Consider the following 63,254-nt stretch of genomic DNA (forward strand, 5'->3'; position numbering starts at 1 on the left):
TTCATTTTCTTCACTCTGTCAGGGCTTTGGAGGTTGCATATTGGCAACAAATAGGATGACATGACAAGATAAAGTGTTGCATCTGGGATGAGTTTTAGCATTTTTATAAAATATAGGTCTGCTATTTTCATGCTTTTATGCAAGTGTTATTAGTATTAAGGGGGATGTGTTTCCTGCATCCACTCCAAACATACGCATGTGCAGCACAGACAACTGCAAAATAAAAACCATCACATTTCTCCCATGTACCTGTTTCATGCACTTCTGTTTTGAAATGCATTTTGGGAAATGTAGGAAACCCCTGCATATGGGTAAGGCTGAGGGCAATGGGTTCAGCTGAGATTTTATAATACATACAGTATCCTAATGTAAGTTCATGAATATATAACATTCACTTTATTACAATTGTCCAATATAAATATATATTTATTCTAATTCATGAATTGTGTTTTTGTTGCTTTATTACCTTTAGATAAGATTTTCATGAAACGATTCTCTTCTTTTCCCTCTCTGATGAACCGCAGCACAACCTGAGTAAGCCCCTCTGAATCCCTGCGCTGGTTCTACTACGTAAAAATAGTCCGCCTCTTTTCACATTAGTTTAAAGGTAGCTTTCTCCCGTCACGGACTTTAAATTGACCGTGTACGATACAACTCGTTAAATCGCAGTTTATGCATGTATTATTTTGGATATAAAGCGGGGGGTTCTGTTGTGTTATTTAAGGTTCAGCTGAGGGCAGGCGGAAGGATCTATTTTGATCTTTGTAAATATTGGCACCGGCGGTGCGCGATGCAGAGTGGCGCGTTTCTCTGGATGCTGGGGCTTCCTTTGAGCGGACTACCGATGGATTTTCACCGTGTAGCGGTTTTATTTCGCCCGTGAGAAGAAGCGAGGGCTTCGCTAATAATTGGGATTCATTACGCCAATATTTTCCAGGTGTATTTTCTTTTTTGGGGGTGTTGTGGGAGAAGTGACGGGCAGCATGCTGCTCTCTAAACTGGGCTCCTTCTCCCACATGTCGTCCAGCATGGATCTACCGGCGAAGCTGCAGCAAGGTAACGGATTTAACCTTAACATGCCGGTGTTACGGCGTATTCCGCGACCCGGAAGATTCTATGACCAGATTTACTTTAGCCTTACCTAACCCCAACCGGTAGACGCCGAGCCAAAACCTGAACGTTAATGTGATTTTCCAAAACAATCAGGACAAATCGGGTCACAGAATCTGACTGGTCGCATAACACAACGTAACACGTGGTCCAGCACTTTGACTGGTTAACATAACATCAACTAACGGCTATTTTGTACACTTTATCACATTAACAGTTACCAACTATGTGTGTTACTTTACCATTAAAAAAAAGAAAAATATATAAATATTAAATGAATTCAGCAGATGGTATCATATATTCACATATGAGATGTTAAAACCACGAAATTTTTATGAAGCATTTTCACTCAACTATTTGATATACAATACAATTGCAGCTAAAGTGCTGTTTTAATATGCAGAACGAAACAGGATTAATTTACCTGTGTTCAAACTGTCCAATAATTGTCTTGAGGTCTGCAAAAAGATTAAATACCTTGGTCATTGTATTGCATATGAATGATGATGATGACATATACAGACAGTGTTGTAAGTTATATGCACAGGTAAACACCATAGCAAGTTTATTTAAAATAATACCAACTTACTGCTATTTTGTACACTTCATCACACTTGCAGTTACAACTATGTGTGTTACTTTACCATTAAAAAAAGAAATATATAAATATTAAATTAATTCAGCAGATGGTATCATATATTCACATATGAGATGTTAAAACCACTTCATTTTTATTTTTTATTTTCCCCAAAGATATTTGAAATCAAACATTTTCTCTCAACTATTCGGTTAGTACATGTGTTATACCCATAGACTGTATAAATAAACTGTTGTTACAGCATGTTGTTTAACGTTAAATAAAACGTTGGCCATTTTGAAAGCCAGGTGTTGTACTAAATTTGGTAGCTATCTCGTTATAACGACGATACCCCTCTATTAAAAAGACATCTTTTTACTTTTACCGCAATCACCAAGCTGCCGTTGTTTAAACAGTTTGTATTGCAGCCGTTGATGCTGTCGACAGTCCACCATTTTTAAACGGCTGGCACGAGAACAACAAGGGTCATATGAGGTTGTTTGGTTGCACGATCTTGTGTAGTTATTTGCAGGTATTTTCTAAGTTTAACATATATCGTATTTTCTTAAAACCGCGTTTATTTAGAACTATGTGTTAATAGTCTAACGCGGCAAAAAAAACGCCGGTGACAAAACGAGGCTACACCGGCACAGAGAAGGGGGGGAGGGGGTAAAGATTTTGGCGCAACACCACCAAGTCCCAACCGTCCGAACTCATTTAAAAGTCCTGATTTGTATATTCTGTGTTTCTTTTTTCAGCTAAAGCAGACAAGCAGCCGTTTGACAAGCTGTACCGGCTGGACTCGGTGCTCGGCAGCGGAGGATTCGGTACCGTCTACTCGGCGGTCCGCCTCGCCGACGGGCTGCCGGTAAGAGCTGGGAGCTGCTTTGTTTTGGTCCCCGGCACATGGCCGCGGCTCGCAGCGTCAAGCTACACACTGCGAGCAGCTTCGTTTCCGGCACCTGCCTTCAAAATAAAAGTCTTATTGAAGTCTTAAAAAGTACATGATACAAGAAGTTCTTAAAATTGGAAACGATAGTTAACAAAACAAATCATTCTTGAAAGGAAGGTTATACACTGAGCACATAAAATTTGTACTATTTAAAATCTTTTGTCTTTGTTTTTTTGAAAAGGCATAGTTGATGCTGTACCCAACAACGGTTCAACATTGTTTGGGCCTGTGGGCTTTAATTTGAATTCCTGTAACTTCCTGTTTCACTCCGGTCAGCTGTGTAGCTTGACAGCCCAGTCCAGCCTGCCATGTGGTCTTTGTTTTCACAAAGAAATGGGTTTAATGAGGCTTTGTCATCTTCTTATACTGAGAAGTAATCCCGCTATTTTGCTTTATACTCATCTGGGGAACAAGAAGTGATTATGGATTTCCTTCAGAAATATTGTCCTCAGTAAAATGTGATCAATTTGCTTTTTTTTCTTTAATAACAAAATCATTACTATTAGACAAAACATTACTGCCCTAAAACCTACAACTGAACTTGCCCTCCCTTTCTCCAGAAACTCCACCTGTGTCATGCCTCATTTTAACTGTTTAAATCTGAAAGAACTTGGTGATATTGTTGGTCAGCTCAGGTCCTCCACCTGCTGCCTGGATCCCCTCCCAACTGCATTTTTCAAAAATGTTTTTAACTGCTTAGCACCAGAGGTTTTACATATCATTAACACGTCTCTTCAGTCAGGTATATTTCCCACATCACTAAAAACAGCTGTCATCAAACCACTTCTGAAGAAAAACAATCTGGATCAAAGTGTCATTGCAAATTACAGGCCCATCTCCAACCTACCATTCCTCAGTAAAATACTTGAAAAAACAGTTTACATTCAGCTCAAGAATTATCTAGCATCAAATAGCCTCTTAGATACGTATCAGTCTGGATTCCGTCCCCACCATAGCACAGAAACAGCACTTATTAAAATCCTAAATGATCTACATATAAACACAGACTCCAAAAAAATTTCCATTCTTGTTCTACTTGACCTTAGCTCTGCATTCGACACCATTGACCACAATATCTTACTGGAAAGACTTGAAAGGTGGGTTGGTTTATCAGGCCCAGTTCTAAACTGGTTCAGAACCTACCTTCAGGACAGACAGTTTTACGTTTCCATCGGTGAATTTCATTCAAACAAAATGAACATTACATGCGGGGTACCACAAGGGTCAATTCTAGGACCACTACTGTTTAATCTCTACATGCTTCCACTCTCACATGTCATACGCAAACATAAAATAAGTTATCATAATTATGCAGATGATTCACAACTTTACATTTCACTACACCCCGATGACCTATCACCCATAACATCCCTCACTCAGTGTATCAAAGACATTAATCAATGGATGTCACACAATTTTTTACAACTAAACAAAGACAAAACAGAAATACTCATCTTTGGTGCACAGGCTCATAGACTGAAAATTGCAGCACACCTCAACTCTCTCTCCCTTGACAGCAAAACTGAAGCAAGAAATCTGGGTGTAATTATCGACAGCAATTTAAATTTCAGAAGTCATATCAACCACATCACCAGATCATCTTTCTACCATCTCAAAAATATCTCTAAATTGAGAGGCTTTCTGTCAAAATCTGACTCAGAAAAATTAATCCACGCATTTATAACAAGTAGACTAGATTACTGTAATGGTTTATTCACTGGAATCTCCAAATCAAGCATTCAAAGGTTACAACTAATTCAAAATGCAGCTGCACGTATTCTCACTGGCACCAAGAAATATCAACACATCACACCCGTTCTTAAGTCCTTGCATTGGTTACCCGTTAGAACAAGAATTGATTTCAAAATACTGCTCCTGGTTTATAAAGCACAACACGGCCTTGCACCTCAGTACATCACAGATATGCTCATCACCTACACCCCAGCAAGAACACTTCGGTCAACAGGCAGTGGCAACTTACTCATCCCTCACACCAGATCCAAAGAAGGAGAAGCAGCTTTTAGTGTTTATGCCCCAAGAAAGTGGAACACCCTGCCTGACACAGTTAAACTTGCCACATCAGTAGCCATTTTTAAAAACAGATTAAAAACCTATCTTTTCTCTACAGCATTTGGTTGAATTGTGTGCATGTGTGGTTGTGGGAGTGGGTGCACATGTGTGAGTAAGTAAGTGTATATGTGGTGAATATGGCATGGCTTGTCTACCTGCACTCTTCAATTAATTTGTAATCGATTTGTTTGATTTTTCTGTGTTTTTTGTTGTTGTTGTTGTTTCAAACTGTAATTATGTGTATTGTGAAGCACATTGAGTCTGCCTTGTGCATGAAATGCGCTCTATAAATAAAGTTGAATTGAATTGAATTGAATTGAATATGGATTTGATAATATTTTCATAAAATTCCCCCAAATTCAAGAAAAACACCCTTTTTATAGTAATTATTAAAGATAAACAAAACACTTTGTGTTACTTGCGGTCTTTCATGGCTTCTGTTTTTTGATGTTTTATTAAGTAGACATTTTATTCTGCCCTTCAATATTGTTTGTTATGTATATAACTGTGCAGTGGCTGTGTGTTTATGGTTGTGTCTGTGTATTTTCAGGTGGCAGTGAAGCATGTGTGCAGAGACAGAGTGACTGAGTGGGGCTCTCTGGTGAGATTAACCTTCTGATTTAACTATTTTATAACTGCCTCCTGTTGGATTGGTGACTAGTTTTGCTGCTATATTAGTTATTTAATCCTTTAACGAAAAAGGCAGTATCACTGAGATTAAGATCCTTTTACAAAAATTTTACGAAAGCATTAAAATACACTATTTACATACACAATAGACACATTAGTTTCATTTAAAAATTAGGAGTGATATTCAGAATACCTGATTGTTTTTAAAATCTTTAAATTGAATTAACAATTTGACTTCAATGTTTTTTGGGGCTCATTCTTTCCTCCAAGTTCTTCCTCACATTTTAACAATATTCTAGATAACATCAGAGAGTAGAGCTATTGTTTAAATTAGGTGTCTATAAAGTATTTTTCCACCAGTTTTTATATTATGTGACAGTGCATTTTGTAATTGCACATAAAAAACTAGAGTGGAAACTTGGAAAAAATTACCTCAAAATATTAATTTAGTCTTAAGTCTAACATGGTTCTGTTGATTTAAAAGCTGGAACACAACAAAAAAGACTGACGATTTGAAAAATGCATCTGTTGTGTAGAAAAAAAACATATCTGTCTAAAAATGTGCACTACACCACAGAGTGGTAGAAATATATAGATTGTAAATAGAAGAGGAACAAGAATAGACTCTTGTGGGACTCCTATATTTATTTGTCATTTCTATATCTGTGGATGTATTGTTTATAATAATTTTATGGTCAGTGTGTTGATGATATATTTCTCTCTCAGAGTGGCTCGGTGGTTCCTCTGGAGATCGTGCTGCTGGAGAAGGTGGACGGGGCGCTGGGTGGTGTGGTGCAGCTGTTGGACTGGTGGGAGCAGGCGGACGGCTGGCTGATCGTGATGGAGCGTCCCGAGCTGGGGCAGGACTTGTTCGATTACATAACGGAGCGCGGCGTGCTGGACGAGGCAGCGGCACGCGGCTTCCTGCTGCAGGTGCTTGAGGCGGTGCGCCACTGCTACACATGCGGGGTCATCCACCGGGACATCAAGGACGAGAACCTGCTGGTGGACCTGAGGACCGGACAGATCAAACTCATCGACTTCGGCTCCGGGGCCCTCCTCAAAGACACGGCCTACACTGAGTTCGATGGTGAGTCAGATCATCGAACAGAATATAAGGAGGAGGAGGAGGAGGAGGAGGAGGAGGAGGAGGAGGAGGAGGTTGGTTTAGCCTAAATATCAATGTCAATAAGATGACATCATGCTTCATTCCTTGTGTTCTTTACTTTTGGGAAAGTGGGGACATTTAAAAGGCGGGGACATTAAACAAAGGACACTTTTGAAAAGTGAGGACCATTTTAGAAAGCGGGATGTTTCACAAAGTGGCGATGCTCTTTAGAAAGTAAGGACAGCTGTGTGGACATTTAGTGTTAAATTGGGGAAAGTTTTGAAAGTTGATTAGAAAGTGAGTTGTTTTTTTTTTTTTTAACCATGAGGACATTTTTTTTAGAAAGACAAAAGGATAATAATGTATTTTTTGGAGATGTTACAGTTTTGTTAAGTGAAGATATTTTTTCCAGTCCTTTCCATGTAATTTAAATATGCAACTAAATCCCATATTTATTTATCCATTATGATCTTAATTAAATTTCTGTCTGCAGTATTTTTGTTTTACACAGAATGACAAATGTTACTGAACCCGTCAGTGAAATTTCACTTCAGGGTGTTTTTAAATAGTTTTATGGATCTGCAGCGACACCGTGTGGCCACAACTGGGAATACAGAAACCTGGAAACACGGGAACACCAATTAAAAAATGACTTCCTTTTAAAAAAAAAAAAACAAAAAAAAAAAAACTTTTTGAGGGTTTTGACTTGAGTTTTAGGGTTATAATCCTGTTAGGAGTAGGGGATTATATCAATAATGGTCAGTCAGATCACTGTCTTGTATTATTGAATATAAAAGATATCTAACGCTCCTTCCCCTCTTCCTCCCGCCAGGTACGCGGGTGTACAGTCCTCCGGAGTGGATCCGGTTCCGCCGGTACCACGGCCGCTCGGCTACCGTCTGGTCTCTGGGTGTGCTGCTGTACGACATGGTTTGTGGGGACATCCCCTTCGAACAGGACGAGGAGATCCTGAGAGGACACGTCTACTACAGACGTGAAGTCTCATCAGGTCAGTCACATCTACGCTCTGCTTAGATCAGCCATTCTCAACCTTGGGGTCCCGACCCCAATTGGGGTCGCGAGATGATTTCTGGGGGTCGCCAAATCATTTTGGAAAAAATATAAATGCACAAAATTAATATTAAATAACATCATTTCAGACGGGGAGATGTTTTAGTTGTTGTCTGCTTCATTATTTGTTCAAAATTCGTCGCATCAACTGAGTTTGTCTGATCTGAACTGTGCGTGTTAGATTCTGTTCAGTGAAAACAGCGGAAAAAATAAACAAACAAAAAGAAAAAAAACTGGCGCGTTGTTGCTTTGCCGCAGCTGCAGTTTGCTAGCAGTTAGCTATAACTGATGCTGGAAAAATGGAGCGATGGCTGCAAAGAAAAGCTCCAGACTGGGTCAGCAGCAGCAGCAGCAGCAGGGGTCCCAAGGTCTAGCAGCAGAAAGACTAACGGGACCACCAGCCGAGAAACGGAGGCGGTGGGGCCGACACCGGCTAGGCTCCCTAAATATCACTTCACCTAATACCTCTTCTTGAAGTATGGCTTTTCGTGCACGACAAAAAACAACACAGGATATCCACAGTGTGTCATTTGCTCTGAAGTGCTGGCAAACGAAAGCTTGAAACCGGTAAAACTGAAGAGACAAGGGGGGGGGGTTACAACATGCATGTTAAATCGGGGGGTCGCGACTCAAAAAGGTTGAGAACCACTGGCTTAGATCACAGGGTCAGGTTTTACATTGACCTCCACTGACTGAGGCAGCTCCGTTAATGTTCTTCATCTTGTGGTCACAGAGTGCCAGCAGCTGATTGGCTGGTGCCTGAGCCAGCAGCCGTCGGAGCGGCCGACCCTGGAGCAGATCCTCCTCCACCCCTGGATGACGGGCAGCGACAGGCAGCAGACGGACAACGCCAGCATCACGCTGCACGCCATCTCAGCCGACTCTTCGTCCTCGTCTTCCTCCTCCAGCCAGCAGAGCCTCTGATTGGTCGACACGAGGCTGCCGGAGGGTTGCAGCACTGACTTGATTGACAGCGGTCTTCCAGTGGCATTCGAATGCCCTTGTTTATGCGGCATTGGCCCTGTGAGGAAGTGTTTGGGTCGCAGTTCAGGAATGCGGTAGACTCTGTGCTGCTCCACAGCGCCCCCTCCTGATCACAGACGATAGAGCAGCTCTTTAAGAGCCTCGACACTTGTCTGGTGTTCTTGTTTCAAAGTGCCTTGAGATTCAAAACTGCTATGGTGTGCTTTTCCGTGGCAAACCAGCTTGGTTGCTGGAGGTGTGGAGGGTTATTCAGAGGTTCCTAATTAAGTTTGAACTGAATAAGACAAGTGTTATTGATCTACTCAGCAAGAAAGTGAAATAGGAGTTCCCAAAATGTCAAATGTTTACAGGAGCAACCCTCCCTGTAGTGTGGGGCGAAGGACCTTCACCTGCTGATGTTGTGGGATACTTAAAACACACATTCAACACACACCTCTGTAGAGCTGGGAGTCTAAAGTTTCCATTTTCGAGTTTAACTGTTTTCTTCCTTTCCTTTGTCTGGAAACATTATGTCCTCCATATTATCTCTCTCCCGCAGTCTCTGGGTGTAAAATGCACAGTCAATGCAAATATTCTGTTTTGTATTATGAATATACTGTATGTATTTGTTTTCTATGTATTTCTATATCATTTGTACATTTGTTTTATACATTTTTACATTTTATTTATTTAGTAAAGAGACATTCCCCCGTCCTGTGATTATTTATTTCTTATTTTTGTAATTATTTTTTGTCTTTCTGAAAACAAACTCCAGAATCTCATTTGCTTTTTGTGTTATGTTCAATTCTGAAAGAAAGTATTTTTTCATTGAAATCTTTCAAAAATAAAAGTTTGTATGAAAACAATGTAAACAATAAGTTTTCTGTGTGATGTGTTTGATGCCCTTACAGGAACTTCTCTCTACAAACCACATTACCTTAAAAAAAAAAAGTTTGTTGATTCAGTTATTACTAAGTAACTTCAATTGAATTATTTCATTATTTAGTGGTTGAATTGAAAGAAATCACTCCCTTTCAATGTAATAATTTGATTTAATATAAATATATTTCACATTTATGACAATTTAATGCTGTGAGCAGTGCAAAAAAAATAGGCAAGTAAATCCCAAATGTATTTTATTTATCCAGTATTAACCTAATGCAATTTCTGTCTGAAGTATTTCCGTTTAGAATAAAATGTTAATTTATATTAACTTTTTTAAATTTAAATATTACAAAATAAATTAAAATTTCACTTCAGGGGGTTTATAAAGAGTCGTATGCATCTGCAGCGACATCGTGTGGCCGCAACTGAAAATACAGAAACCTGGAAACTGGATAAAAAAGGACATTAAAAAAATCGTACATAAGAGTTGTCATTATTAAATAGGCCGTATGATTTAAAAAGTTAAAAAGTATTTAATTTTGTAGCAGAGATGGAAAGTTCGGCAGCATAATTTTGAACAGGCGCTTCGGGGACAGCTACCGCCAGAGGTCCTCCCGTCGTCAACACCGGAACAACACGTGAACAGTAAGTTCATCAGGCAATGCTTTATAAAGTGTGTTTAAATTAGATATCGTGTTATTGTTTTACATGAATTGTTTAGTATAACTATGTATGTATTCAGCTCGGAGACGTACAGAGACCTAACGTTAACCCATAAGCCCAGACAGCCGCGAAATAAGCAGCTTCTGCTGCACTCTACGCCGAACCCCGTTTTAAAAACGAATAAGTCAAGATTAACCGGTCTTGGCCACGATAACAGTGTTTATAAAATTCAAATCAACTACATTTTTAGATTGACAACGATGTGCTGTTAAATTCGGCTGTCATAGAAATAAACAAACGGCAGTATTTAAAAATAAAATCCTGACTTAAGTTGGTACTCACTTGTTCATCACAGTGTAATTTGGTTTGAGCAGGCGGACTGAAAGTAATGCTTTAAAAAGGTATTAGGTAATGGTGGAATTACGAAATGCATTGACCAAAAAATAAGAAATACTAATAATTTGCAGTATAAAACAAAAATATTCTAGCAGAGTTGTTCATCATATACAGTCATGGAATGTCGCGAATGTTTTCTTCAATTTCTTGTTCATTTTAATGCCTGGTACAACTAAAGGTATATTTGTTTGGAGAAATATAAGTTGTAAGTATAGTTATGAGATGATATCTAGCCATTTTCCATGGTTTTCTTGATAATAACCACATCATTATCAAGAAAACCATGGAAAATGGCTAGATATCAGCTCTTAAATTAAACTCATATGAGCTATTTTTGTTGCTGTCATTATATTTGTCCAAAGAAATGTACCTTTAGTTGTGCCAGGCATTAACATGGACAATTAATTGAAGAAAATAGGCGTGGTCTAATCATTCAACTGCAAGAGAAATCAGTGTACATGTGGCTGGTGTGTTACTGGTTCTGTGTGTGTGTTTTCCATCAGAGGGGTCAAAGGTCAGGATGGGTCGCTCCTCCAAAGACAAGCGGGACATTTACTACCGTCTGGCCAAAGAGGAGGGCTGGAGAGCGAGGAGCGCCTTCAAGCTGCTGCAGCTCGACCACGAGTTCAACTTGTTCACAGGTGAGACCTGCAGGACACCTGAGACGATCGACCCGAGACATTTAAACGTCCAAGCCTACATTACAGACCCCTGGAATGGGTACAATCGAGTCTGGATCTGGTTTCGGTGCTCCTTTAAGACTACTTTGGTGTTATGGCTGGGCGATATATTGATATAAAAAATATACATTAATATATTTTTAAATGTGATGTGGAATTAGACCATATCGCATATATCGATATAGTTAAAAAAAAATTATTTCTTTAAATTTCTTCATAAATAACGCTCTTCTGATTGAAAGTAGGGCTGGGCGATATATCGATATAAAAGATATATCAGTATATTTTTAAATGTGATATGGAATTAGACCATATCACATATATCGATATAGTTCAATTTTTTTTCTTTCTTTATATATAAATGCTGCCCTTACTAGGTTTTGTCATATTTAGTTATTTTGTAATGTTAGTTATTGTTTTCTCATATAAATATATTTATTTCAGAAAAAGATTGGCCTATTTTACTTCATAGGCGATCTTTATTTAAGATATTTTTTTTAAATGTGCACTTTATGGAGATTTATGTTAACTTAAATAAACAGTTTCAATAAAATTACTTGTGACATGTCATATTTGACTTTGACTGAACATCTGCTCTCACTTTGTGATAAAAATATCAGGATATATATATCGTATATCGATATTCAGCCTAAATATATCGGGATATGACTTCGGTCCATATCGCCCAGCCCTATTTGGTATCCGTCCTTGCATCGGTCCTCAACTGTATTCCTTTACTGTCTGTAGCGGCACTCCGTTTGGTCTTCCTTCTTAACTGCGCCACTTCTAGAGTCAGTCGACAAAAACGCGAGCGACGAGACATGACAACTTCTTTGTCTTTTAAATGTTTACTTAAAAAAAACAAAGTAAATTACAAGTCTGACGCACGGTCAAAAGACTGTTGCTTCCACCATGTTCTGACTAAACGAAACTTAAGATACATAGTAATGTTTTATGGGTTAAAAATGTTTCAATGCTTTAAATTTTACATTGTGATGTCACTATATAGTGGTAACTACGGCAACTGACTAATTGTATATTTTAAACTAATATACTTTAAGCATTGCATGAATTACAATGAAACTATCATCATTCATTTTTAACTGTTTTTAACTTAAATTATTATTGCTGAACTGGCCCTTAATGGCCCTTAAACTGTCTTTTAAAAAATGTCCGATTTGTCATAAACACATTTATTTTTCTCTCTCAGGTGTGAACAGGGCAGTTGATCTGTGTGCAGCTCCTGGCAGCTGGAGTCAGGTCCTCAGTCGAAAGCTCAGGTTTTTACTTTTGCTCTTTTGCTTTTTTTATTAACATACACTCACATGGACAGAAATGAATCATTTTGTTTTGTTTTTCCACTCAGAGGGCAGGAGGAGAAGAGTGAAAAGGCCGAGAAGGGCGAGGAGGTGAAGATCGTGGCGGTGGACCTGCAGGCCATGGCTCCTCTGCCAGGAGTCACTCAGATCCAGGGAGACATCACCAAGGTCAGGACATGATGAATAAATATGTAACACTGAGGGAATTAACAAAAAGTTGGTGCTGCTGGTTCGTCTTTTCTTCCACATTGGGGTTGAGAAGGTTCTGTGGGTTCTTTAGGAGATTCCAGTTATATTTTTAAAAAGTTTCAGCGATCCTTGAGTAAGATCTAGTTCTCTTTGAGCTTATGTGGGTTATAGCTATGTTTAAAAGGTTATTATTATTAGTTTATTTAAAAGGGTACAGTGCAATAGTGCAACAGAAGGCTAGTTTTCATCTGTAGTCCCCTGGCCATGATGTAAAAAAAGGTTCCAGTAGATGTTGAGGAGATTCAAAGACCTGTCGATCCCAGAGAACAACAGTAACCACCATGCTGCATCTGTCTGGATCAGGACCACTAATACTTTAACATTGTCCATGCTCTTGTTAGTGTTTGTAGACTTCTACAGGAGCATCTCAATACATCAGAGTGTGATGGAAAAGTCAATTTCCAGTAGTTCAAGTCAAATAGCCCCAACCAAGTATTGAGTCATATAGATGGATATACTTTTCAGACACCAATATTTCCATATTAAACATACTTTTTAAAATTGGTCTTTTGTAAAATTAAAATTTTTTTTGAGACACTGAATTTTAGGTCTTCATTAAATGTAAGCCATAATCATTATAATTAGAAGAAATTAAATAAATTAAGACATGAAATGTTTCACTTTGTGTGTAATGGATAAAATATAATTGTTATTTCTGTCTTTTCTATGATATTCTTTGTCGCTATATTTAGTGACAATTCAGAACACTAGCGACTTTTTAAAAAAAAGACACTAGCGACAAACCTAGCGACTTTTTCTGGTGTTATTAGAGACTTTTAGAGACTCGTTCCTACTCTTCTTAATGAGTAGCAGGCGCCGTCCCAAAGCACTCACAAGCGGCCCAGTCCTCCCACAGCAGTCTCTCCCAGCTGCAGTCAGAGCAGGAGATGTTAACCCCTCAGTGTCCAGTTTGCACCAGTCTGCAAATGAATCACGCATGCGAAATCGCCGCCTCAACCATATCCAACCAGCATCGACTAGTTAGTGCGGCTCAGAAAGTAGCTAACTGAGGCAGGTACTTTCTGAGCCAGATCCTCTCTCCCAAGCCACACCCATAGCAGCTCAGTAGAGGGAAAAGTACCTTTTTTTTTTTTTAGATTTTATGAACACAGTGTATAAATATAGTGCAGGTATGAATTGAATATGTTATAGAAATATATATATATATATATATTATATATATATATATATATATATATATAATATATAGTAAAGAATGTACAGTAAAGCAGCAGTGCAGATAGATGAATGGATGATAATAAATAGTGATAAATAGTCAAAAATAGTCCTCATGGAAACGCGCCTTATTTCCTACAGAAACAGGATGCAGTCGCAGTGTGTCTTGACCTGCGTCTTCTTCTTCCTCCTCTCAGGTGTCAACAGCTCAGGAGATCATCCGTCACTTTGAGGGTCAGCCAGCCGACCTGGTGGTGTGTGACGGGGCTCCAGACGGTGAGCTAAAGTCTCTCCTGTCTCCTACATGTTTTTATTCAGCCGTCTGAGGTTATTTACCGCTCTGTTCCAACAGTAACGGGGCTCCATGATGTGGACGAGTACATCCAGGCGCAGCTCCTGTTGGCTGTGAGTACAAAACTGTGTTTTATCAACAGATTGTGCTTGTGATGTCAGTGTAACACGTGTTTGTCTCTCAGGCTCTGAACATCACAACTCACGTCCTGAAACCTGGAGGGACGTTCGTGGCCAAGGTGAGTCAGACTTTTATTCTTATAATTTATTATGAATACAATTTCCTTAGGTTTTATGTACAGTCATGGAAAAAAATATTAGACCACCCTTGTTTTCTCCTTGCTTTGTTGTTCATTTTAATGCCTGGTACAACTAAAGGTACAAATATAATGATAACAACAAAAATAGCTCATAAGAGTTTAATTTAAGAGCTGATATCTAGACATTTTCCATGGTTTTCTTGATGATGATTTTGGTTATCAAGAAAACCATGGAAAATGACAGAAATTAATTTTTAAATCTCGAGAATATTAAACATTGAAATGTGAAAAAAAAAAAAAAGAAAATATCCTAGATAAATAAAACTTAAATAAATAAACTACCAGCAAAACATATAAAATAGACTTTCAGGCTCTGTTGACAAATCATTGCAATTAGATAATCATTATGTTTTATTATTTCATTAAAACAACAGATAAACAGCTGGAATGGCTGCTTGGGAAATATAACTTTTGAGCCTGTCAAACATTTGCAGCATTACTTTAAACACAACACAAAAAAGCACAAAAAGTCACGGCACGTAAACGACAATATACTGAGTCCAAAAAAAACCTATCGCGTCCATCTTTAGATATCGAACGATGAGTCGATATAGTAATTATAGTGACAGGCCTACCTCCCAGCACCTCCAGAGCTCACTAATTAACTTGTTATATCTCATTTGTTTGTCCAATATCCCAAATCAGTGGTCTAAAATCACATCTGTCACTCTGAATAACTCCTACAATGTCAATTATTTCATGCAGTGGTGCATTATGGTCCTCGAACACTGTGTCAGACTGTTTTAACCTGTCATGTTCCCCATGTATTTCAGATCTTCAGAGGTAAAGACGTGACTCTGCTGTACTCGCAGCTGAAAATCTTCTTCAGTGGTGTGACCTGCGCCAAACCTCGCAGCAGCAGGAACTCCAGCATCGGTGAGCGACCTCGACCTCGCTGACTCATCACACAGGAGACAAACCGCCTCTAGCTCACATAGTAACACTTCATACACCTCAGACTTTTATAACAGTACAGTTATAAGAAGTGAAATCTGAGGTGCACACGAGGGATGGGAATAATTAATAGATGATTGATTAATGGTCATTAAGATTTTGGTTGATCACGTGGAATTTTTAATCGATCTGTGTATTTTATTTTAAAATTATTTTATCTCTGACTGCGTATCAGTATCACTGAACTGAAACATGGCCGAGCGTTCAGTTCTGTGGCTGTACGTTAATAAACCAATGAGCTGAGAAATATGTTGGATAAAGCTTCAGTTTGCAAATAACAATTATAAAACACACAGAAATACAAGAGTATTAATTTGAGCAAAACTAGCTTATTGTATCAAACCTTGCTAGCATGAATTACTAGGTTTAATTTTATACAAAACTTATTGAAACACAAAACACATTTAAATATGCAAGATTACTGTGAAAACTAACCTCATGCCTCTTCAGGGGCTAAAACATAAAACACTGAACTCCTTGACGTTTTCTTTACAGTTTAATCTCACTTGAGTTAGTTTTATGATCGACAGGATCAAGTCTCTTTTCGTCCTTTCAAAATAAGCGTCCGTTATCAAAACAGGCTTTTGCATAGTACTGTATACAGTCATGGAAAAAATGATGAGACCACCCTTGTTTTCTTCAATTTCTTGTTCATTTTAATGCCTGGTACAACTAAAGTTACATTTGTTTGGACAAATATAATGATAACATTGTCCATGGTTTTCTTGATAATGATTTTGGTTATGATCAAGAAAACCTTGGAAAATGTCTAGATACCAGCTCTTAAATTAAACTTTTATGAGCTATTTTTGTTATCATATTTGTCCAAACAAGTGTACCTTTAGTTGTACCACGCATTAAAATGAACAAGAAATTTAAGAAAACAAAGGTAGTCTAATCATTTTTTTCCATGACTGTATACAGTACTATGCAAAAGCCTGTTTTGATAACGGACGCTTTTATTTTGAAAGGACTAAAAGAGCCTTGATTCTGTCAATTGTCATTTAATATTTTTCCATGACTGTATACATCTTTTATTTTGCCCATGTCTGCATGTTTTTATACATGCTGGAGTAAGTATAAAAACATATTGATTAATTGATCGTTATAGATAATCGAGTTGGCAGGTTTCTTCCGAGTTCACACAGTGTTCGACCAAGTGATCCAAATCCAAAGTAAAAGCAGATTAAATCATGTGTTGCTTTCACTACATGTGTTTTGCATCTGAACCCGTGATATTTGCATGAACTTTGCTGACTGTGTCTGTCTGTCTGTCTGTGTGTGTCTGTGTGTGCAGAGGCCTTCGTTGTCTGTCAGAATTACTCTCCTCCTGAAGGTTACGTCCCCAACATGTCCAACCCGCTACTGGATCATTCCTACGGTAACTATGAGTCCAGTTCTGCGTGTGATCCGTGTCTAGGTATCTGATCTGAATCAGGAAAACACAACATGTTAATGTACCGTGAACAGAAATGCAAAAAAGCAGCATCACTTCCTTTCACTTGAGATACAGCATGTTTGATGACAAGTCAGCCAAATTTCACCCACAAGATGATCTTTTTTTGGGGGCATTTTGTAGCTTTATTTATTGACAGAGATATTTAGATTGAAAGGGGGAGACAGAGGGGAAGACATGCGGGAAAAGACCTCAAAATCCTGAAGACACAAATCGAATTATATTTCCAAAAACTGAAAAAAATCTAGTTGAATTGACGTACACGGGCCGTGTTGAACAACAGCAAAATGATATCCCACTCTATTTTAAATTCCTCTGCATCGACTGAATAAATCTATAAAGCTTGAAAAAAAGTGCCCAGTAGGGTGCCTTTCCAGTGAATAACACATAATAAAGTGCCTTCTAGGATTGCCTGTTTTTTCCTGTGGAAAAAGGTCATGAAATGCCCTCTAGGGTGCCAGTTATCGGAAAAGATATGATAAAAAAGGCTCTTCCACTAAAGAAAACATGATAAATGCCCTCTAATGTTTCCTTCCCGTGGAAAAGATTACCAAATGTCCTTTACTTGCCATTAAAATGGAGAAGATTTGAAAAGAGTGCCTTTCCAGTGGAGAAATCTTGATGGAATGAAATCTAGGAAAAACATGATAAACTGTAGTGTTGTCCTAAAAAAAAATTCTGAGGTAATAAATCAAGTGAGAAGTTTTCTCATTTTGCACTGAATTAAATGGATAGAACTTTTTTTGCAGCCAAACTTAGCGTCCCCTGCTGGAATTGTTGGTAGAATGCAGCTTAAAGCACTTCCTGGTTTGCCTCCAAGCTCAGACACGGAGATTGCCGGCTGGACTAGACTGGGACTAAAAACTCTAATCACTTGTCTTTAGATGTGAGCTGATAGTTTTCCGAAAGTCTTTTCCAAATCTTTTCAAAGTCTTCTGGTGTATAGGTAGCATTAGTCTGTTCTCAGTCGAGGTTCTGGTCTCTGTCCTTCAGATGTCGACTTCAACCAGTTGGAGGGTCCAAACCGCGTCATCGTTCCCTTCCTGGCGTGCGGTGACCTCAGTGCCTTCGACTCAGACAGGACGTACCCTCTGCAGGTGAGGACACACTGAACAACAGGAATAGGTTTTTATATTAAAACAAGTCATAAAACAGTCACTTTATTATTTTTATAGTTGTGATTATCATGATTTATTTTTTATCACTATGGAATTTAAAACCACTTAACTTTTTAAATGAAAAAACATTATTTATTCATTATAATTAAGGTATTTTACTGGATTTTAAGGCGATAATTAAGGGGTAAATTAACGGATTTGATATTTTTTTATTATTATTAAACCTTTATTAAACCAGGAAAAGTCCCATTTAGATTAAAAATCTCTTTTTTAGGGAGTCCTGGCCACGACAGAACAGCAGCACAAACAAAAAAAAAGTCAAAAGAAAACAGACATAAGACAATATTACAACACATAGTGGTCTATGACTCTAAAAATACTTAAAGTACAATACAAATCATGAACTAAACAACAACCACAGCTAAAACAACACCTGGCTGAATCACTCTCTTGTTTTTGCAATGTGGATTTAAAAGAGATAAGATCTTTGAGTTTTAAAACATGTAATAATTTTATAATTTTATACTGAGACTCTTTTGAAGGGGAAGAAACTTAAAATGTAACAAATAACATGCAAGCCATCCTTGGTATATTAGATCAGTGCAGCTTCTCAGTTAAAGTGAATATACAGGAATATCTTTCATATTATATTATATAAGAAACATATAACCAATAGCTGTAGCTCTTTATGTAAATGTTCTGTTGTATGAGAATGATAAAATAAATGCAGCAATGTCACATATTCCATGTTTGAAATGGACTTATTAAATATATATAGAAAATATTATTAAACCAACCAATAATGGACTTGAAATTGTGATGTAGCACTTAAAATCTACTTAATGTGTTAATTTAGGTGTTTTAAGGGGATTTGTTTCTTAAATAAAAGGGAAAAATTAAAGGATGTCTGCCTTGGTGTAGATTGAGTTGCTGGGTGTTTTCTGGGGTAAATTGTGGATGAATTTTAAGGGTATTGTTGTTTTAACCCTTTGGAGTTTGGGGCTATTTTGATGGGTTTTGACTCATTCTGCCTGTATAAACAGCTTAAAAAATGTTTGTCATTCCATGCTGATATCATTTTTTCAGCACAACCTCACCTGATTATTATTTTGTCATTTTGAACAGAAAATCACACAAAAAATACAACAACCACACAAAACAAAACCCCAACATAAAACACACAAAAAAAACACAAAAAAATGACAAAAACAGAAAAACACACAAAAATACAAAAAACACATGTGAAAACACAAAAAGCACACAAAAAATTACAAAAAACACAGGAAAAAACACAGAAAAGATTGCATAAAAATCCTGAATGCACACTGCAAAATGCAATTAAATCTCTGCAAAAACTTCAGTAATATCATGTTACACTTGGTTAAGGGTGGTTTTGCTAAACAGGACATGAAAACTTCTGGAAAAGCCAAACCTTTATAGCGATGCTGCTTCGTTTTTACATTGCAAAGTCATGAGGTGTCATGCTCCGGCGCTTTCATGGACTCCAGAGGGTTAAGTTTGCATCGTATCTCACACTTGTTGATGGTTTTCCTTCTTCAGCTGGATGCTGGTAAACAGTACCAGTACACGCCCCCCACCCAGCCGCCCATACGGCCCCCCTACCAGCAGGCCTGCCACCTCCGCAAAAACAACCTGCTGTCCAAAGAAGATGGCGACCGTCCCGACCAGAGCCGAGACAAGACGGATCCACCGACCGAGTCCACCTGACAAAAGATAAAGACCTTCAGGAACACTAAAGGAACAGTGCGGCATTTTGGGAATGTCGGTTTTTTTTTTCTGCCTGATAAGAAGATGGAAAACCAGTTTCACTTCTGTGCACCCAGTACAGAGTTTAGCTTAGCTTAGCACAAAGACTGGAAGTAGGGGGAAATTGCTAGCCTTGTGCTAAGCTAAGCTAAGCTAAGCTAACCGTGCTCTGACTGATCGCTGTACTGGATGTTAATCGGAGTATTTTTTACTGTTTTGTCTAATTATATGTGGAATGTTTTACGACCGAGCCTTCGTGCATCAGGCTTGAAGCGTTGTAAACATTTTATATTTTAAAATTAAAAGTCAACATTTTGGTTCACATGAATGGTTTTGTAAGAGTGATTCATTTCAGAATGTTTTCTGTCTGTAAGCAATTTGGATTTTCTGTTGTAGATGTTCAAGGTTGTGCTGATTTTAACGGCTTTATAAATGTGATAAAGTTCCTTCCAGTGGAGAAAACATGATACGGTGTCCTCTAATGTGCACATAAATCTATAAAGCTTGAAAAAAAGTGCCCTCTAGGTTGCCTTTCCAGTGAATAACACATAAAGTGCCCTCTAGGGCTGTCCTTCCTGTAAAAAAACGTGACAAAATGCCTTCTTGGGTGCCAGTAATTGGAAAATACATAATAAAAATGCCCTTCCGATGTAGAAAACATGATAAAGGCCCTCTAAAGTGTCCTTCCCATGGAAAAGATTACCAAATGTCCTCTGGTGTTCTTTTAAAACAGATAACTTGCCATTAAAATGAAGATTTGAAAAAAGCACCTTTCCAGTGGAGAAAACATGATAAAATGCCATCTAGGAAAAACATGATAAAGGGTGCCCTCTCATTTGCCTTTAAACTGAGAGAGCACAACTACGTGCCCTCTAGAGTGTCCTTCTCGTGGAAATAGGTGACAAAAATATCCTCTGTCAATGGAGTGTCTGTAAATGGAGAAAACTTCTGACCTCTAGAGTGCCCATAAATGGAAAATTCCATAAAAAGCATTTTAGGATGCCTCGAAATGCGGGAAAACCTGATAAAAGTTCTCTCTGGGGTGCCCGTAATTGGAGAAAACTTGAAAGAAATGCCCTTCTAGTTGAGAAAACATGAAGTGTGTCCTTCCTGTGGAAAAAGTTGATTACATGTACTTTAAGGTGCCTTTCCCATGGAAAAGGGTGACGAAATCTCCTTTTGGTGTGCCTGTAAACAGTGAAAATGTGCCTTTAAAATGGAAAAAACTTGCCTTTCCAGTTGAGAAAATATGATTAACTGTAGTGCCTTCTAAGGTGCCCTTAAAACTATAAAACATAACATGCCCTCTAGTGTGTCTTTAAATGGGGAAAACATGATAAAGTGCCTCTCCAGTGAAGAAAAAAATCCTTCCATGTTCCCTCCAGGCTGGCATACAAATTAGAAAGCCCTTAGCTGTGTTTTAGCCCCCTAACCTTCAGACAGGTTTCGTCGCCACTGCCAAGGGCCTTAGAAATAAACCAACCTTGTGTATATCAAATCAAAAACAAAATTACTTTATTTATCCCCAAGGGGAAATTCAGTTAGTCTGGTAGAATCTCTTCGGAAGGATCTTTTGTATCTCTCTGTCCTGCAACGGAGAGAGAGGAACCGTCCACTGCTGTTTTTTTTGGTCCATAAAGGTTTTGTGTAGCAGATGATCTGGGTATTTCAGGATGGACTGGAACATGTTGACAGTGCATCTCTCCACCACCTCCTCCAGTGTGTCCAACCTGGCTCCAACCATAGAACCAGCTCTTTAGACTAGTCTGTCCAACCGCCTTGCATCTCTGTGTCTGATGCAGCATAAAACAACACACCTTACAGAAATAGAGGGCCACCCAACCATAGCACACAGCTCAAAATGTATTATAATTATAATTATAAATTATTATTATTATTATATATTATTATTATAAATAATAAGTACTATAATTATTACTTATTAGCTTAAAGTACAGTACTTCAGTAAATGTACTTAGTTACATTCCAGCCAGCACATGTGTAGTAGTAGTAGTACTGTACTGGCAGTAGTACCACCTCCACAGATCCAGGGCTACCTCTTCCTATCGTTTGTACGCGGTGACGTCATGACGCACGGACTCACACAACCGCATTGTTGTTGGGGGAAGAGAAGCTCGGGCAGCCGCTGAGCTCTGCCGCTTATTACCGCTTCTTAACAGTCCTATTGATCCGTTATTATCCCGATCAAAGTGATAACACTCTGAAACCGGCTCCGTCGCCCTGGATACCTGCCGGTCACTCTCCGGTTTCACGAGCCGCGGCCGCCGTTGGATGAGCGGACTGAATGTGGATTTAAGTGCTGCTTTGCTCCGCAGGCCGCGCCGCCATTGCTGCTGTTTTTATACGCTGAATTCGTGAAAATACCGAGGTAAGTTCCGCACCACTTTGTCCTCACATCTTTTATAGAAGTCCCCTACAGTGTGGGCTGGTTAAAATAGAAAACCAGCCTGCCGTGCTCTGAGGAAAAGCCTCCTTTTCCAATCGAGGCAGTTTCTTGTTGTGTTGGTCGCCATATTTCCTCCCCCCTTCAGTTTGGGTATTGCTAGCAGGCTAACGGTAGCCTGGTTTGTGGACGGAGTGTCCTAATGCGTCTAACCGGCCACCGATGAGGCCGCTGCCTGGTTAGAGGACACCACCGGGTCGTCTTTGTATGTCACAGACCCGTGTTTAGGATATCACTTGAAAGCTGGCTCGATTCATAACAAAGATCGGCGTTGTGGGTTCGGTAAAGAGGAGCTAACGCTAGCTGGTTGTTAGCATACACCATTCAACCGAGAGAAACCAGACAAGCTGCAGCTGCTGTTAGCCGAGGATGGTCAGCAACAATCGGCTGCAGTCAGGCGAGCTGAGCCGACCGGAGCCTGGCTGTAATCGGCTTGGAGGTGTGCTGCTCTCGGTACATTTGTCATTCATCCAGTGAACGTTTTCACACTCTGTTTCCGCCCCCTTTAAAAAAAACTACAACCAGCAGCCAACTGAAAACACGGTCTAATCAACTGAAGCTGCGTAAACACACATCGGGACTTTAATTTTTAAAAGCCGCAAGCTGAACGTTTACGGTTACAGTGGCAGCTGCAAACTGTTTTGAGTAGTGCACAACTTTATTGGCCAAGTATGTTGATTTTTTTGTTTTTAGCTGCTCTCTGCCACTGACGGAAGCAGTAGTTATATATTTTAAGAAAGTAGAAGTAGCAATACCACAGTGTAGAAATACTGTCACTAGTAATAATCTCGCAGTTAAAATCTTATTTAAACTTGGATGCATCAAAGTATACTTAAAGTACCCAAAATAATAGGACTAATTCTGCAGAACGGTCAATTTCAGAATCATATATGCTTTATTATTGATTCTATTTAGTGATGCATTAATATCCACATAACTGTAATGATGCAGCTGGTAAATGTTCATCTGAGTTTTATTATTCTACATCCTGCTGAAGTGCCAAAATCTCCTATAATACATCATGTTTTGTACCTAAGGTTTATGTATATGTGGCAAGGGTACAATTGTAGTGAAGGAGAAAGCAGCCTTAAATTAAAATACTCAAGTAAAGTACCTCAAAACTGTGCTAAGTACTGCCCTTGAGTCTTTATGTCCAGGACCAGAAAAGCTGGTTTTCTTGTTCTCAATGAGAATTAGCTGCTATGTTTTGGTTGTGTAGTGTTGGTCAGAGGTAGCTGGACATTTAAATATGTCAGCCTGTGCTCTGGGAAACTGTGACAGACATTTTCACCAAGTAATCAAGAAAACAGTTGATAACATAGATATAAACTGTTGGAACGCTAATGTTTACATAACAGTGAAAATGACAGTTATCATTCGCTGTGTGTGTATTATTCACAGTGCAGAGGTCAAATGTGAAGGATGATACAGATACACTAATAAGGCTAAACAGAGATAAGGAAACGTAAACACAGAGCTGGGAAACACACAGTAGTGGTAAAGTGCCTGGCAGTGCAAAGATTTCTGAAATAAACCCTATGGATAATAATGAAATCGTCTTAGTCTGCTAATCAATTCATTCCTCCATAAAGAGGGCTCTATGTAGAGGTGAAATGATAAGCTGAATATTTGATATGTGGGTCTACCGAATATGACATCTATTTTGATAACTGATTAATCACGCTTGTCATTTTTAAGCAAATGTGCCAGCTCCTGAAATTTGAGACTTTTGATACTTGATATTTGAATCCTTCCCATGAACTACAAAAGACACAACATTTCAAGTTCAAGGCTCCCTTGTGCAAACCCTTATACGTTAGTGGAATATAGCGTTAACTTATTTTGTATCGTTGTATAAAGTTGTGTATATAACCTTTATACATTTTATTTGGTAACTGAAATTTGTCTGTAGTCTCTAGTGTCTAAAAATGTCAATTATGAAAATCTTTTTCAGATTTTGAGTCCTAGTTGATTTGATCAGTAAACTAAACTAACTTTATATTTTATTACCTTTAGAGAGTGCTCTTTATTTAACAGGGATATGAATAGAGGAATGATTATTTATGCATCGTTTGCTTTTTCACAGAAAATTATTATTATTTTTGCAATTATCTGTACCAAATAAAGAATAGAATACCATTTTTAGGCCGGGACATCTCTGTAGAACTACAATACTTCTATTAAAATGGTGTTTTGACACATATTTTGCCTTAACTGGCTCATGCAATTTGAAGATTGTATTAGTAAACATTGTGATTTTGATAAAAAATTCAGAGTAATTGTTCAGGTGCACTGCAAAATAAATATAAAGTATTAGAACTAAAATTACTTGCATGTAGAGAGAAAGTAATATTTTTTGTCTTAACACATGTCTCTGGTTGAAGACTGGAAGACAGCCTTGTGTAAACACATGAACTGCCCATCATTGTGTCTGCAATGCTTCATTGAGAATTAAGGCTGTACATGATTACTGCAGGTTTCTGTTAGATCCTACACACACTGCCCAGTGTGCTGGTTGTTGCTTCACAGAGTGAATGACATAAAAACTGTTTGCTGACACGACATTACGCAAGTGTGCCACTGACACTGTTGTTTCATCGCTCCCGCTTGCAGGGTTTTTTTACGGCTTCAAAATGAAGAAGAAAAGTCGACATCACCGACCAGCGGTGCTGAAGAGGGATTCCTCTCCCATCAAGCCGTCGCCCAACCGGGAGACGCTGACGTATGCGCAGGCTCAGCGGATAGTGGAGCTGGAGGTGGACGGCCGCGTGCACCGGCTCAGCATCTACGACAAGCTGGACGTCATCTCCGACGACGACCCCACAGCGCAGGAGATCATGGAGTGCAACAGCAACAAGGAGAACAACGAGAAGCCCCAGCAGGTCCTGGTGCGCTCCGTGCGCCTCAAAAACAACCAGCAGAAGAAGAACGCTTCACTCGTGGCCTCGCAGGGAACCGGCACGCACGGCAGCAACAGCGGCCTGTTGGAGGCAAAGGTCAGAACGGTTGAATACAACTTGCCCGTGGTGCCGAAGAGGCCGGCGGCGTATTACAAATACACGGAGAGGACAGCGGAGGAGCTGGACGACGAGGTGGAGTACGACATGGACGAGGAAGACTACGCCTGGCTGGAGCTTTTCAACGAGAAGAGGAAGAGCGACGGCATCAGCCAGGTGTCGCACAACCTGTTCGAGTTCCTCATGGACCGCTTCGAGAAGGAGTCGTACTCGGCCACCCAGGGCCAGAGCGACCTGCAGTCGCTGGTGGACGAGGACGCCGTCTGCTGCATCTGCATGGACGGAGACGGCGCCGACAGCAACGTCATCCTCTTCTGCGACTCTTGCAACATCGCGGTGCACCAGGAGTGTTACGGCGTGCCGTACATCCCCGAAGGCCAGTGGCTGTGCCGACACTGCCTGCAGTGTCCGTCGCGGCCCGCAGAGTGCATCTTCTGCCCCAACCGGGGCGGCGCCCTGAAGAAGACCGACGACGACCGCTGGGGCCACGTAGCGTGCGCTCTGTGGGTGCCCGAGGTCGGCTTCTCCGACACGGTTTTCATCGAGCCCATCGACGGCGTCCGCAACATCCCCCCGGCGCGCTGGAAGCTCACCTGCTACCTGTGTAAAGAGAAAGGCGCGGGAGCGTGCATCCAGTGCGACAAGATCAACTGTTACACCGCCTTCCACGTCAGCTGCGCCCAGAAGGCCGGCCTCTACATGAAGATGGAGCCCGTCAAAGAGGTGACGTCGTCCGGCGCCGCCACCTTCTCCGTGAAAAAGACGGCCTACTGCTGCAGCCACACGCCCGAAGGCTGCGACTGCCGGCAGCTCAACATCTACGAGGAGCCGCACCCGAAAAACGGAGCTTGCATCAAGAGGAACGACAAGAGAGGGAAGTCCCGAGCCAAGGGCTGGCATAAGAAGAAGAGTAAGAGAGCGGAGCCCGAACCAGAACCGGAACCCGAGACCCCCAATAACACCGGGCCCAGTATCACCGCTTCAAGGTAGGCAGGCAAACACGACTCTCAGAACGCATCTGTCACATGAATTAATAATAATAAACTCCGTCTCACTGTCAGGGTTCTTTAGGAGTCACATCATTGTTGAAATAATCATGTCAACGACCAATAAAATGTGTACAGAAAAGTTTACAAGCAGTGCATCCCAAGATCCACAGAATACAATCTGTCTGGGTAACACAGAATATTATAGAATTTTTTAATGACTGTTTAAGAGAACAGTCAAGGGAAAAAAAATATTAGACCGCTTTTTTCTTCAATTTCTTGTTCATTTTAATGCCTGGTACAATTAAAGGTACATTTGTTTGGACAAATATAATAAAAACAACAAAAATAGCTCATAAGAGTTTAATTTAATAGCTGATATCTATCCATTTTCCAAAAGCATAATCAAGAAAACCATGGAAAATGTCTAGATATCAGCTCTTAGATTAAACTCTTATGAGCTATTTTTGCTGTTTTTATTATATTTGTCCAAACAAATGTACCTTCAGTTGTACCAGGCATTAAAATGAACAATAAATTGAAGAAAACATGGGTGGTCTAATCATTTTTTCCATGACTGTATTAATAAGATCAGCATCCTGATCCAGCATTATTGCAATACAGCGCACACTAGTAACCGAGTTGCCTTGTGAAACTACTAGTCATTTAAACCAGATTCCAGATCCAGATTTTTAGAAAAGTAACAGGTACAGTTCAGTTTTCTACAGGTGTGTTTCGGATTGGAACCACAAATTTGGACAATAAGCTTAAGTTACGTCCAGTGTAGTTTAAAGAAAACTGTGACAGTGTAATAACTGCATTAAAAAGCTGAATGTAAAGTTAATTCTGGTTTATTACAACTTTGATCTTATTTTTGGAATAATGGCACAGTTCTTATCCCTCTTTAAACCTCTGAAGTCCAGGAGGTTTTGGTTCAAATTTGTCAACTTCCTGTGCATTCATTTCTGTCTCTGTTTAGCATCTTTCAGTCTGTCTTTACATCACATGCATGGCTCCTTTTTCTCCACACAAATTTGGCTATCAGTCAGATTTTTTATTTTATTTTAATTTACAAAGTATAAAGCTGCCAGGAACCGAAAATACAAACAAAAGACACAGGTGTCTTTGGAAATGTACCTTTTTGTTTTACCATTTATATACACAAAAACAGCAGAAAAAATAATAAATAATAAAACTACAAAACAGTCTATTTGCATGTAAATAGTTTTCATTGTAGAAAGAAAATTCACATTTTAAAAATGGTCTAGAAACATAAATGGCACACTGTGAAAGCTCCTATGATTGAACTTTCAACTGGCTTTCTCTGCTTGCCTACATATCATATATAAATACAGTTATTACTGTAAATTAAACATGTGTATTTTCAATAAATAGATGGACTCCATAGGGTTAATGATAAGTATTTATTGATGAACACCTCTTTTCCCCCGTGGAGCAGCTTCGACACCATCCTGAACCAGGTTGCGGTTCAAAGGAAGCGCGTCTTCGTGGAGCGGGTGTTGAGCTACTGGGTGCAGAAGAGGCTTTCGAGGAACAACGTGCCGCTGATCCGCCGGCTGCAGGCCAACCCGCAGCCCACCAAAGTCGAGCAAGAGGTCAGTGACGCTTTCACTCTCAGTCGATTATTATCCTTTAATGTCGTTCTTCTCACACAGTTGGGTTTGTGTTTTGTAGCAGGAGCGCATTGAGACGAACCAGACGCTGAAGGAGCAGCTGAAAGAGTGGCACCGCCTCCGCCACGACCTGGAGCGAGCCCGCCTGCTGCTGGAGCTCATCAGGAAGAGAGAGAAGCTGAAGAGGGAGGAGGTAGAGTCACGTCATCTTTTATTTCTGTTCTGTAACTGGAGAGTCGCCGGTTCCAATCCCAGTACTGACAGATCAAGGACTGAAGTGCCCTTGAGCAAGGCACCTAACCCCCCTGTATAGCTCCAGTAATGTGCTGCCTTGCATGGTGTGTTCACTTGTGTGTAAAAAAGGATGGGTTAAATGCAGAGGTTGAATTTCCCCATTGTGGGATTAATAAAGTAATTCATCTTAATCTTAAAATCTTAAAAATTGACCAAAGGTTTCCTGTCTGGCTGTGTTTTTGATTTTCAATCACAGACCAAACGGAAATTAAGTAAAATAAGTCTAATAAAGGCTTGATGTTACACTTTTTAACAGGGTTCGTACGGGTGCCTGAAATCCTTGAAAATGCTTAAATTTTAATGTTGTATTTTCAGGGTTTAAAAAGTGCTTGGATTTTGGAAAAAGTGCTTGAAAATGCTTGAAATTGTTACTGTATTTCTCTTGCAATCTGACTATAGATAAACACATGTTCAATGAAAAAAATACTAAATTGAATATTGAGATTAGCAAACTGTACTTTTGGTTGTTAAAAGTGTAAAACCATCGCTGTCGGTATGGTTTAGTGAAATTACCCCCTTTAGCATGTAAGTAGTCATCTAACACATGCAACTTACAACTGTTGTAAGGTCCTGGAAAAGTTTGAAAATGGACCTTAAAAGTCCTTGAAAAGTGCTTGAATTTGACCACTCAAAAAGTGTATGAACCTTGTTTTAAGTTTGAATAAATAATTATGTTATTAATGCATTATGAAGCTATATAGTTGCTGTCAGGTTCATCAAAAACCCTCCATATTTCACTTAGTTGTTCTTAAGGGGTATTCAGACTAGGGCTGGGCGATATGGACCAAAAGTCATATCCCAATATATTTAGGCTGAATATCGATAGACCATATATCCCGATTTTTTTATCTCAAAGTGAGAGCAAATGTTCAGTCAAAGTCAAATAAGACATGTCACAAGTAGTTTTCATATAAGTGGACAGAAATACTGTATAACAACAGGAGTACCTTTTTTTTTCAAATCAAAGCTCCATAAAGTAGACATTTAGGTTAAAAAAATGTCTTAAATAAAAATAGCCTATAAAATAAAATAGGCCATTTTTTTTTTCTGAAAGAAATATATTTATATGAGAAAAGAATAACGAACATTACAAAATAACTAAATATGACAAACCCTAGTTAGGGCAGCATTTATATATAAAGACAGAAAAAAAACTAAATCGATACATGCGATATGGTCTAATTCCATATCACATTTAAAAATATATTGATATATCGCCCAGCCCTAATTCAGTCACAATGTGAAGTGAATTTCCATTTCTGTCATTTTCTGTTGTGCTCACAAATTTGACCACTCCCTCCCTTGTATTTAATTTGCCTCAAACACTTCAATGTTGTCACAGTGATGCGGTGCCTGTTTTACTAATAAACAGCTGACCCTCTGTGTCTTCTCTCGTCAGATGAAGCTGCAGCAGTCGGCGCTGGAGGTCCAGCTCACCCCCTTCAGCATCCTGCTGAGAGCCGTGCTCAGTCAGCTGCAGGAGAAGGACCAGTACAGCATCTTCGCTCAGCCCGTCAACGTCAAGGAGGTCTGCCGCCTTTCATCACTCCATTAAACAAGCCATGAAATCAATTACACTGTTGCACTGCAGTAGCCAGAGTTACTACACGTTCTGTTTATTAATAAAGTTATATTCAAATTTGTCATACGGAACGACTCACACACTGTTTTGAGTGTGTGAGAATCGATACAGGATAGTAGCACAATGTTTTGCTTGGCAATATTATATCGATTCATGGCCGCCAAGTTTCGATATATTGTATTTTCGTTGTTTATTTCCGGAGGCTAGTGGGCTCACTTTTAGGAATATACTGGAGATCTGGTATCATATGAAACTAAAAAATCTAAGGTATCTATAGGAAACATGTGTGTCAAGATATCGTGTCGGGAAGTTGTCGAAACAAGGTTTTTCTTTATGTTTCATTAAAAAAAAATCAGAGCAGTGAAGCTTAAAGTTGAGGAAAGTTTGATAAAATGCTGCAGTTTGTTGTCGTCCATACATGTTTGATATCAGTTCAGTTCAGTTTGACTGAATACTTTGTTGGTCAGTCTGTGGGTTTGACTCTCATTGTGGAGAAATAAAAAGACTGAAGTGAGATAAATAGACTGAGAATTTTCTCTTATCTGACAAAACAATTCTTAATTGAATTTAATTTTGTGGACACAAAATGCAGTTAAACAGTTAAATCACAATATATTGTATCGCAATATTCACCGTATCGCCAAATGCTTAAAATGGCAATAATATTGTATCGTAACTCAAGTATCAGGATAAAATCGTTCTGTGGGGCCAATACGCTGATTCACACCTCTACAATCTAGCGAGGTCGGATAAAGAATTAGATTAGATTAGATTAATTGTCCCCAAGGGGAAATTCATTTTCGCATCACTGTAAATTCAACAGAAAACAAAGACGCTCAACATTAACATCACACAACATGACATAGAAACATCACATGGAAAATGCTCTACTCGTCCCCCGAGTCCCCCCATAGTGAGTCCCTGTAAATATCCTGCAGCCACCAACGTGTCCCCTCTGTCTCCTGCAGGTTCCTGACTACCTGGACCACATCAAGAACCCCATGGACTTCTCCACCATGAGGAAACGCATCGACGCCTACGACTACAGGAGCCTGGAGGAGTTCGAGGCCGACTTCGACCTCATCATCTTCAACTGCATGAAGTACAACGCCAAGGACACCTTTTTCTACAAGGCGGGTCAGCGGATGCAGGACCACGGAGGAGCCATCCTCCGCAGGGCCCGCAGAGAGGCCGAGAGAATCGGCTTCGACTTCCCCAGCGGGCTGCATTTACCCGAAGCTCCAGTACTGGAGCCACCGCCCCCCTTCACCTGGGACGAGGGTAAGTCGATTGATCGTTTAGAAACAAAAATCACTGACATTGTTGGTAATCAGTGACATGTTTATTTAGATTCTAGTCAGTCGTTTTATCAGGGTTACTGCAGGGTTTTAAAAGGTAGTAAATGAAATTAGAAAAAAATAAGGCCAATAAAAAGTAAGAAACGTCATCTGACCAGGTATTACATTTTCGAACCATCCACTGCTTTGTGCCGTGACAGGTGCCGCAGACAGCAAACTTGGTGCGCATCAACATTTCTATGTCCGTTTTTAACTGCCAGGACGTCAAATACTTGAGACGTTATTACAACCGAAACAGCAACTGCGGGAGCACTCTGTTAGCATCACTAGAGTTTCTGTGGAAACACTGATTCTAAAGCTTGTTTTGCAGTCGAGTGTCATTTTCTATACTTTCTAAATTGCTGATTGATATTTACACAGTCACACCACCCAGAGTACAAATAACCGTAACAGAAAAGTAAAAATAAATGAATCACTTACTCTATAATAAGTTAGCCCCAACACTGAAGTTAAAAAGGTTTCCGCAACAGTTGCAGATCAATGTCGTGTTGGTATTAAAAAATATTCTGAAGGTATTAAAAAAGGTATTAAAAGGTATTAAATAGTGGTCGAACGATTATTTTGACATCAGTCTTAACCGATCCCCGATATGTGCTGCCGATTTTTTTTGGGCCGATTCTTGAAGCCGATATTGCCTTTTCTCCCTCCATTTACATGATAAAAATGACACAATGATAACAAATGTTACACAAGTCTCAATTTAAACAAAAAAAGAAACATTTATCAACAAAACAAACAAAACATTAACTGTTGGATAGCAAACAATGTGTATGTTGTTCTAGGCCTGGAGGTGGTGGCGCCTCAGATGATCCACATATTTGATGTGTTTTTCTTTTTGGCTAATTGATCGGCGAATGTAAGCACGTATCGGCCGATGCCGATACAAGTAAAAGACGCAAATATCGGCCAGCCGATATATCGATCGACCTCTAGTATTAAATTCAACTTAAATATTTCTGTATATACCCTGTAATAAGTGACATGTTTAGTACAATTCTAGTCAGTCATTTATGTGAGGCAAATTCTAAACACAAAAGTGCAATGGATATAATGGAGATTTAATGATGTCATGTGACCATCTCTCTCTCAGTGGATCGGCTGCTGACCCCCACCTACCGTCAGCTGACCCCTCTGGAGGTCCAGCTGAAGGAGCTGCTGGAGAAGCTGGACCTGAGCACGGCCATGAAGCACAGTCCTTCCCGCAGCAAGAGGCTCAAACTGCTCAAAAAGACCATCATGGAGGTCCGCAGCGAGATGAGCCTGAAGAATTCCCTCCGAAAGCTTCCACCCGCCCCCCCGGAGCCCACCCCTCCCCCCACAGAGCCCGAGGAGAAACCACTACCTGAAACCCCGGCAGAGCCGTGCGCACCGGCGGAGGAGAAGCCTTTACCTCTGCCAACGTTAGAGCTGTTAACGTCTCTGTCGCAGCTCCAATCTCCACCCCGCGACTCAGAGCCGCCTCCTCTGAAAGCCGTCAAACCCAGCGTGGACCGTACTCCTATGGAGCTCGACGGCGACACCAACACGTCTACCTCAGTGCCCGCGGACACACCCAACGGCCACGCGCCAGAAGCGCCGCTCCCCAACGGCGACATCCACACCGAAGCCTCAGGCGCCTGCAACCGACGAAACAACGTCCTCTTCCGCAAGTCCAAGAGCATCAGTCCTCAGAAAACACCCAAGACCCCAGAGTCAGCTGCGTTATCGCCACCCCTGGGCACCAAAACCTTCCTGTCGGTGGTGATCCCTCGCCTGGAGACGCTCCTCCTGCCCAAGAAAAGAAGACGCAGCAGCAGTGCCGACGGGGAGGAGGAAGAGGACGAGGAGTCGCCGATAAAACGCCTCGGAACAGGTACTGAGACCGGTTGTCCTGCTTCAGCAAAACAAATCTCCTCAGTGACAGGAAACACACGTTTATTTTTTTGAGTTTGTTTTTTCCCCCTCAGGTATAGCAAATGGTTTTGTGGTGGAGGATGAAGAAATCTCGTTGTCTCCCCGCCTGCTGGAGCCTCGGCGCCGCTGTGCCTCCGAGTCGAGCATCTCATCTAGCGGAAGCGTCCTCTGCAGCACAAGGTGAGCGCAGGAGGAAATATTGTTTTATTTATTAAAATTAGTGATGCACGATGTTGGATTTTTTGCCGATATCCGGTAAGCCGATTTTTTACAACTCATTTAGCCGATTACAGATACCGATATTTTTTTCCCGCACAACTAATACCCACAATCAGGGCAAATTTGGCCAATTTCCCAATTGACATAATAAGTAAACATAACCTCTGTTTTCTGTGAAACAGAGTGAAAAACATGTGAAAAGTGCAACTGTACAGCAATTAAACCCAAATTGAATAAAACGTCATGTACCTTACAGACTGCTGCTTAAATTCAAATTTAACTTAAAACAGGAGCCCAATATGTGACGACTCAATCTGCACTGTGCAAACAAAATCACAAAAAGTACCAAAAATATAAGCAGCTTCAGTCCCTAATCAGAACATAAATAAATAGGTGGGCTCAGACTACACTGCACAATTCTATGAGCTACAAACAAGGTGCAGCAGAGTGGTGATGTGCACCACATTATTTAATCACTTTATTATATCGGAGGATATCAGAGTGTTGGCCGATGTCCGATAATTCATTTTCAAGCCAATATCGGCCGATACCGTTAACGCGCCGATAATATCGTGCATCCCTAATTTAAAAAGTTTTTACCATCAGTGATGATTATAACCTACTGACCAGGGGTTTCATGCTTTCAACTCTAAATCAAAAATCAATTGAAAGTTGCTTTCAACTTCAGTTAACAAAGGTTGGGATTAGGGATGGGCGTTTGGAAGAAACCTGCTAACTCGATTATCTATAACGTTAATGATCAAATAAATGATTAATCGCTGCATGCATACATGCACAAAATAAAAAAAATATTTATACAGTACTATGCAAAAGCCTGTTTTGATAACGGACGCTTTTATTTTGAAAGGACAAAAAGAGACTTGATCCTGTTGATCGTTATATTGTAAAGATAACGTCAAGGAGTTCAGTGTTTTATGTTTTAGCCCCCGAACAAGCATGAGGTTAGTTTTCACAGTAATCTTGCATATTTGAATGTGTTTTGTGTTTAAATAAGTTCCGTATAAAATTCAACTCAGTAATTCGTGCTAGCAAGGTTTGATAGTAAGCTAGTTCCGCTCAAATTAATACTATTTCTGTGTGTTTTATAATTAGGGCCTCGGGGCAATCGCACCGAGCACTACTGTTATACTGTGGATTTCTTCTTATTCCTCTTGCGGACGCAATTTCGTCCCGCTACTAGTCCTACAACTTAAAGAGTTGCAGGACAAATTATATATCAAAACGTGCGGATTGATCGGGATCAGTGTGCTATTACTTTTCTCTACGGAATATTAATTTTTCGTGACGTAAGTATTTTCAATTTTAAAACTGCGCTCCAGGCCGCAAATTCCACTCTACAGAAATAATTTATACATAGAAACGTAGGAAAATTTGTCTTCTCACTCACAATCCTCTGGTAAAGCTGTCAGAGTTATAGTTTGGGCGTACGACGCACAGATGCGGCACCAACACCACCAACAGCCTCATTGGCTCCCATATTAAAAACGCAGGAAGATTTCGGAAAAAGTGAGATTTTAAAGTTTTTTTAGATCGCTCTAACAAAGCAATTTTTTTCTTTAAAAAAAACATATGTAGATGTTCAGGAAGAACTCAGGACACAAAGTGAAGTCGGATCAATGATAGGTATTATGGTTTTGCCAAAAATGCTTTCTGTTCGAGGCCAGAAATTCCAGTCCACCTCTGGCTGCTGTCACTCTTTCATTAACAGGTGTCAGTTAATTCTGTTGATTGCTTTGATCTGATTGCCTTTGATCTTTGATGTGATTACAGATACACACACACACACACGCGCGCAAGCGCTCACACTCCTCACACATGCATACACATGCTTCAAACACGCACGCGGACACACACACACACACACACACAGACACACACACAGGTAACTTTATGCGATTTTCGCTACACACACACACATTTTGAGGTTAAAGGGCATAGTTTGAAATCTCTGAAGAATCTCATCATAGTGTACACACACCGCCAGTAGCCCCCGTGGCCCTTTCAAAATTTCTAAAAAGGAAATTTTCTAGTTGTTATTGCAACTTTCAGTTTGCAAACTGTAGCTTTATCCAACTAAATTCTCAGCTCATTGGCTGATTGACGTAAAGACACAGAACTGAACGATCGGCGTGTTTCAGTTCAGTGATACTGACACGCAGTCCGAGATTAAAAAAAATAGACAGATCGATTAAGAATTCCACGAATCGACCAAATTCTTGACAACTATTATTCGATCATCAATTAATTACTCCCATCCCTAATTGGGATGGCATTCAGGAATGCAAGAAATATTACAAAATGAAATTATTTTGATGCAACTCGAAAAAGGACCATTTTGAAATTCATATATTCTATTTATTATAGGAAATAAGAATATATGGATTTCAAAATGGTCCTTTTTTGAGTTGCATCTATTATAGGAAAGTCTAAACTCTAAATTTTTCTCTCTTTCAGCACCGTCATCGTGTCTAAAAGCGGTAAAGGGCGGTCGCCGGCGGCCCGGCGGAGCACCGTGGACGACAGAAGCACTCTGATGACCTGCATCGAGAACGGAGAGTTCACCAAAGCTGCCAAAATCTCTCCAGGTAAACACAGCAACGTCTGACACCTGATGGATGTGCATGACACGGCATGGCGCTCTCTGATCGGTCAGCTTCTGCCTGCCGATTAACTAAACTTATTAAAACATCACTGTGATTATACTAATACTGTTTATGTGCAATCACACATTTCTATTTTTATTTATTTATTCCTTACATCACTTCTTCTGCTGACCCGAAGAGCAGTAAAGCTGTTCTGACCAGCAAAAGTTCTGATATAAAAGTCGTTTTTAAGAGAAAATGTTGAAATGGGAACCAGCAGCTCCTGGATGAAGTCAATGTGGGGTGTGTCATATCATATCGTTCACATTAACCCTCTGGGGTCTGAGCCTATTTGCCCTTTATATACCACATAATATTTACCATACCCATGTTTGGTATTTGGTATTTTCTCAGCACAACTTCAACATGATCTGACAATTATTTTTTCACTTTGACCAAATTTATTGACACATTGAGCCCAAAAATACACAAAAATCATGAAATCTGAAATAAAATTTTACTATTTATGACAATATAAACCACAAATATGCTCAATGATCTGTTTAAGACCTGAAAAATGTAATGTGGAAGGTCCCTTTAATTAATTATTTTTGGTAATTTTATGTCTTATTTTGGTAATTTTGTGTCTTTTTAAATAATTTGACTTTAAAAAAAAAAATATTTGTGTCTTTTTGAATAATTTTTGTCTTTCTTAATAATTGTGTGTCTTTTTTGGTAATTTTCTCTCTTTTTTATAGTATTTTTGTTTCTTTTTTGGTAAATTTGTGTCATTTTGTAATAATTTTGTGTCTTTTAGTAATTTTGTGTCTTTTTTGGGTCATTTTGTGTCTTTTTTAAATACTTTTGTGTCTTTTTTTGTAATTCTGTGTCTTTTTTTGTTCATTTTTTGTCTTTTTTAAGTAACTTAGTTTTTTTTCCCGTCCTTTAGTGTTGTTTTTGGTCATTTTGTGTCTTTTTTGTGTCATTTTGTGTCTTTTTTTAGTGATTTAGTGTCTTTTTTTTGGTCAATTTGATACTGCCTCCAGCGGCCCCCAGGTAATTTGAGTTTGAGACCTATGCTTTAAGGGCCATATCGCCCAGCCCTAAGTCAACAGAGACCCAAAGCTGCAGGTTTCAGCTGTCAAGGAAGTGATAAACAAAGAGTCGAGAAACAGGAAACCTGTGATGGACAAGAAGGAAGTGAAGTTAAGTCCGTTAGTCTCTGTATAGTTTTAGTTAATTAGAGACTCACATCAGGCTGCTCAACACACAACATCCATCCAATCCATTTGTTTTAACTAATGTGCCAATTATCTTTAGTTTACCATGTAAAGCTGTATTTTTCGGACTGCAATTGGACCAGTCGTGTTTACCTACTCTCATTAGATTGAAGGCAGAATGAGTGACCTTTTCCTGAAAAACAACACAAAAACTCCTAGTAAAATAATCCCTCTCAAACATCTCTTATGCCAATTTGCTTTTCTTTTAACCTTCCTCTTGTGTTAGAGTCGCCACTGACCTATTTTAGGTTTTAAATGCATAAAAGTACCACACGACTTTTGCTTTTTGCATCAAGGCTTTTTGACTTTGTCAGGAACCTTTTATTTAAACAAAATAAAACAAAAAATCTATTTCCCTGGCAAAAATTGTTTCAGTTAGTATATAAGATTATAAAACAATATCTTGTGAAATATATATGGTTCAAAATTGACCTGTAACACCCATAGATGTTATTATTGTTAATATTAAAATAAAACATTTATTTGAGATATCTTCTCCTACCCCTCAGTAATAGTCAAGTAACATAACAATAACTAAATATGACAAACCCGAGTAAGGGCGGCGTTTATATATAAAAGAAAAAAATTGAACTATATCGATATATGCGATACGGTCTAATTCCATATCACATTTAAAAATATATGGATATATCGCCCAGCCCTAAGTTGATGTAATGTGCTGCCGGCCTTGTTGGTCATTTTAACTGGTGAAATCAGTGGAAAAACAAGAAGCTGCTCACTGAATGTTTTCTTCATTGAGCTCTACTAATAATAAAGAGAGTTAGAGTCACAGCTTTGCAGATATGAGTATTGTTTCTCAACTTTTTCACAGTCACACATTGTTTTTTTTCTCAAAAATAAGAGTTCTGCCTAGGATCAGCTCAGGAACTGCATTTCATCTGGGATCACTGTTTTTTTAAAGTCAATCTTTAAAAAACTTGTGTATGTGTGTCCTCCAGTGTGTGTGTCTGCTGGTGCTCTGTGTCTGTTGCATTGAATACTTCATAACTTGCTTATCGTTGTTCCTGTAGAGGTGTGGAAACCCTCCGCTGCTTCTCCATTTGTTCTGGAGCCTCTTAAACTAGTTTGGGCTAAATGTAGTGGATATCCCTCCTACCCCGCCCTGGTGAGTGAGTGTTGGTCCCCTCTGTGTCTCATTACCCATCTGCCCCTCTGCCATCGTGCGTGCTGTAGCTCGTGATTTGTGCTCACAGCCATGCAGGAGCTTCCAGCTGGCCCATCATGGACTGCTTTGTGTGTGTGGAGTCGGCCGCTTCGCTCAGAGCGTTTCCGGCTCGACTCGGCCTTTTGCATGCTTGTGTCTCTGAGTGCGGGCTTCGCCAACCAGGACATGCTCCATACTCCAGGAAGCTTCACTCAGTCTCCATCCCGCTCTGTTTTTTTTTTTTTCTCCTCCCCTCCCCCGGTCGTCACAGATCATGGACCCAAGAGCTCGGAGGACGGCGTGTCAGCAACACGGGGCGGAGCTTCCCCAGCCGCCGCAGGACGTTCTCAGAGCCGGAGAACGGATGCAGTTCAAGTCCGCAGAGAAACTCTTCCTCGTCCACTTCTTCGACAGCAAGCGCAGCTGGTGAGGAACTCGCCGAACCACAAAAACAAAAAGGAGTTTTGTAGTTTTTTCAGGTGCTGATACGAATATCACTCATGCCGCGTTTCCACTGCATGGTACAGTTCTGCACGACTCGACTCGCTCTTTGTACCAGGAAATTTTCTCTATTTGCTGACGGTACCTGCCGACACCACCTACATCAACACCGCCACTGCATGAAAACTGTCGTGACATCGTCTTCAACTCTCACTGGATCCTTTCATTGGCAACCAAATAGAAGAATTTCTGCACTTTCTTAATTGTACGGCGTTGTTTTTGGGCTGCTATTTTTTAAATTGGGGTGAATTAATAAAATTTTTTGGTTGTGGTAAGGGATGACGCCGATCGATCGGCAACTGTTCAGATTGGCCCGATATAAAAAAAACGATCGATCGAAAAATCTGATCAAAGGTTAAAATCACCGATCCGATCCCATTATACGTACATGTGCTTTACGTGTCTTTCAGTGTTTGTTATGGTGTGATATACATTCCGGATCCAAAGGTGGCGGTAGTGCGCCAAAACGCTGCCGCTTTAAAACGAAGAACAAGTGTTGTGGTCACGCAGCCTGCATGCATCTACACACACCCACATCATGTCTGCGATATGGAACTTTTTCGAAGTGAGTGAGTCCGATGTCACACACTCTAGCTGCAGTTTATGCAAGCGTTTAGTGCCTCGTGGGGGAAACAACCCAACCAGTTTCAACACAACAAATTTAATTAGGCACTTGAAGTAATTTCACACAAAAGAACACATCGATTTCCTGAAACAGACGAGCGAAAAGAAGAAAAAAAAACGCCTGCAAACAACAATATTATATATATGCAACAATACAGCCATTTAAAATGGATAGTATCAATAAATGACTGAACTTTCAAGATGAAGCCATGTTGGCATATTGTTTTCCACAGTGCCACTGCTGCTATGAAGGAATATTAAAGTTACTGCTATGCAATAAATAGCTGATATCTAGACATTTTCCATGGTTATCTAGATAATGATTTTGGTTATTATAAAGTAAAACCATGGAAAATGTCTAAATATCAGCTCTTAAATTCAACTCGTATGAGCTATTTTTGTTATAGTTATATTTGTCCAAACAAATGTACCTTTTGTTGTACCAGGCATTAAAATGAACAAGAAATTAGAGAAAACAAGGGTGGTCTAATATTTTTTTCCATGACTTTAAATTCAGCAGGCGGAACCGTAAATAATGCTGCGTTCAATTGCACTCGGAAATCAGAAAGATCCGAGTTGGAAATTCCGACTTCCGATGTAAATGCGTTTCATTGCTCAACCTCGGAAAACATGGCCGGCCACAGCGAATTGATGTTTGTTTGGATGTCTTTCGAGCATTTAAATATATTAATATTAATATTTTTTACACTTTTACTGTGCTTTTTCGTCCCTACTACGCTCACACAAACTCTTTAATTAACAGAGTGGGAGTGCAAATACCACTACAACGTTATCCTACACTTTTAGTAACACAAATGCTAAATTAAACGACACATAACATACAAAATATTGACGATAAAGTGACTGTTTACCTCTCACGGTGTGTGGGCTGTTTGGATCCTACCCCAATTCCCGAGTCAGAATCCCGAGTTCAATGGCCGTTTAACTGCACTTTTACAACTCGGAGGTCGGATCTTTCCGAGTTCCGAGTGCAATCGAACGCAGCATAAGAGTCAGCTGAACACACTGATTCAACAGGAACATAAACTGAAGTCACCGATGTTAAAGCAGCTTTCCATTCGTCGTGTTAAACTCTGACCTCTCGTCTTCTCTCTCCTCAGGCAATGGCTTCCTAGATCCAAGATGGCTCCCTTCGGGGTCAACCAGACACTCGACAAAATCAAGCTGACGGAGGCTCGCTCCTCCGGCGTCCGAAAAGCTGTGCAGCTCGCCTTCGACCGGGCCACCAACCACCTGAACCGCGTCGGCGGCGAGCTGGAGCCGAGAGCTGGTCTCGCTGCCACGGACTGAACCTCCTCCTCCTCCTCCTCCTCCTCCTCCTCCTCCTCACATCATCCCATCATCCCTTTTATCCTCTTTCAGCTTTTGGTTTTGAGCACCGTCACAGCAGAGAAGCTCAGTTTCTGCCTAATACGCACAACAAAACACACACGCATACACACACACGTCATGTTTACCATTTCCTGCAAACTGGAACCGGATCGTTTTCACATCCCCCCGAACATGTCCCCCCCCCCCTCCGTGTCCGAAATACTGTAGCTTGTGACGTCCATCTTGTTTTGTCAAAGAGCTATGCAACGAAAAACAAACTCGGTTAGCGGGTGCTAAAAGTCGAAAGAGAAAAAGAGTCAAACCTTGGCTGCGAGGACCGAAAAATCACGGGTCTAAACCTGTTGAATGTGTCAGAGTTTGACCTCTGACCTCCTTAAATGTGCTGCAAGACTGCTGCAACAATCTCACTGCCATGAAATGTCCATCAGTGTGTGTGTGACTGCAGCAGCTCCTGTAAATATCCTGTACAAGGCCTGACACTAATTTATTCACTCCCTCAGTTTGTTTTTGGTACATTTGGTGTTCAGATATTTATACGGTCAGAGGTGTTGATCCACTGACGGTGTTTCTGCTGGTGCTATCTCTACACAGAGAAAAAACTAACATGCATACTGTAATGAACATTTTTATTTCAGCTCCTTTTTTTTTTTTTTTTTTTTTTACTGTTTTGTAAGTTATTATTAAGTTCTCAAGCTTCAAGTTCTCTCGTTTTGGCATTAATTGATTTTGTGTGTTTGCATCTTCCTTTTTTTTTTACCTGAATGTTTTTACTGGACTACTTCTACTTTTTTTTTGTTTGTACATATTTATATAAAATCTATATAGATGCTCTCAAAGTTTAAAATGCCGAAAGTGCATCATTCACACCGAAACCAAAAAATTCTGCTGCCCACAAGTTTCCCACTAATGTGTTTTTTTTTTTTTTTACAGTTTAGTTGTTTTTCAGGTTTTCAGCCTTTTTTGTGTGTGTGCTGTGATGAGTTCAAGTCTTCTGTAAAACGTCACAGAATCATCTTTTCCATCTGAACTGAACTACAGTCGGCTGTAGGAGAGAAGAGAATGTGCCTGTACTAATTTATTGTAAAGCAGAAAATGTATATGCATTACTTTATAGAGAGAGTATTGTAAGAAAATACTACGGGCACACGAGGAGCCATGTGTAGAGGCCCCTCCTCTTCTGATGTTGTGTGAGTTTTTTTTATTTTCTTTTGATAAATAGCATTAAATCTGAGAGGTGAGGTGATAGTGTTTGATGTTTTTTTTGGCAGGGTAGCGCTGGGTAGAGCTGTTTTGTTTGGCCCCTCTGGATGTGGATGTTGTGTGTAAATAGATTTGGTACTTTAGCAGATTCTCTGGGAAAAACCACAGTTATAGCCAACGGGAGCGGAAACCAGCCGACAGCAGGCTGGTGGGATTTTTATACTAAAACACTGAAAAATTAAAATATGTTATTGAATCACTGATTCTGAGTGTCCTGGTTTTATTATTACTTTTATTTTATTTTATTTTATTTTATTAGATTTTAAGACACTTATTGATTGGATTTATATTTTAATTTATTACTTAATTATTATTACCCTTGTATCATTTTTCAGGAAATTTAGTATATTTTTTTAAAAATGTATAAAAATATATATACATATTTTAATATCCTGACTTTAATATTTTATTTTAAAGTTATCATGGTTTCATTTTTTTAATATAAATGAATAATAAATATTTCTTTATCAATTTTTTGGCAAAGTCTTTGATATTTTATTTTCATAAATTATTTTATTTTAATTTTATAGTTTTTTTTATTTTCTTTATATATTTATAAAATCTTTTTGGCATTTCTACCACTAAATACTTTTTAGTAAAGTAAAGAGAAGTATCCACTAAAAATAAAATACTTTTTTTCTAATTTAAAAGAAAGCTCGAGAACAGTAAATTTAAGCTCCAAATTAGCACAAATAATAAATAAAAACCAAAATAAAATGAGATAAGATACTTTTAAGGCCAGTTTAATCTAAATATAAAGTCCTTAACTGACCACTAGGTGGCGGTGTTGTGCTGTCAGTCAAACAGCTGATTCAGAAATTAACAGAAACCACTGATTCAGATCTCTGATCTACATGAGGACGAGGAGAAAGTCTTTTATCTGAAGACAGCAGCAGCTCGTTGCACAAATCTCGTTATGTTATTAATTATTGATGACTATTTGTCAGTCACAATGGTTTAGTGCAGCATTTTTTAAATGTTAGCCACCTCAACACTTGTATCCTTTGTTTAGCCCTCTGGAGTCCATCTATTTATTGAAAATACATGTTTTATTTACAGTGATACCTTCATTTATATATGATATGTAGACGAGCTGAGAAAGCCAGTTGAAAGTTCAATTATAGGAGCTTTCACAGTTTCTAGACCATTTTTGAAATGTTAATTTTATTTCTACAATGAAAACTATTACCTTTTTTAATGCAAATAGACTGTTTTGTAGTATTATTTATGATTATTTCTGCTGTTTTTGTGTGTATAAATGGGAAAAAAGAAGGTACATTTCCATAGAAACCTGTGTCTTTTGTCTGTATTTCTGGTTCCTGGCAGCTTTATACTTTAATTAAAATAAAATGAAAAATCTGACTGATAGCCAAGTTTGTGTGGAGAAAAAGGAGCCATGCATGTGATGTAAGGACAGACTGAAAGATGCTAAACAGAGACAGAAATTAATGCACAGGAAGTTGACAAATTTCAACCAAATCTCCTGGACTTCAGAGGTTTAAGCTGGTTCAAGTGATCTATTAAGGGGAAGTTTTCAGGACACACAGGACAGGATGAGAGAACTGCTCGTCATTTCGGGACTGTGCAACATTTTTCAGTATCCACTGTAAAGATTCCCCTCATTCTTTTTTCTAGAACTGCTCAAGCTGTCATCCTGGAACAGTCCAGCCACAAACCATTGATTGAATTGAGATCTGGATCATGTGGCACACTCAACATCAAAATCAGTGTTTTTGATTTTGCCCTTCATGTACCACATGAAAAATGTTTACTTTACCCATAGTTGGTATCCATTTTTCTTCACCTATATGATATGACAATTATTTTCTCAATTTAACTTACTTTATCAACATATTGAGCCCAAAAATCATGAAATCCAAGTTGAAAAATCATACTATTTACTACAATAAAAACCACAAATATGCTTTTTGGAAAAATGTAAACACAGGATACAAATATGAACATATTAAAAATTAAAAAAACAAAACATTTTTTAAACATAATAAAACTATATACAAGAAAGTCCCATAAAAACATGTATATTTATAGGCATTTTTTCCTTGTTAGCAGCAACTCTTCAAAAGAAACTATGTGTAAAATTTCACAGAGAGCTACACCAACGCTCAATTATTGCTGTACTATCAAATTAAAACTATCATATCTTTGGTTTTACATGACCTTGGAATGTCAAACAAAAACTGGGAGAAAGTTTCAAGTCTGTACTTTGGAGTGAAGTTGATAGCAGCGCTCCATGTGGCCTCGTTTTTTATGATCAGGACGGCAAGATCATAGACCTCCTAGGACTAAACCATTCTGGTCTGCTTTGGTGGAGAATGATTTTTCATGCAGGTTTCTTGCAGACTGCATCAGGCTTCCTTCTGGATTTTTCCTTTTTGGTGGCCTTCATTTTACCCTCACAGGCCTTCCAAAGGCTGCTGCAGAGAAAACTGTATTTTTACGATGATGTGCTGTAACCATCATGTCATGGGAGTTTCATTTAAGGGAGACTTGAAGGTGCTGATGAAAACCGGCCCTCATACAGGACGAGGAGTTCGGATATTCAGGAATAACTTTGATCGTAGTATCTTCATGGTGAGGCAGCTGATCCGAACTCCTCCTGGACATCTTTGCGATCATCAGCCGTGGTGTGTTACCAGTCACGTCTGAGCTTGAACAGCTCTCATCCAGTTCAGCTGGTGCCAGTATCCCTGCAGGTCCATCTTTCTCAGTCTCATATCTTGTGAATATCTGAATATTTCGCTGATGACTCAACCTTTTTCTTCTAATTAGCAGCAGATATTTTGGGGCGTCCTGAGCTCGTCGTCCGGCTCAGCCACACACGCAGACTCTCTGAGTCTCTGGGGGTTAAAATGTCTTTGATGTTGGAGATAATTATCCGAGCATGCAGGGGTAATTAACTGTGTCCAGCTCATAAATAAACACATTTCCTCTGCACACACACCATTAATGCAGCAGACGCCGCCGGAACAGAGTCTGTCTTCTGCAACAACAAAAAAAGCCTGAAAACCAGCGAGAGAAGTCAGCAGTTAGGTTAAAGATCAGCTCAGATTGCTCGGCCCACTGTGTGAGATTGATTGATTGATTGAGAATTTATTTGAATACAAAATTAAAGATGAACAATTAAAAACAATCGAACAACAATAAATACAAGACAGCAACACAAAATGAAGCAAGATTCAACACTTAATTGTGTTCAAAAGGAGTGGGAAGAAGCCAAAGCTTATTAAATCCCACCCCTTTTCCCTATGTTTATTTACTATATTCAGTTATATAACAACAATAATATTTTTTATATATGTAGGCCTATGTATAACACATAGTAATGTAGTATATACACTTATTACCATTATTAACATACATAACTTGTTATTAACTTACACACACATAAGTACACATACACCCATGTAGTCACAATGAGACAACAATGAATAAACAAACAAAACAACAACACACACACACACACAAAAGAAAAATAGTAATAATACATTTAAATAATAAAACGTCAACAATAACCACCTACTGTCATTTCACACAGTGATGGGATGGTGAGATGGTGCTGTTTGTATTATTTTATAATTAGGGTGGGTTAAACAACAAACACCTTTTTGTATAATGCCGTCAACAGCACCACAGACCAGAGGTATGGACTCGAGTCACATGACTTGGACTCGAGTCAGACTCGAGTCATGAATTTGATGACTTTTGACTCAACTTGACAAAATGTAAAGAGACTTGCAACTTGACTTGGACTTAATAACTTGTGACTTCACTTCAGACTTGAGCCATTTGACTTGAAAAGACTACTTTCCCCAAAACCAGATTAAAAAGTCTGTCACTAAGGAGCGCTCTATCTCTCTTTGTGTAAATATGTGCGTCTCTCACGGCGTCACTTTTTTATTTTATGTATTTTTTTTATACCTATATGTTTTTATGAAACATGTTACTTTTTAGAGTGAGAGCACAGACAAGAGGCAGCAGGAAAATTAAAAAAAGTAAAGAGACTTAAAATCTTTACAAAATTAAAGATTATAAACTCAACTCAATTGATCAGACCTCTCGTTCAGATGAGTGACTGGAAATTAATTAATGAATAAATAACTGTCCCACTGGAGTGAATCATCAGCAGGGAAAAGATGCAGCAACAGTCCTGAGGAGGACCAGAAAGAAGCGTGTCTGTTCTTGTACTTTATGGGGACATGAAGTTGTTCAAACACTGACTTTATGGGGACTCCCCTGCAGTGTAGGGACATACAGCATACAGGTCCCCACAAGGTAAGCTTGTTAAAACTCGGTTGTGTGACACAAACAATCTAAAAATCAGATTCTGTTCAGAAACAAAACGTCTTTTTGCAGAAAATAAAACAAATGGCTGTTGCTGGTGTGAATATTAATGACTGGCGGCGGCTTCACACCTTTGATGTTTTGATGCTATTAGCAGGAGAGCTCTCTGCCACCAAAACACGACAAAGGAGGAGTAATTATGCAGCAATTATGTGTTTATCATGAAAAGGAAACAGGTGTTCTTATAGGCCTTGTTCTGGTGGCGTTTATCGCTGAGAGGAAACAAAAAGGTTTCCGTTGAGAGAACAGGAGCGCCGGCTGCCTCGGGGAGCTGCGTCTGTAGCGTTTAACACTCTGAGTGTTAAAGTGTCTTTTATCCTGGACTCACACAGAGCTGGAGGTACGCAGGAAGTGTTGTTTTGGTATTTATTAATAGTATAAGGTAAGTGATTAACAAGAAGACACAACAACACAGGATAGAAATACAGATCAGTCATTAAGTAACTAACCTGATCTCTGGTTCTGTCCCCGGGCCAAGAGGAGGCACTGAGGTAAATTCTGTTTTCCATAATCTACAACCAGGGCCACATGGTGGTGTAGTGGTTAGCACTCTTGTCTCACAGCAACTGTGTGGAGTTTGCATGTTCTCCCCGTGTCAGCGTGGGTTTTCACCAGGTTCTCCAGCTTCCTCCCACAGTCCAAAAACATGCACTTAGGTTTAATTGGTGACTCTAAAATGGCCATAGGAGTGAATGAGAGTGTGATTGTCTGTCTCTATGTGTCAGCCCTGTGATAGTCTGGAGACCTGTCCAGGGTGAACCCCGCCTCTCGCCAAATGTCAGCTGGGATCGGCTCCAACCCCCCACGACCCGAGTGTGGATAAGTGGTTAAGGATAATGAATGAATGAATTAACTTCAACTACCCAGAAGCGGGCAACACCTCAGACCAGGCTGTGGGAGCTGAGGGGGAGTTTGGAGGGACCAGTATGGCCCTGTTCATACCTGTGCAGGCGTAAACACACTCAGGACTCACATAGACCACATTCAGAGGTGGTCTAGGCCAGCGGTTCCCAAACTTTTTTAGCTGTGCACCCCCTTCTATGTCCCAACCGGGTTGACGCACCTCCAATCCCCCACACCTTCAAAAAAACAAAATGCAATCAGCTTTTTTATAACCATATTAAAGGCGGCATGTTTAATCATGCTCAAATAATTAAATAATCACCATCACAACAATGCGGTCTCGCATCTGAATTTATCTGAAACACAGTTTCAATGTAATGCAACAAAGTTATGCTCAAGCTTCCACTTTTAAGAGCAAAGAGGATGATGACAGGCTCAGGATCAGAGGCAGAAAGCACATAAGTTGGGAAAATGTTATAATATTTTGAGCCACTTTGAACAAAAATTGCAGCAAGTTTAAATAAGCGTTAGAGTATGGGCTTAAATTTGTCTCATTAATACTTGTAAACACACGGGGGGTGATCTACAAATATTTTTGATTTGCACATGTGTTTTGCTATCCACAAATACAAATTTCTAATTTGTAACTTGAATTTTGGTTTTTACAAATACGAGTGTACTTGTAAATATATTGTGTTTTTGTAAATTTTCCATTTGTAAAAACAAAAAAGCCATTTGTAAAACTGAAAATTCTGCTTGTGAAGTGTGACTCAGCATTTGTGGATCATTAATCACGCACACGCATCTCTTTCCTCACTTACGCATTTTTGAGACGTTCCTGTCGCAGATCCACACAGATCCACAAGCAAATAGCTCGTGATTCACAAATGACCTGCCCTCCTCACCAGTAGGTGGCAGTGTTGTTGTATGCATACAAATATTCCTTCCACAAACACAAATTTAGGATTTGTAACTTGTGTGTTGGTTTTTACAAATAAATGTCTATTCATAAAAAAAAGCCATTTGTAAAACTGAAAATTCTGCTTGTAAAGTGTGACTCAGCATTTGTGGATCACCAATCACACACACGCATCTCTTTCCTCACTTGCGTATTTTTGAGACGTTCTTGTCGCAGATCCACACAGATCCACAAGCAAATAGCTCGTGATTGACAAATGGCCCGCCCTCCTCAACCAGTAGGTGGCAGTGTTGTTCTATGCATTGATGTAGCTATGGTTTGCACTCTGCTTTAAGCGGGCTTTCACTTTGAAGTAAACCTTTCGCGGTAAAACCATGGCTGAAGATGGAGAGCAGCTACCATCCTCTGTAAGTACAACTATTTTTCCTTGTCCTACATTACATTAGCACCTATACCGTGAAAATAAAATGAAAACAATTATAACACTACCGCGACTGTGCCCGTTAACAGATGCCGCGGTCTCCTGTACGGGCCGGGTCTGGCTACGGTTTAAATAAATAAAAGTCGGCCAGGGTCTCAATTGGAGGCCGGGTCTGTTTCTATTTTTGCAAGTTCTTGTGAATGTACAAAACCACTCAAAGCCCACACGACCGCCCGTTTGAGCATTTTCTAAGATGCTTCATCCATGCCAGACCCGACCCGGTCCGATCCGCAGTTGTTGAAGCTCGGACGCAGCCGGACTCACGAGCAGCCCAATTCTCCCTAATTTCTCTAAAAAAAAAAGAAAAAAAGGGAAGCCTGTGGTCAGACCTGACCCGAGTTATTAGAAATATTTTCGACCCGAACCGGGGCATCCGGTCGTGTGTCATGTGGCTCGTTTTGCTTTGTTCCGATTAGTTGAAATGATACAATTGTTGCATTTCTTTCTTTATTTTGTGTTCATAAGGTAACATCCCAAGCGGTTGAAAGTTGTAAACAAATGCCATACGCGAACCAACTGTTCTCTCAGGATCAAAGCCAGAGAGTCATCAACTCTTCAAAAATGATGATTAATGAAACGTTGATGAGAATAAGTGTATTTTTTGAGTGGAGATGGTAACGTGACAACTTTTTTAAATTACAGAGAACAATTGAGACTATGGCCAATGCCTTACTGGGCGCACTAGCGAGGGCTACCTCCAATGCCACCCCAGCTACCCCTGCCCCCACCCCTATCCCGACTGCCACTACTGTATCTGACTTGGCAAGTCGGGTTAATGTGTCTGTAAAGAGGTAGGCTAGAACTGCAAGTTTTTATAACAACCTTAAAAATTGTAACCATTGCGATTTCTTTTTTTTAATGAATTAAATGAAATGATAATTCCCTTGTGTTGTGTATGTTTTGTGTCTCACACTTTGTAGGCAGTTTCCTGGGATGTTCCAGCCAAGAGAGGTGAAGCGAGGAAAGGGCAGGTTTTTCAGTCCCGCAAGGAGCCCTGCTCCTGTCAAGAACACTGCCATCACAGTTTTTGCTTTACCCGGGCCCACAAGTGTGACACCAAAGGGAGGAAAAGAGCTGGAGTTCTCTCGTGCAGGTCTCGGTTAGGTCGCAAGGTGATCCCTGTGTCGGAGGACAGCAAACATTTAGAGGTTTTAGTTTTTAAATACTGCTTACAACTTACAATAACAATTTATCGCTTGTCCATTTCTGACAGTGCCACTCAGTTGGATAACTCCTTAACGCCCTATAATTATATCTTTAGATTGTGTCACTGATGGAAAGTCATTTCAGCAAATTACAGCCTTTACATGGTCGCTGGATGTTTCACAAGGCAACAGGTACTGATCACAGAATCTAAACAGATAGAGTCTAAATTCCTACAGCTGATTTGATGTTCTCCACTTCTCCACGAGTCTAATTGTAATGACATCTGTTTTTGATTTAGGAGGCTGTGGCCAGAGGAGACTGACAGCAGTGCCGCTTGATGCCGAGGGTTACTCTGGCCAGCAGCTTAAAGCTGCATCCAACAATGGCAAAAACATACTGTTTTTGGTTCCTGTACAAGAGGAGCTGGACACAAACCCACTCCCCTACAATTCAGTAGAATTTTCCCAGATGCCACAGGTGGCCTGCAATATTTGCAATGCTAACATTCCCTTACAAATGTTGACATTGCATGCGGAGAACTGCCAACCAACAGAAGTTGTAAGTGTTATACTATGTGATTTTACTTCATGGTATGAAGTTGTTATCCTGATGGATCTGATTGTTTTACTTTGGGCAAAGAGTCTGAACACTCTCGATAGGCATAAGTTTACTTTGCGGTGGGTGAGCACGAAGGAAAGTACCCTCACCTAGAATTGTAGCAAAATACAATATTGAGCAGAGTTACTATGGTGGCTCTAGGCTAGTTATGAAGTTGTGGCATACAAATCAATAACTTGTGCGTGGAAATACTAACTTTTGTGTGATGTGATGTATGCCAGGAAGAATTTCCAAATTTCAACGCTCCCATATCATGGCAGTGTGTGTGCAGAAAGGTAAATTAAGCAAGTTGAGTTGAGTTTTCTCTGCCCATTAATAATTAATCAGGATACCACTGCCACTTACATTACAGTATATGGTATGCATTTGAAATGCATTAAAAAAAATTGGTTCTCATTTTTTGTTGTATTTCTGTTTTAAGCTCATTCAACAATGACACACTTATGGAGCCTGATATGGAGGTCCCAGGACCATCATCAGCTCCTTCCTCATTGGCTCGCTCACCTTTGCGTGTAGCAACAGGTGACATACTACACAGAATTTGTGAATTGGGATGACCGTGAAGCTCTTTTAAAACTGGATAATTGCTACCTTACAGAGAAGTGTAATTACTCATGTTCCTTATTTGTGCCATACAGACTGGAAAAATGCAGAAACCCCAATAGAAGCAATAAAACTGTTCTTTGATGGAGCAAGGGAGGGAGGGAAACATCTGCCACCTCTGCAGTTGTCGTTAGATTCAGGTGATAATGATGAGGAGCGGGACAGCACCCTGATTTCCTTCTACAAGGAAAGGAGAGACAAGAGTCAGTGGGCTGCACCGTTCAATTGTCGCATTTTAGGTATTGTATTCCACACAAAAAACACATTTATGAGAAAATTTAAGTTGAACATATTGTTAAAATGTGATGAGATGTCTCTGTTAATATAATCATTTCATTTTAGGGGATGCTGCAGTTGGTGTTGGTGTGATGAGGCACATTCTGTCCTCATCTATGTCAAAACTGAAACATGGATTTAAGAAGAACATGGGTTTGTTGTACATTCATTTTTAACAAACATATAGGCTGGTGAGAGACATGGGTACTACTGTAAAGAAATGTCCTGAACCTGAATATGTCGTTCTTGATATGCAATATAAAATTTATCTACCTCCATGATGTACTTCACTTACCTTAATAGTAATTTTTGTGAAATACAGATGAATTGAGACCAAGGCCAAAGTACATAAACTATATAAGAAAATGAGACTGAAATTATGATTTAAATAATCTCAACCTGTACTTGCGTATTTTGTGTAATTATTCAGGAAATGCAGCTGTAACTGCACTATTTGAAGGGCAGACAGACCACCTTGTTCCCAGTCTGTCTGCAGCACTACTGGAGTGTGATCTTTTCATAATGGCTGGAAGGATGGTTGGCCATTCCGCCATTCATGGCGGTCCTTCTCTGTCAGGGCTTAGTCCAGCTGTGATAGATGCCCTGACATGTGGGGCAAAGGGAATGGCCACAGCCAAGCTCTGCCTTGAAGACCAGAAATGGACCACAGGGAAACCATCAGTCTAGTGAGTAAACAAAAGTAATTATTTTTTGCAAGATCATAGGTCCCTAAGCACTTTCAGGCACTGTGCTAGAATTTAGGCATGGGCCAGTTGAAAATTTATCATCAGTGATGTCATGTCCACAAATTCATGTGTACTGTATACTAATTTATACTGATTGTACTTTGATTAAGTTGCTGAAGGATGATTGGAGTGAGGAGGAGTCTGTACGGGTGGCCAACCTTTGTCTAGAGTGGTACATCCCAGGGCCAACGAAGGATACCAACAGACTTCTTCTCTTCCAGCAGCTGCTATCTCATTCGGTGTGTATGTGTGGCTCAGGTGGTAGAGCAGGTCGTCTAATGATCAGAGGGTTGGCGGTTCGAATCCCACTCTGTCCTGGTCGTTGTTGTAGTGTCCTTGGGCAAGACACAATCTGTGTGATTGTGTATGAATGTTTGGTGGTGGTCGGAGGTAAAAGGAACCATTTGGGGTACATCTGTCAGTCTGCCCCAGGGCAGCTGTGGCTACAAATGTAGTTTACCACCATGTGTTTTGGGTGCCTTGAAAAGTGATAAATCCAAGCCATTATTATTATTTGTATATTTTTCTAGGACTGTGCATAAAAGCATTTCTTCATGGTGTGACCTTTCAAGTACAATTATGATAATTTATTAATAATTAGGTGGGCTTGTAGAAAGCATTCACCAAACCATACTTGCAATTGAGACAGGTCTTTATTTGTTGAAACCTGTATTCACAGACAAGGCTTCTAGTTAAGGTTTTATGATATCTTAAATTTGAACTTAAATTCTACAACTAATATTCAACAGGTACTTGGGAGAGCAAATGCACAAATAAAACAACTGAGGAAGGGGTTAAAGGAGACGGGCATCTGGCCACTAATTACTGGGCGACCAGACGTGGTTCCCCATCTGTTCCCCAGGCAGTCAGACGTGGAACTCACCCCCCAAGTAGGTTTCCAACTGCATGATACAAGTACATGCATGTTTCATGGAATAACATTGTTTTCCATCTGTCTAGATGGTCATTGAAGCCATAAAGTGGCCCCTTGCCAAAAAGAATGATAGTGATGACAGCGAAGATGACATTGCACCAGCTACAGTCAGCGCCATTGCAAGGTTTTTTCAAACCTTTGTTGAGCAAGGTACAAGTTTGCATATAAATCTAAACATATACAGCAAGGGAAATAAGTATTGAACACACTGAGAAAAGTCAAGGAACCAGCTGTACTATAAAGTATTTTGCACATATTAATGTCATACAGGTTAGTACATTTTCATGGACCACAAAGAGGTTTTTCATTACTGTAGTGTTACACAGTAATGTCATGATGAATAAAGGCACAAAGCTTATTGTTAGACATATATCAATATGAATGTAAGATGAATGTCAGTACTTCTGACACTTGGTAAGCATCATTGGAGCCATTATCTGCAAGGGTAAGGAACATCACTACACCATCAACCAGACACTTAGAGGTCCTTGGCCAGTTTTCTATTCAGGAAGTCAGAAGAGTAGCTCAGGAGCTGAGGACCACTCAGAAGAGCGTTCAATGCTTATTTGTTCTTCTGCTGCACCAAACCATCCACCTGCAATATGTACATTAAGTGCTAATTTATTTTCATTTTTTTGCTAGAGCATCCCCAGACCTTCTGCGGCAGCTGCTTAAATTCTGGACTGGCTGGGAAGTGCCTGTTAAAAGTCTCAGTCTACAGGTGGTACAGTCACGTGGGCGTCACCACCTGCCAACAGCAAGCACGTGTTACAAGCGCTTGCGCATCCCTGACCATTACAACAGTTTTGTGTCTTTACAGTCTGATCTTATGATTTGTCTCAGATCAGTGGAGAGTGGCTTTGGCCTGATTTAACTCTATGCAACTCAGTGCTGTTGAAATTTGTTCTCTTTTCGGTAAAATAATTCAGAATCGTTCCTTCAATAACGGTTACAACAGCAGTGTAATTAGAGTTGTATTAACTGTTAAACTGTTTGAATTGTATTCAAGGCACAAAATATTTTTTTCAGAATGTTGTCCATCACATTGGATGTCAAAAACCCAAAAGTGTGTTAAAGTTGTGTTCCATATAATTGTGACCCTTTTAACATTACTCCAGCAAACTTTCAATATACTGCACAGTAGTCAGATAAATGTCGACGCCATTGGACTCTGATGGCTGCAGAGGGTCAATTAGGCGCTTCAGTGTCTCCAGTTGGTCAGGAGTGAGAGGGCTCTCCAGTTGAGGAACATTTACTCCAAGGTCTGTTTCTGGGACCTCCCCACTCTCCTCCCAGTCTATCTCAGGAATGTTCATGTCCTTGTGTGTTGAAAAAGAAAAAAATATTTAGAATTGGAGCATATTTATTTTGTCATCTAAGAGATTAAGGCAGGAGAAAGACGACAATAAATGGTTAATATTATGTTTTTATGTTATCAGAGTTTCATTGTTCCTTTTACCTCTTTAAGGTTACTACACATAGAATGGTAAAAATATTCAGACCAAACAGATGTTAGCACAAATGTTATGAATCAACATGTGATATCAAATACACAGCTTTGTGTAATAATAGGTTGTGGAACTTTCATTCAGGCTCATGGAAAATTCATTAAATTTTTGATTATAGTAATTTTGATCTGAGCCCAAAATTAAAATATGAAAAACCAGGAATGTTTTAGTTTTTTGTGTTAGTTTAAAAAACAATGTGATAATTCACTTTTTCATTTTTTGATTTTTGATTCCCAATTGAAAATGGAAATAACAAATGATACATGATTTTCTGGATTAGTATGTGTGTCAACCAGGCTAACTTTGCCCCCCATTAATTTAAAGGTTGTTTATGTTTTAATGATACCTCTGGATTTTGAATGCAATGTTGCATCTGGCCAATCTCCCACAGCTGGTTAGGTGTGAGGTTCTGCTCCGTCCTCAGGGGGTGGTTGTCCCATCCTCCTTGAAACAAATCCAAGCTTGCTTGGAAGCGTGGAAGATAAACATAATGGAGGCAGAGGAAATGTGTTATGTTGCTTAAGTCCAGGAAACCCTCTTCCTCCAGCATGTGAAAAAGGTGGTAAAAAACATTGGTGACACCCATCCAAACATCCCGCCAAAGTCTCTCGATTCTGTTTAAAACAAAATGCACCAAACCATGTAAGCAAACATGTTTCAAGAACTTGCATATATTTTAGAGGTTTAGATTTTTTTTGTGTTCTTCAGTATTTTTATTAGAATACTCAAGAGATGAAGATTAAACAAACCGTTGGTTATGCACACTTTTTCCAGCTATAAAGCAGCCACTCTCTGGTCCACGCATGGAAAACATCAAACGGGCAATACCAACATTCTCCCCCCCTTGATCTGCCCGCACTCTAAAGGGAAGATGTTGATAAAAAGTAAACATGGAATTACATGACAGTGGTAAAACAAACACATTTTCCCCCTTTTTCTAATAATTCTGGTTATTATAAAAATATTAATATGACAACACATCTGAAATCAAGTTGAAAATTTACCTGAGTGGATAGCCAAATTCCTGCACAGCCTGGCAGAAGAAGGCTAGGTTGGTGTCCGACCTGTTGTTGTCTGCAGCCTTCAAGTACATTATCTGAAATGTAAAGTACTCAATTACCGAACTTGCTACAAACAAGACTATAAAGTACTTACAAAAAAGTAAAAACCATTTTGCATATTCTGCCAGAGTAAAACAGCCATTCTAATTAGAAGAAATAAAAAAGGACATGTTCTCAATTCTCACTGATGTTCATCTTGGGGAGATTAACTTAGATGCTATATTAGTACTATGGCTCCAGTGACTGTGTATAAACATTCAACATCTCATAACATGAAACAGAATTAAACTTTTACCTTCCGGGAAAAGCCATCAATGGCACCAAAAATGACGATGTTGTATCTGATGGATGATATAAAAGGAACATCACTTAAATGTAACAACTGAGGCATTATGTTCTGCATGTTTGCAACAAAACACCTGTCATATGTATGAAATAACACCACAAGAGCATAGTTTACCTGATTAGTTTGTGATTTGTGTCTATGTGCACAAGGTACTTAGAACATGGCACGGAGTAGGTCCTCCTGACCACACAACCTAGCTGTGTCATTCGTTCCAGTACGCCAAGGCTGTCAACACGGTGCATTGCTGCTCTCACTCTCTCCCATTGCACTCGATGACCCTGACTTTCCAGGATGCCCTTTACTGACCGGTAGCCTGAATGTGGAGCCCTGGTTTTTATTTCCGAAACAAGAGCATCAAGCTCTGGGTCAGTACAGGCACTGTACAGTCCTCTGACAGAGATATTATCTTCTGCCATTCTTCTGTACAGTGTTGCACGAGAAACCCCAAGAAAGCTGGAAATGGTTGCCATGGGGAGTCCAAACTCCACCAGGTGCTGCAGGTATTCTCTGGATATAGATATTTTTGGTCGGCCTTTTCCCTGTGTGTTTTCATACTCGATTGGTAGGGGAGGAGGATGTTGGCACTGTCTTTGATTTTGCAGTGCACGGCTCAACTCTGACAATGTGTCAATAACTTCCTGGGACACAGGAACGTGTTGAGCAACAATGTCAAGAAAAACCATTTCTTGTGCACAAACAAATTCCAGATAATCTGGGTCAAGCGGTGCCTGCTGGACAGCACATGACACCCTGATGTACAGTCTCTCCATGATGTGTTGTCTTAATGTTTCCTGCAAATGAAATGATCAATAAATGCTTGAAAGTGAAGCTGATAAACAAAGGTTTAATCTTTTCAACAACAACAAAAACCTTGATTTATTCATCCATCCAACACAGACATTGATTTATTACTGATAGCTGTATTGTCAGATTTGTCCCTGATATACAAAAGGAGGCTTCCACATACTTGAGCTTTATACTGCTGACTTGGATCATCAGAACAGATATGCCCTGTGATTTTCAGCCTTCGTATAGGCCTATTTAGCCTACCCTTCAAAACATATATTTATGTGAAACCATGATACATTAATTTGCCTCAATCATTAAAGCAACACAAAGGGTAGCCTACATACATACATACCCATCCTACTGATGCTTCCATTTCGGCAGTGCTCTTCTTCGCTGTCTATTAGGCCAATGGTTTCAGTCACGCGGTGGAGGGCATAAACAACTGTAAATGCAGCCGTTTATTGAGTTTTTTTTAAATGTGCTTTTGTCTTTAAATTAAAAAACCGGAAGTAGCGCCTGTTAGCTCCGTAAGCGTCACACAGATATAGAAGTGACGACTTGTGGCGAGTAGTGGTACTGCAAGTTAAACTCACTCACCCATAAAAGACGTGCAATTATTGACCTCTTGGCGAAACAGTTCGCATTGTCGCCAGCGGTGCGGGAGACCAGGATTCGAAATTCACCCAGGCAGTCCAATATCAACTCAACGCTTAGATTTCCACCTCGGTTATATATTTGTATATATTTCTTATTTTGTGTGTAGGGCAGATTCCAGTAGGCTAAGTGAACCCTGGGATAAGTGTCTGTCTGTCTGTCTCTCTCTCTCTCTCTCTCTCTGTCTGTCTGTCTGTCTCTCTCTGTCTGTCTGTCTGTCTCTCTCTGTCTGTCTGTCTCTCTCACACCAGGGCGGAAATCAGTACAGTACAGTTTAAGTTTGAAGTGTTTTATTTAACACAGAGCACACACTGTGTGTCATATACATGCTTGTGTAATGAAAACAAACACAAAGCAAAAGCAAAAAGTTACAAAAAATGTGAACATGTATATATAGACGTGGACAAAATGAAATGGACAAATTCAAGTAACATGAAATAAATATTTTTGAATAAAACTATGAACTTATTCGTGTCAGTAATTATTTCATTGATGAAACACAGCTTTACGCATTTGAATTGCTACTGTACTTTGAAGTATGGTGTACCGGTTTATAGCCTTGTCAATAACTCTCTCTACATGGATCCGTACTGATGCAAGTCCTTGTGTGGACACCAACTACACTTTCCCTTTGGTAAAGCATTGTACAGACCAACTGAATCTGTCACATTAAAGCCTCTATCAGCTCTTGGCTTTTCGATTAAGATTTCAAAGCAGTCAATAATACAAGCACATCTATGAAAGACCTGTCTAAATACCATGGGCATTGATAGCTGGAGCTCTTCTTGATTTGGCCAAAATGCGAGTGCTGAGACAAGCCTTGCATGTATCACTTCAATTATGTTCTGAAATGTTCTGCTGGCAGTTGGAATGGAGATCCTAAAAAGACAACTTAGCAGTGAAAGGGGAAGGTTCATTTTCAGCCTCATAAAAGTTAACAGAAGTTGCTGAAAGGGAGAGAGATGTGAACCAGTATGTAGAACTGATATCACAAATGTTAAAACCACTTCTAGCTTGAAATATGTGGAGATTTCAGTCATTCTTTTCACTTTTTCACCATGAGTTTCAAAAGCCAATTCATCAAATGTTCCTGATTTAATGTCTTGTAAACATTTGGTTTTCCTCCCTGAGCTAGTTACATTCCCTTGTAATCTTTCAAACTTTTCCTTGCACGCTCTGTTTTGACACTGTTGCTCATCCTCAGCCGGTGGCGCCAGCTCAGCATCAGGCACTGATGACAACTTTGGGAGGACATACACTGGATCTTGCTCTGCCCTCTTGTTCTTCATTCTGTTGTGCTGCTCACACCTCTCCATGTCTTTCTCTCTTTTCCTCTTCTTGGTGGCTGGTCTGTGTGTGAGGACAGATGGTACCCAGTCAGGGGACAAAAAGTCATCAGATTTGGCACCTATAATATAATATATCAAAAATCACTTGAATTTCAGTCAGAGAAATTTAATTCATATTGTATGAGCATGAACACAACATAAATAATTTTAGCATGACTGTGGAAAATTTGGCATCAGGCTCTGTCTCGTTTTATACATTTCCCAATGAATAATATGCTTGACAGACATTACAGCCCATGCAGGGTATCATAGAAACAGAGCCCACAGATGGATGCTGGGGAGGTAGCCAGCAGAGCAGCCAGGAATTATCGGGAAAGTAGAGGATTTATACAGCCCGCCTTTCTCAGATGAGGACAGCATTTGATTTTTTTGACAGATCAGCTGATCAGGATTTGTTGTCTTGCCTGAACTAGCTCTGCATGCCTCACATCATGTGATATGTATCATATTTTCATTCCTGACTAGTTAAACAATCTCTCCCATAAACAACTGCTAACTATCCATACCAATATTGAAACAGAAAATCATTGTTTTCATTTTATTTTCACGGTATAGGTGCTAATGTAATGTAGAACAAGGAAAAATAGTTGTACTTACAGAGGATGGTAGCTGCTCTCCATCTTCAGCCATGGTTTTACCGCGAAAGTTTTACCTCGAAGCATAGGCGCCGATCCCGTGGGTGCTCCGCTGAAAAGGTTGAGCACCCACTGGGCAGGGACGGCGCTACACCAGGGCTAGGGGGTGCTATCCCCGTCAAAAATCATCATCTCGGGGCGTCCCGGTGGCTCACACCGGTAGAGCGCTTACCATGTATGCCGTGTGCTGCGGCGGAGCCGGGTTCGAATCCGGCCTGAGCTCCCTTTGCCGCATGTCTTCCCCTCTATCACCCCCTTTCTATCTATCACTATAAATAAAGCAACAAAATGCCAAAAAAATAATCTTTAAAAAAAAAAAAAAAATCATCATCTCACGCTGTCCCCCGTACAGGGGACTTTCGGTTAGAGGGTAGACTGGGGCATAACAGTGCTGTGAATTAATAAGTATGTATGGTGAATAAAAACGTGTAAGTCCCATCGTTGTGTGGGCATGATATGATATGCGCATCAGTGCTTGAATAGACGGTTCAGTGTCACAGCACCATGGACATCGCTGTTTGCGCGTGTTCAGACAGGAACAGGGAAACCAGCAACCGGTGGTGGGAGAGTGCGGTAGAGGGGGGGTGAGGTGGGTTGCCGTGGGCGTGTCTATACCTGCTGAATGTAACCGCTGTGAAACAACCAGGAAATAACTTTTTATTTCTCTGGTTAATAACAGCTTTATCGAGGCCGGCGCTCGCTCTCTGTTGTTGTTACTCTATGTCTCTCTCTCTCTCTCTCTCTCTCTCTCTCTCTCTCTCTAATCATCGGACACAATTAAACTTCTTCGTGTCATTATTTTGCGGCGTAAATTGCGAGTCGGACTCAGATTTATTAGATATTTGCGTGTGTGTGTGTGTGTGTGTACAGGTGCTGCGCGATCGATAGACAGAGACCGTGTCACTCAGTTTAATTTTGGAAATAAAACTTTCGGCCCGAATTTAATTTTCCCTCTATTGACGTAAACGACGTGAAGTGAGGAGAGAGAGAGACGGGCGGCGGCTCCTTCCCGACCCAGGACCTTCTCTCTCCCTCTGACCCGCCGGAATAGAACAGCCGTCTCGGTGTTCCGAGTTCCTCAAAATAGGCTCTATATCATGAATTAAATTCTTTGTAAAATCAGATGTTCAGAAGCAGTGAGCACCCCTATATAGACAGAATTATATGATCTTTATGTGATGGTATTTATTTAATTTGGGCACCCACGGGCAAAAATATAAATCGGCGCCCACGCCTCAAAGTGAAAGCCCGCTTAAAGCAGAGTGCAAACCATAGCTACATCAATGCATAGAACAACACTGCCACCTACTGGTTGAGGAGGGCGGGCCATTTGTGAATCACGAGCTATTTGCTTGTGGATCTGTGTGGATCTGCGACAAGAACGTCTCAAAAATGCGTAAGTGAGGAAAGAGATGCGTGTGCGTGATTAATGATCCACAAATGCTGAGTCACACTTCACAAGCAGAATTTTCAGTTTTACAAATGGCTTTTTTGTTTTTACAAATGGAAAATTGCGTATTTACAAAAACACAATATATTTACAAGTACACTCGTATTTGTAAAAACCAAAATACAAGTTACAAATTAGAAATTTGTATTTGTGGATAGCAAAACACGTGTGCAAATCAAAAATATTTGTAGATCACCCCCTGTGTGTTTACAAGTATTAATGAGACAAATTTAAGCCCATATTGGAGGCATGTCCCCAGCTCCATGTCTCCGGTGTCCGCAGAGCTGGTCGGTGTCGGCAAAAGGGCCTTTCTGTGTGGAGTTTGCATGTTCTCCCCGTGTCCCCCGAGGATCCCCTTCCAGGGACCTCACAAAAACATGCATTGATCCTGGTCGCTAAAAGAGCCTCCCCCTGGTCAGTCGGGGCGCCTGATGGGGGGGAGGAACCGGTGGGAATAACGTGATCCTCCCACGCGCTACGTCCCACCGGGGAATCTCCCCCTGTCAGGTGTCAAGAAGCGGCCTGCTAACTCTGCATGTATCGGAGGAAGCATGTGGCAGTTCAGGGCCCTCCCCAGACTGACAGGGACGAGGTAGCGCCCCCAGGATCATGTCGTAGGACAAATTGGGTGATAAAATGGGTTACAAAAATCGTGGGATAAAAAATATATATATTAAAAAAAAAAAAAGTTTAAATAAGCGTGGAGCTAAACAACCCCGGCCGCCATCATAACATGGGTTGAAAAAAGTTTTACATTTTACATTTTACAAAGAAAATGTTCTATTTTCGACAAAGAAACAACCTGTCAATCATCAAACACTTTGTGAATATCTGGGTTTTCCCTGATAAAAACAAAGACAGCAAGGATGAAGGAGGAAGGGGAAAAAAGATACTAATTAAAACTTTAAAAAAGACAAAGAAATGGTAAATAAGTATGCAAACAAAACTGTAAATAAGTTCATTTTAACCTCCTAAGACCCAAGGTTTTTTTTGTTATGTATTGTTAGTTTCTCCTAGATATTTCGTATTAGTAGGACCTGATAAGTACAAAAGCTAAGCATTGTCTTTGAACAGGAAGTAGTTTTTGAAAAAAAATAATAGGTTTATTTTACTGTATAAGAAAACTAATTCACCAGTGTATAAAACTTTTTATTTCCTTACATTTACACCCTCTCTTTGGAAGAATGATAGTAAAAGTCTATTTGTTCTTAAATGAGTACTTCCTGTCGTAGCTTGTTGCTATTGCTAAAAATAGTCAAACTTGTACAGAATATCGGACTACAAAAATTATTAAGCACAAATTAACAAGTTTTAACCATAAAATCGGATCAGCTTTTGTACCTGGTCCACTTTTGTCTTATCTGGGGATAAGCTGCTGATTAACTTTACCAAGATCCTGCCATCTGATTTTTACACTGATTGATGTATTGTGCTTTTTCTAGAGTGTACTACTGAGGACAACAGGTTATAGTTAACCTTCTGGAGTCCACAAAATCTTCGGAGCACGACTTCATGACGTCACGATGTAAAAATGAAGCAGCATCCAGCCCTGCTGTCAGCTTTTCTCTAAAGTTTTGCCTTTTCCAGAAGCTTCCAGGTCCGATTTAATGCATTAATCCTTTTTCAGCAAAGATAAAAAAAAAAAACACCTCGACCAAGTGTAGTAACATGATTTTACTTTTTATGCAGAGATTTTTCTAATTTTGCAGTGTGGATTCAACATTTTTAATATAATTTTTTGTGTTTACTGTTTATTTGTGTGTATTTTGTAATTTCTTTGTGTTTTTATAAATAATAATCAGGTCATATAGGTGAGGTTGTACTGAAAACAATGATACCAATACGTCATGGTAAGTGGTTTATACAGGCAGAATGAAAAGGAGCCCAAAACTGACAAAATAGCCCCAAACTCCAAAGGGTTAAGCAGAATTAAGTATAAGGTCAATAAGCAAACCTAAAATGAAAAGTCCACGAGGACGCAGGGTCTCAGAAGGTTAAAAAAATGTGAGTAAATGAGTAAACAAGTACATTTATATATTAAAGAGCAGGGAGGTTCTGTATAATTCTAAGATAACTGTTTATGTATGGCATTTTTGTGCATACAATGTGGTGCAAATGGCCTTTTAAGTGAAGGTTTTTACTTAAACATTACTCAGACAACGTTCATACACTTTTTGAGTGGTCAATTTCAAGCACTTTTCAAGGACTTTTAAGGTCCATTTTCAAGCTTTTCCAGGATCTTCCAACGTTTGTAAGTTGCATGTTTTAGATGAGTACTTACATGCTAAAACTGGTAATTTCATTCAACCATACCAACAGCGATGGTTTTACACTTTTAACAACCAAAAGTACAGTTTGCTAATCTCAATATTCAATTAAGTATTTTTTTCATTGAACATGTGATTATCTATAGTCAGATTGCAAGAGAAATACAGTAACAATTTCAAGCATTTTCAAGCACTTTATAAAAAATCCAAGCACTTTTCAAACCTTGAAAATACAACATTAAAATTCAAGCATTTTCAAGGAAATGCTCAGAATTTTGT

The 63,254-nt window shown here is 39.7% G+C and overlaps 3 protein-coding genes and 1 long non-coding RNA gene across 7 annotated transcripts; all 4 read left to right on the forward strand.

The window, feature by feature from the left end:
• Positions 1-760: 760 nt before the first annotated feature.
• Positions 761-9,375, forward strand: LOC131973458 (serine/threonine-protein kinase pim-3-like). Its single transcript, XM_059335463.1, has 6 exons — positions 761-1,056; positions 2,446-2,555; positions 5,260-5,310; positions 6,066-6,429; positions 7,280-7,456; positions 8,252-9,375. The coding sequence occupies exons 1-6, from the start codon at positions 984-986 to the stop codon at positions 8,440-8,442; spliced, it is 966 nt and encodes a 321-aa protein (XP_059191446.1). The 5' UTR covers positions 761-983; the 3' UTR covers positions 8,443-9,375.
• Positions 9,376-9,976: 601 nt separating this feature from the next.
• Positions 9,977-20,083, forward strand: ftsj1 (FtsJ RNA 2'-O-methyltransferase 1). The gene is made up of 11 exons (XM_059335464.1): positions 9,977-10,011; positions 10,929-11,066; positions 12,316-12,385; positions 12,472-12,592; positions 14,047-14,125; positions 14,202-14,254; positions 14,326-14,379; positions 15,234-15,336; positions 16,712-16,795; positions 17,864-17,967; positions 19,549-20,083. The coding sequence occupies exons 2-11, from the start codon at positions 10,946-10,948 to the stop codon at positions 19,714-19,716; spliced, it is 957 nt and encodes a 318-aa protein (XP_059191447.1). The 5' UTR covers positions 9,977-10,011; positions 10,929-10,945; the 3' UTR covers positions 19,717-20,083.
• A 1,693-nt stretch (positions 20,084-21,776) lies between these two features.
• LOC131973409 (bromodomain-containing protein 1-like) lies at positions 21,777-42,191 on the forward strand. Of its 4 annotated transcripts, XM_059335401.1 has the most exons (12): positions 21,777-22,144; positions 24,833-26,222; positions 27,682-27,838; positions 27,918-28,049; positions 29,550-29,678; positions 30,701-31,013; positions 32,181-32,942; positions 33,037-33,163; positions 35,678-35,822; positions 38,119-38,211; positions 38,522-38,676; positions 40,497-42,191. In XM_059335401.1, exons 2-12 carry the CDS (start codon positions 24,853-24,855, stop codon positions 40,684-40,686), a joined length of 3,573 nt encoding a protein of 1,190 aa, XP_059191384.1. In that variant the 5' UTR covers positions 21,777-22,144; positions 24,833-24,852; the 3' UTR covers positions 40,687-42,191. The 4 variants fall into 4 exon arrangements, with proteins under 4 accessions (XP_059191384.1, XP_059191380.1, XP_059191381.1 ...); XM_059335397.1 differs by lacking the exon at positions 38,119-38,211 and having other exon boundaries at positions 35,678-35,808; positions 40,497-40,653; XM_059335398.1 differs by lacking the exon at positions 38,119-38,211 and having other exon boundaries at positions 27,921-28,049; positions 35,678-35,808; positions 40,497-40,653.
• A 10,312-nt stretch (positions 42,192-52,503) lies between these two features.
• On the forward strand, positions 52,504-53,580 carry LOC131973805 (uncharacterized). The gene is made up of 3 exons (XR_009394590.1): positions 52,504-52,872; positions 52,943-53,066; positions 53,559-53,580. It is a non-coding gene; the product is annotated as an uncharacterized LOC131973805 (long non-coding RNA).
• Positions 53,581-63,254: the final 9,674 nt, after the last annotated feature.

This window comes from Centropristis striata, chromosome 6 (genome assembly GCF_030273125.1).
Source record: "Centropristis striata isolate RG_2023a ecotype Rhode Island chromosome 6, C.striata_1.0, whole genome shotgun sequence".
Lineage (NCBI taxonomy): Eukaryota > Metazoa > Chordata > Actinopteri > Perciformes > Serranidae > Centropristis > Centropristis striata.

Bases quoted from the DNA above. Each gene is read 5' to 3' on its own strand.
- LOC131973458 (XM_059335463.1), top strand. From the start codon at position 984: ATGCTGCTCTCTAAACTGGGCTCCTTCTCCCACATGTCGTCCAGCATG. The intron at 2,556-5,259 runs GTAAGAGCTGGG...GTGTATTTTCAG, and splicing joins GCCTCGCCGACGGGCTGCCG to GTGGCAGTGAAGCATGTGTG. The intron at 5,311-6,065 runs GTGAGATTAACC...TTTCTCTCTCAG, and splicing joins TGACTGAGTGGGGCTCTCTG to AGTGGCTCGGTGGTTCCTCT.
- ftsj1 (XM_059335464.1), top strand. From the start codon at position 10,946: ATGGGTCGCTCCTCCAAAGACAAGCGGGACATTTACTACCGTCTGGCC. The intron at 14,126-14,201 runs GTGAGCTAAAGT...CTGTTCCAACAG, and splicing joins GTGTGACGGGGCTCCAGACG to TAACGGGGCTCCATGATGTG. The intron at 15,337-16,711 runs GTGAGCGACCTC...CTGTGTGTGCAG, and splicing joins CAGCAGGAACTCCAGCATCG to AGGCCTTCGTTGTCTGTCAG.
- LOC131973409 (XM_059335401.1), top strand. From the start codon at position 24,853: ATGAAGAAGAAAAGTCGACATCACCGACCAGCGGTGCTGAAGAGGGAT. The intron at 28,050-29,549 runs GTAGAGTCACGT...TTCTCTCGTCAG, and splicing joins AGAAGCTGAAGAGGGAGGAG to ATGAAGCTGCAGCAGTCGGC. The intron at 38,677-40,496 runs GTGAGGAACTCG...CTCTCTCCTCAG, and splicing joins TTCGACAGCAAGCGCAGCTG to GCAATGGCTTCCTAGATCCA.